The 72,089-nt window shown below is 39.7% G+C and overlaps 1 long non-coding RNA gene across 1 annotated transcript; it reads right to left on the bottom strand.

Annotated features, from left to right (window-relative positions):
• Positions 1-45,400: 45,400 nt before the first annotated feature.
• Positions 45,401-65,273, bottom strand: LOC146370380 (uncharacterized). Its single transcript, XR_014797234.1, has 3 exons — positions 64,720-65,273; positions 61,986-62,042; positions 45,401-49,013 (listed from the first exon to the last, which is right to left on the bottom strand). It is a non-coding gene; the product is annotated as an uncharacterized LOC146370380 (long non-coding RNA).
• Between the last annotated feature and the right edge of the window lie 6,816 nt (positions 65,274-72,089).

Below are 72,089 nucleotides of genomic sequence, written 5' to 3'. Positions count from 1 at the left end.
AGATACAAACTCCAGCGGGCCTCAGTCTGGAGGCAGCCGCACAACTCACGGTGTATTATGTTCTACTTAAACTCACTCAGCCGAACGCAGCGCACACAGAGGACAGGAGGGTCTGAAAAGCAGCACTTTTTCCTTTTTTTTATAGAGTTCACTCAGGGTGTATGTAGGCCAGCATGTGCCACAGAGCGCAGTGGCCCTTCAGCTATAGGCCAGCATTATTATGTGGATCTGTCTCTTTCACATTTCTCTGTCTATGCTACGCTCTCCCAGCCTTTATATAATCAGGTAAAGCTGTGCTTGTGAGTGCTGTTCACATCTCAGGTGGACACTCACTCCGGGCATTCGCCTTGTTTATGCAGGGCTCAGCTCACATTAGCATGAGGTGCGCTCGGCTAAAAAGAGGAGAGAACACGATATAAGATATACATTGTAATCAGATATATTTAAACGCGGATATGAGGATCATTTTTTGGCGATCTACATCTACTTCTTCATTCTAAAGTTTTAAGTTCTGGGAAAACATCAACATTTCTTTTCAGGCTCATTACATATTTATCACCTGTGTTGCATTTCTGAAATGAAAGTGGGTTAAAAAAAGATTTTATCGCCCATCAGATGTGATTTAATGGATGTGTAATTTTGCTATATTTTTATATTTGTTCTGCCCTGATTTGATTAAAATTAATTTAGATCTAATCGAATGAAAGGGGTAATACTTTCAGAGAAACTTTTTGAAGAAACTGTCAAACTGATGTGCTATTTTTTTTTTTGAAATTTCCAGTTTTTATGTTCAACATTTTATTTATAGTTTGTTTATTTTGAGGAGACAAAACAAAACAAAATGCGACGGTAGCTGAGCGCAGACACGATAAAGACGACTATTTCAAATCTTGACTGTTGCTTCAATGAAGTCAATGCCTTAAATAATTTTATGAGGATCGGCTTATTTAACGGCACCATTTATTAACAATAATTTCACCGATACAACCTTATTTTGTATATAAATGATGTTGCATATAAGTGTTAAAAAGAGTTAGATTATTAGACCATTAATCCTATTTTTATTTTGCCTCATTCTATTCACACGCAATGACCTTTTGACCTCAACGCTTCACTGTCACTTTATTAAAGAAAAAATCCTGCAATTTTGTTTTTAAAATCAACATTGAAACAGTACTGGCAAATAAGATTTATTTGAAATTGTTGGGAACATTAAGTTTAATTATATGTTCCTATTTTAATTTCCTCCTGTGTGTGCTGATTACAGTCTGCCGTATTTTTTCAGCTACAATCGTATAAGTAATTTCAATTAGTATAAAAGTAGCCATCTTACTGTCAAATATTACTTTGATCTCATATATAACTTTCCTTGTACATTCATTATTATGATTAGCTAACCAGACCATAGCAGGTAACTATATGAAGTCTTTTCTAAAGTTGTTATGCAAAAACCTCATATCGAATTGCGACTGTTGACTCTGTTATTATAATCAGCTTTTTTCCTCTGCGCTGGTTTCCAGTATTTGTTACACATTTCTAAATGTTGAAAACTTTTAATTTGAATACAAAACTTATATTTCAGTTACAGTTTTACTCTTACAGCATGGCTTTAATATAGTTAATCCAGTTTTTATTCTCATTTTTGGTAATGCTGCGTGCAGTATCAAACTCCAGTGGTCAGTTTTATTTTAATAATATTTATTTAAATGTTAATTAAAGTACTGATTTCTAGCATTTTGTAAAGTTTGAATTTTTGACAGTTGCGCTCAGCCAAAGGTTTTATTGCAGTTGTTTGTACAAATAACTAAATTAGCTAATAGCTAAAGTAACAGAACTGACATGTAAATTTTAGCATTCATATGTAAATATAAATACAATGAATCTTGACTCTTGCTTCCAGTTTTATTATTATAAACTTATTAGATTAATCAGCAACTATGTAAAGAGTATGCATATATTTCTATGTAAACCCATATGGAAAAGATATATAAAAATCTTATAAAGTTTGTATCTGTCTTGTGGGAAACTTGGATGAAAAGCATACAAGAGTGAAAACAGATATAAGATCCCTAGAAAAATTATATAAATGAACCTTGTATGTTTTGGATACTTCCTAAAACAATATATGAAAGTGGCCACTTTCATGAGTAAATCATATAAGCCTTATATGATTCACTATATGAAGTAGGCCACATCTGATGCAAGTTTTTTCTATTTATTTTCCATATGGGAACAGTTACAGCATATTATATGATATGATATTTAGATTAATAATCCTATGCTTATCAAAGCTTATTTGATTATCATTATTATTATTAATGCCGTCTAGATCTGTAGTTTTTTCTTACGTTTTCCCGTTGTTATGCTCTTTAACACACATAAAGTTTTAAAGAGCATACGGCACATGACTTATATTTTTTATAGTTTCAAGAATATGTTTTCATTTATGACCTATATTGACATAAAAGCCTAGAATAAATGGAATTTGTTGTGTTTCTGTATTCAAAAAGTCCACAAATAATTCCAAATAGTTCAAAAGTGTTTTATTTATAAATGTCGTTATTGACCTTTGACCTCATATTCACCCCATTTTGAAACATGACTCGCTTCTCACTTAATATTAGCTTATTGGACTATTGATTTAAGGATATATCATATTCTTAAATGAATACATTTTTGCAACAATTAATAAAATAATATTTAAATGTTTAGAAACATTTGTTTTTTATATCATTCGTCTTTATTTAATTTTTTGCCTGTTGTCGCTGCTGTGACACAGCAATTACTGTGTTTTTGCAAACCAAAAGACTAAATAACTACAAAAAGGTTAAAAAGTCTCTCACTGCTGATATTGCTGACCTCTTGTCAGTCAGTAATTTGTTTACGTCCTTTGCACTTGAACGTCACCTCGCATGGAACATTCATCTCCAAGGTGAAAGTGAAAAACATTTTGAAATAAAAAAAAACCAAAGCCGACATATTTTTGCTTTCTGCTCCCTGAGTGGAGGTGCTGTCGGAGCGTCGTGTCCTTCGGCGTTTGAGTGGGCGAGAGTGGCTGGTCACTGCGAGGTCACTGCTCAACCAGAGAGAGAAGACAAAAAGAGAGAAGTTGTGTTCAACCGAAACTGCAGGGAGGAAGTGGAAATCACACTCAGATGCAGACAAGTCAGAGTCACCTCTGATGTATTTTGGTAACAGTGCAGCCTTTGGAAAGGCTTGAAAGGGATGTGTGGAAAAAGGTAACGCACTTTCAGAGCAGTATTTCAACTGGCAATGGCCAGAGAACCGCTCTGCCGTTTTCCATCACAGCCCCAGTCCATGCTTCAGTTATATCATATTTTCTCCAAAAGTATGAAGGCAAGTTCACACTTTATATGAATGACAGCCTCTGGTTTTTAACCCTGTTCACAGGAGACAAGAATTCAACAGGTGAACACCTTTAATTCTCCTCTGGGATTCATTTCGCAGCTGTCACACCTGTGCAGCGAGCAAAGTGTGACAGTATTGATCCTTAATCGTGTGGAACATGTTGTGAAAGAGGCGCCAGCAGCTACACTCACTGTTCAATATTCAGTGATTTGTTACAGGCCGTCACTACAGAACTACACTGACTCCTTTAAAATACAGATTTAGTGCACATGTTCTATTAGTTTAATTTTTTAACCCAGTTCAAACTGTCCAAAACACACAAGCATTTCATAAAATAGATATAATTTTTTTCTTGATTATTGTATTTCAGCCAGAGAATAATAATGCAACTATTGACATAGTAATACGGTGACAACAAACCATGTCTATGACACAAAAGAAGATTTCCATCAATATGAGCAAACCTGTATAAAGTTCAAGATGAAGACATCAGAAACAGAATTTAATTTGAAAGCTTTGTTGAAAAACGTATGAGTTAACTCTTCTGTAATTACAGTCAAAATAACGTTTTATTATATTAACCAAATAAGTACCAGATTTTAAATTCATACATTTAATATAACTAAAATTATGATGTAATTCAAAATAGGAGAAATGTCACAAAAATTGTGAATAAATATAAAAGCATATTATTAATTCACATGACACATATTTTTTAAAAATGTTTATTAAATAATACATATTCAAATAATATATTGAAATTATTGTTGTTGTTTTATGAAACAGCTTATGTTTATTTTTGAATTATTGTTAATAGTATATTAATAGTAAAATTTCACATATATATTTTAAATATTGATTATATGCTCTATAAGATATGTTGTACTTTAAGTGTGTGTGTGGGTATATAGTACATACATAAATAATATAGATGATAAACAAAAATTGTATGTCGAATTTGTTAAAATAAAATTATACCTATACACTTACTCCTTTCTAATTATTAATGTATTGTTACATACCTAAAACTTTTAATTTAAAGATTTTCTAGTTGTGTTAAGATAAATTTAAAATAAATAAAATTTAAAATTACATTTTTTACAGAAGACCAATTACAATGACATGAAATTCAATTTAGTTTCTTTCTTAATTCTATTTGAAAATATATAAAATGACATTCAGTTTCTCTGTGTGACTTGTACAAACTGCGACCAGAGCGTCTCCATTGTGAACTTGAACTCTGACACTGCCACTTTGACAGTAGTTACCAGATGATTTGTTACTGTACATAAACATGTGGCCTAGATTCATAAGTGTGCATTATTCATGCGTTTTAGGAAAACATGTCAGAGTTTTGGGGTGTTTTGTGGGACCCTCGCCATTCAAACATGGGATTAATGATGACGGGGTCTTTCCGTTGCACTAATATCTACATGTAGGAAGGAATGACTGGCTGCGTACACTCACTGGAGGTATTCGCGGGTTCAGCTAGTGTTTTTTTTTCCCGTCGGCGCCCGCTTCGTGCGGTAGACGGCACACTCACTCCACATTAGATCAGCATAGTCCTAATGGTCGCTTCTGGGTGCGACACGACTGTGGCAGTGTGTGTGGGCTGTGCAGACAGGCTGACCGAGCACTCACCTCTCTCTCTAAACACTTTTATTTATTTATTTCTGCTTTTGGATTAAGGCGCTTTTGTGGAGCTAACCTACATAACAGCTTGGTACTGCGTGGAGCTTGGACTCCTTGATACAGATATGATGAGGGGGCTGCTCACGAGGGAACACAATGGCTCCTCAGATCATTACTGAAATATCACACAGGCCCTTGATTGAGCCGTATTGAGTTTAGCCACTGAAGCACATCATGCCATGCTGAATAAGTTGGTGGCGTAATCAGAGCTAAATTATTTTTGTATCATAAGCCGGGACTGCCAGACAGTCGGAGTCATCATTTTTCTTTTGTTTTTGATGAGCGGTCTGTTTCAGAGTGGCTATCTGCTACTGAGTGCACTTTATATGCGTCTTTGTACATTAGTGCTTCACTAGGTTTGCACTGTTACTGCACACAGTTGTGCAGATACAAATGCTTTAGAGTCATGTACAAATAAAGAAGGTAGTAATGCTGTCAAATAAACGATGACCTACTCAGAAGGTTAAAAGAAACATTTAAAGGGCAAAATATGCAGCAAACATACAGGAAACACAGGAGACAACGCTGGTAAAAGCTTCAAGGGGTTCAGTTTTATTTTGAAATTTTAACTTTGGTGATATTTTAGTCACCCTGAGAAAGAGGGGAAAATAAATGGATTGTAAATATAACCCCTAACCCAACACTCGGGTGTGTGTGAGGAAATGTTTATGTGCACTATGCTATACATACACTTTATTAAATTATTGCTTATTTTACATACTGTTTGCATTTATTAGAGATCACTTTTTATTTTTGTGCATTAACATCAGAGAACATTTATTTGTGTTCATGTCTTTTTCTTGTAATGGAAACTTTTGGCATATATTATAATATTGTTTAATTATATATATATATTTAAAAAAAACCAAAAAACTGGATGCATGTATCAGAAGTCAGCAATCAATGTTTTGTTTAGGGGTGTTTTTCTTTTTTCCTTTTTTTAATTACTTGCATTAGTTAATAGTTTCAATATTTGATAATTAAAAAAAAAACTTTGGATTTGAGTACCATATTACCCCATATGAAAAAAGTAGAACAAATATGATGTGCACATTAAACATAAAATTTTGTATATATGTATCATATAAAACATACATGGCTCATATTAAAATTTTAGAGTGCAGTAATATATTAGCGGGTCAGGAAAATAAACGGGCCGGTACCGTGTGTGTTCGGGTGAATGTATATTTTCATGTGGAGAGGTGATACACAAAAATATCAGTTAGTTCTTTCTGTTCTGAAGAAATGTTTCTCCCACTAAAAATGTCCAAATGAACAGAATCAACTTTTTTTCTGTTTATTTTCATTTGTTCCAACTGTCATTCTTAACATATTGCATTAGCATCGGCTCATATTTGTTTGCATTTGATTTTTTTTTTATGAATATAATGGATAAATTGCTTCATTAAACTGTTCATTAAACATTAAACTGGATTATAGGTTAGGACTGTAAATCTTGTATGTATTACAAAAAATATAAGCTTCATAAGACAGATGTCTCGTGATATGGTTTACTCATAAAATATATATGTTACTTATCTCAGATATGAACAAATCTCCATGCTGTAGTAGACAAAACATTTAACTTGTAACTTATTTTAAAGTTGCATATTTCAATATAATATACTATCAAACAAAATAGCTCAGTACTGGAAAATTAACCAAAAGAAGGACATCAGATGAATGGAAAAAGTATGAAATAAAATAAGAGTCACTAAACATAAATAAATAATGGATTGTCACGTAAAACTCACTAGGCACTTGTATCATGGTATGAGGTCATAAATGTGTTTTATGTTATGATGTTGAAAGTTTTTCTGTTTTTCTTTTATGTCACAACGTCAGGCAAACTTTCATGAGTAAATCACAGTTAAGCCTCATAATTTTACATGAAAGTTTATTGGAGATTTTTCTTTCTGTGTTTTAGAAAAAATGTATGTATATATGTATACTATTCGGATTGTTATTGTATTGATGATGGTAAAAAAATAAGCATGTTCAGGTTTTAATAACACCCAGAGTCATACATAAAGTTTAATTTACAGCGATGTGAGGGCGTTTCAGGAAAGCAACATGTGCTTTTGTGTTTTGTTACGGTTGGGTTTGGGCTTTTGTTTCCTCACTGAGGAATCTTTGTTCAAAAAGTAGTTTTGGTTGCTTTTAAATTACTTAAATCACTGAGCTGGCAGCCATCATAAAATAAATATATATATATATATAACAAAACTTCTGTCTTTGAAAAGGAATTTCTGAAAAGCTTTTTTTCCCCTTTGGGTCCAAATGAGAGGCCGTCTTGCTCAAATAATAATTTGTCTTTTCTTTTAAGTCACTTGATTTTGAACCAACACAGTTGCTAGACTCCTTTTAATTATGATTAAATATACCCTGTGTAAATGTAGAGACTTTTGTCTCTCAATTTATGTGTATTCAACTCAAGTTTTAGGCAAATGGGGACAATCAAAATTCCTCCTTAATTTCATTTGATGGCCCATGATGGTCATGATGTCACATCACAGCCTGGTTTACTTACCTGTTGACAACACGGAGGGGTGAAAGGTCTGTTTCAGTATCGGGCGGGTTTAGTTCAGGAGGTATTGCGACCTTATTGCTCTTGGGGGAGCTGGAGATGTGGCAATGACAGATGTGGGAGGGGGGATTTTGAGTTTTCACACGAGGACAAACATTCTTCATCTATGCTGTCACTTCACATGTTCCTGCATCACAAGGAGGTCGACTATGAGCTGGGTTGGGGGGGGATGTAAAACAGTGTCTTGCTGGGAATATGCGGCGTTGTGAGCGATGGGTGTGATGTGACATGCAGGACTCACTCGGCGCCCTGCTGATGGCAACAACGTCCCGGCTGAGGCAAAAAGCAGGACAAACACAGATTACTCCATTAGGGATTTCAGTAACTCGGTTTGTGTTATATGTTGGCACAGGGCGTGGAAAAGTATTTTTACGAGATCACTAAACTGTAGGAATGTGCAGCCTGAGCATGAGTGGAGAAATACAACCGCCACCGAAGGGCACGGAAACACAAAGTATGTCAAAAACTGGCGATTTGAAAGCCTAACACCACCCCCATCTCTACAGGTGCTGTGAGAGGCTGTGGGCACAGATCGCTATGTCCCGACGTTGTGCCTTCATCACGCTCAACAGAGCCGCCGCCATGGCGGCCATGATGAACTCCAAATGAACCCGCCTGTATCTGTGGGAGCTGAGCAGATCAGGGCATGCGATTGGACGAGGCCAGTGCTCCATATTTAGAAGATTACTAGAGCTGAGTTTAGGCTACCATGTGTGAATAACCAAATCACTCCACAGGCTTTTTAATCATCTCATAATACCTGATGCGTGTCGCAGCTGAAAGATATCGAAATCTGTTACTGTGCTCCATCTGTGAAGATAAGAAAGTAAAAGAAATGAAGCTGTTCTTCTGATTTCTTATTATACGATAAATAACTAAATGCATAATCTGTAATGTAAATAGAGTAGTTTGGAAATTACATTAGATATTTGCTTAGAGAAGTGCAATATAATAAAATTATAAATTAAACTAATGAGATTTTTTTATTTGAAAAAAATAAAATAGAATAAATGACTCGTGAAGTAACAAATGTCTCCTGTATTCTTTAAAAAACAGAAATGAAAGCACTATATTTTAAACTCATTGCTAATTATGAAACACTTTCATTTTCATTTGTTGTTTATTTTATATTTATATAGCATTGGCCAATTATCAAATTACTACAACTAATAATAACATTTGTGAAGTGCAAAGATTATGTAACTAAAACTAAATTTCATATATGAACTGAAGGTACTCTGTTGTTTTTCTCATAATGTACATATATACGTATGTTTAAATTCCAGTTTCATATATAATTTCAAATGTTGTATTTAAGGATGGACATAAAGCATGATGATGCTGACATTTTTACATGACATTTTTATATTTGATACACACGTATTTCTTAGTAATATAAATTTTTTGTCAAAATATGTATAATGTAACACATATTTTAAATATTTGAGTTATTACTGAAATTATAAATAAATATGTTATAATAACATTTTGAATAAACTATTTTTATAATCTCGTTAGCTTTAATGTATATTCGTAAATAGCATATTGGATTAGAAGTGTTTCTATTTTTATTTTTATAATTATGTATGTATTATATTAAAGACGTTATAAATATATTTTACTATTACTTTAAAACCATAACATATTTACTATTCTGATTTAAAATATTAATATAACATGCAATAATATAATTGCATGTTGATGTTAATATGCTTAAAATAACAACATATATAACTTAGCTCATATTTTTACATTCTAATGGCTCTTATGTGGATAATACATTTAAAAACATTTAAACAATGTTTACAACGTTTGATTGCGCATGTTATCTCAGGTCAGCGTGGCCTCCGATTCACCCTGATTTTTTTTTGGTGGTGGTGAGGGGATTAAAACGTAACCAGTTTATCGCAAAAAGCTCAAGACCCGGTAGCCAAATTAACCAACTCGTCAGGGTTCACAGAGAGTTGAGTGGTGTCTGTGTAGATTTCCGTGATAGCTCTGGCAGCGATGATGATGATGATGATGCTGGTGATGATGATGGAGGTGGCACAGTTGTGGTAGAAGGAGTAGCAGCGGCTCCCTCCTCTTGTCACACTAACCTCTGACTGAACTTGGGATGTGTCTGTCCCACGGGCTTTTTCCTCACCCCCAAACTGTCACATGCTTTCTGATCGCCGCTCCTACCGAGCTTCCGCCCCCACTACCACCACCACCACCCACAACTCGTTGCTGTCCAACCTCCACGAGCAGTGGTTGTTTGAAAATGGATGGCTCATTCATTCCCCACTACTTTCGCCATTTTGAGGCTAAACAAAAACTATGGGGTCTTTCAGCAGGTCGTGTCATCCCCACAAGAACTTGATATCCACATCATCAGAAAGACCTATACCAAATCAACTTTGATGTCCATCTTAGCAGCATAAAAGTACAATGAGCTTCATTGAAAATTGAAATGAAAATTGTAGTGGTTCATAAAAATTTGAAGACCCCCATATGCCACTAAAACAACTTCAAGACTTCTTTTAATTCAATTAATTTCTTGCAAACGACATTCTTAAATTAAGGGTTTAGAGGTTTTACATCCCCAAACATATAAAAAAGGGACAAATTCATTGAAAAATCAACTTGATGTATTTAACTAGAGTTTGAGAGTATCACATGCCATAACAAGAGGTTCAGTGCATCTTTTGTTTCGTCAGTGCCTTTATGCCTCTAAAATCTAAATGTGTCTCCTCATTGAATGACAACAAGCATCATAAATATCCCAAAAGCATTTACAACACACTTCCTAAGAACAAAAAGAAAAAGTTGAGTCAGGGGAAATGAATCTGTGCTTAGACTGTGTCCACTGTGCAATAGGTCAGTGATTTGTTTCCCAGAGCCTCCCTCGTTGCACTGTCGCATCCTGGCCAGAGCTGGTGGTGGCGCAGTAGCCTCATGGTGGAGCCAAGCTCTTCATTGGGCCTTTTAGGTCTGTTTCTCTTAAGCTGGGTTTAGCGCGAGGCAACAGCTGGCACAAGTTTATGGATGAAAGCCATTGGTGAGAAGGGAGGAAAGGGAGGAGGAGAAGGAGGTGCAGGCAGTTCTACTCCTTCATTTTTATTTTTTTCCCTCTGTCGCTTTCTTCGATAATCCCGACAGTCTGACCCTTGAACGAAGCCTCCAGGCACAGTTGTGGCTGACGGCGGGGATTGAGAAGAAGAAATTAAAGCAGCGGAGAGGGATGAAGGTTCCTAAAGCTCCACAACTCGGCTACAGCGGGGCCTGTCTTGGATTGGTGCTGAAAATGTTCCTTAAAACTTTCACGTGGCTCTATCATGCAATTGTCTTTTTTTTAGTTTCAGATTTAATTTTATTATTATTATCATTCTTGACAGTAAAAAATTTTGTTTGGTTTTTGGAAAACAACATATACTTATGATCAAAACCTTTTTTCAGTTAATATTTAATCTAACATTTAAAGAAATTTTACTAATCAACGAAAAAAAAGCTACACATGTGCCATACCCACAGAAATAAAAAATAAGAAAAAAATAATTATATGCAAAATAATATATAGTATAATTTGCAGTTGTTCTTACTGGACTAGAAATGTCTTAAAGCACATTTTAAAGAACAAAGAAAACAAAGAGAATATATTAAAAATACAATACGATTCCATTAAATACTGCCCAGAGAGTGAGCAGAGTGCTTCTTATATAGTTATGGTTTCATGTGGCATACGTGAAATATTTTGCTTTCTATTTGAACTTGTAATTAATTCAATTAGTAATATTTTGAAGTTGTACCAAAAGCAGCTTATATGATTTGTAAAACCTTTGCTTCACATTCCAAGAGGAAGTTTGATTTAAGGGATAATTGATACCAATTTAACATGTATTTACAGTCAATAGATCACGTTTATGTTCCATCAACAGTTTTAAACCCCCTGTAATGTTACCATGTCAGTTTGATAAATGACACCTCTGTTGTTTTACGCCAGAGACAAATTTGAGTTGGTGGGAACACTGGACTCTGGGCACGGTACATGAAACATGAGAGACAGCAGACTGCACGTATAATAATCTACATAAATGCTTCGAGATCAGGCTTCATATGCCTGAAGGCTTTATGATTCACGGTGTGAGACCTACAGGAGCTCTAATCACAAGGAAGGAACCTTTGGATGGAGAGTGAAGGAAAAGAAAATAAACTTGAGAAACCTGTGGGTTTTTGAAGTTTATAATTTTATCCTAGGGTCCTCCAAGTATTCAATACTAAATAAAGGCATGAACAATTATGAAATAAATTATATAAATACACTGGGGAATATAATAACTTATGTGATTATCAGTAAAATTGCTTATTAATAGTAAATGTATTTTTCAAATGTTAAAAAGGTTTATTTTGGTGAATGCTAAATCATTCCGATAGAGAAATGCCAGAAAGTTCATTCTGTTAATCTGGGTGTTTCTCCTGCTGAAAAAGCAACATCCAGATGAACTGAATCAGCTCTTTGGGCTTAGAAAGGTTTCCTCTTTTTATGTCATTTTCATTTTCACATTGTTAACTTAATTATCATAACCCAGTAAAGCTAAGAAATGTTGACAGTATTTTTGCAAATTAGCATAATGCTAGTGATTTTGAGCCAACTACAAATCAGTTACTATGTAAATACAGTACAGATAGGAAGAAGCTCATTAACTAAAGTGAAAAAGTGTTTGATAATAAACACATATTAGCTCACGATTTTGAGTCAGCTACAACATGCCTTTATTTGAATGTGGCACAGTCAGACATCAGTCAGCCAAATAAACACAGCAGCTAACACTCCCATTTTTAAAAAAGAAAATCAAGATGAGCACTTTTTGACATAAGTTCAGTTGTATAAAGGGAGTAATTGTTGGAGCCCATATGACTTCATGGTCTGAATGTAACTGTCTGTGACACCAGCTTGCAGAGACCATATGCAAAATGCAGCACAAGAAAAACTGAGATATAGAATGGCGTCAGGCCAGTATTGGTGTTGAAAATCAAAACATTTATGTAAATCACATTAGCCATTATGTACTTAACAGTAATGCATTACGCTATTTAATTACTTCCTGAATAAAGTAATTTGTTGCACTATTACAATACACACACTTCCACTTACTTTGTTATATGTCCTAAGATGCGTGTTCAGAAAGCAGTCAGCCTCTATATCATTTTGGGTTCTTTGCTAACGTTGTGTTAGCAGATGGCTTTGCAGATGCTTGCCAAACCACATGCTGATCTCACACTGCATTTGCACACTGTTGCTGTATAAACACAGTAAACTGATGGAATGACAAGACCAAGCTAATGACATCATTCAGGTGCTACCAGATTAAGCCAGTTTTTAGCCAGGTAGCATGTGTTAGCGTGTATTTTTGTAGTTTTGGGTCATCTATGTAACTGCTGGTATCTGAACACAACACAGTCAGACCTGACTAATTATGCTAACAGGATTTCCTCAATTTCTTACAAATGCTCTTAGTATATATATATATATATATATATATATATATATATTTCTACTTAATAACTTTTTTAAAGAAAAATAAATATTTTCTCTTCCTGTTACTTTTTTCACATGTTCATAGGCCCCATTTGTACTGCTGCAAAGGCTTTTTTTCTGACATTGACAGTCCAAATATGTCCCTGCTGCATCCACTAATATTTTCCCTGCTCGTATTTGTCCTTGAAATGAATAATAGATAAATGCAATCAGACAAATGGAACATTTCTTTTTAGTCCATTTCTACAACTGTATTTTTAGCTGGCTTTTACTCCTACAGATTATTTACTCCATAGCTGTGTACAGCTATTACAGAAATGTACACGGCACAGAATGCTTTAAAATCACATCTGTGCACCTTCCATTTCCAACATGTGATTCTCAGTACATCAAAAATGCTTTTTTCCCTGTCAGTGTTGTGTATTTTTCCATCTGTTTCTTTTATTTCAGGTCTTTGGTCAAAGCCAGTCGCACAGCAGATGGGGGCATCACAACAGACTCCCGATTAATACTTAATACGTTGAAATCTCGCTCGGGCATCCTTTTAAACGGTTCAAAAGACACTAAAATGGAATGATTTCATTTTGTTTGAACCCACAAATAGAAGGTTTCTGTCCACGTACAACGAGATGTGTTCTCTGAGAGTTACACATGCTCTGCTGAGCTCCATTGCCATTTCTTGGTTTTTAGTTTCTGTCGAGCGCAAATCAAAGAAAGGAGCATTTGTATAAATTGCCGAGGGATTCAAAACTAGAAGACAGCCTAAAATAGCAAAAAAGCCAAATCAATGTCTGCAATGGAAAATTATCAAAGTATCTCTGTGGCCTCGTGTCTAGTCTTGTCAATCAATCTGTGAATAAACACAAGGAGCTCGAGTTAACTGGAGTAACTGGGACACATCACTTTAACCCAGTAGTTGCTGTATCATGGGGATGGTAGCTCTGTGGAAACTGTACCAGAAAAAAATCCATCTTTGATCGTCTACAGCGCTCAGCTCTGGGAATGACCAGTAGGGATGCTGTTCACTGCCAAATCCAGCACACCGAGTAGCCTTAATCTCTTCTTACTCTTATCCAGTCGGCTCCTATTAGGTATGAGGCTGAAAAACAGCTCAGAGGGAGACAAAACGCATTCCTGTGGGGCCTCGCCTCTCTTAAGCACTCTGAAAACTCATCTTTTTAGCCTCTCTCTCCCTCGAGTCCCAGTTCCATAATGCCACATCAATACCACAGTAGGGAAGAGGCTCCACGCTAATGTAAACACACAGGTCGACCTCGCTTTCCTCTCCACGGCCGACGCCGGAGAAGAAAATGGTGCACAAAGAAGGGATGAGAAAGGTGAGACGTGTCATCTCGATTAGATTTAATAAAGGAGATGGAGAAAAAAAAATGGAGAGAGCAAAGCAAAGGCAGTTTAAAGATGATTGCTGTGCAGATGTCACTAAAATGGAATCATGGGCATAAGTCAGGCATTAAAAACGGCCACCAAGTGAATGGCTGCTGTATGTTGGGTCCTGAGAGCGCCGGAGAGGACCAGCGGGTAGCCTGGTGTGCCTCTCGGACCTTAATCCTCCACAGTCTGAGTGGGGAAGGCAGGAGGAATTGAATTTTTCACAGTTGTTACTGTGGCGGTGGGAACCTGCTGCTGCTCTTTCTGCGAGTCATAAAGTATTCAGTCAGTGCTCCTTTGCTGGTTGACACTTTGTTTTTGCTCTCCCCTCCCCATGCTCTCAAAGACTTGCCATTTTTTCACTGGGCACAGCAAAACCTAACTCTCCTGCTGCGAGACACTAACCCCTTTCAAATGTACGATACAGTAACGTTCGGCCAACGAAATGAAAGAGATACTGGTGAATCAGTGAAACTTTAGATGACTTGGTTGTATTTACGTCAGGGTCATTCTGTTAATAGTAAATCAACGCTTTCAATATTATCCCCTCAGAATCAGCTGATGTTTTTGTTATAATAGCTTTATTATAAATAATGAACCTTCATGCAATGTGGAGTTTCAAAGGTACAAGCCCTCAACGTACATAAGGATGTTTTTTGTTTTTTGTTTTTTGCGTAGGCTCATCACAGTTTGCAGCAGTATAAACAACCAAGCAATACATGCATGGGCATGTACTACTCAAAGTAATGTGTTAAAACATCAGTAACATCGCTGTAGAACAGAAAATTGGTGTTTTTGTCAGTGGATTCCACTGGCTTTAACAAGACAAACACAACAGCTCTGGTAATGTGTCGGAAAATCCACTAAATATAGCCTACGAATAATCAAGCTAACACTTGTTCATTCTCCCATCATCTGTTGCTTTATGTGCATCAGTGCAGCTGAACTCAGATGGCTTTCAGTTAGCTGTTTACATCTGTTTGTTTCTCTCCTACTAGCTGTACACGCTTATGGGATTTTAATGCAGTCAAATTCACAATAAATGTGTTCTCATAGATCTTTTTTTCTCCGTTTGTTGCCAGACAACAGAATGGCAATGAAATATTGACTTTAATGCAGACCATTAGCTGCAGGCTCACAGGAAAAGTAAGATGCCATAGTGTCTTATTCAGGAGTCCATCAACGTCAGCTAAACGTGTTGCACTGCTCATCCACTGGCTGCTTCTCTCTCTCACTTACAAACTTCTCTGTGAAAGGCATAGTACTAACGAACAAGGGATGATCAGTGTGGCACACAGGCTGACGAAGTGGGAACATCACAATCTCCGCCACCCACCTCACAGCTACACAATCCATAAATCTAATGCTGCCTTCCAGATTAAGTCGGAAGTCTGAATTTTCATCTGGGGAAAAAAACAAACTCCGTACTCGAGACAGAATTCACTATGTTTTCGGGACTTTCAGGTGTATGGACCAATGTTTTCTTTTCTGATCAAACCAGAAAGCTTTAATGAGCAGCTGGATTTGTCTCGCATTAACTGGCTGGACACAGAGGACATTGAAATGCAGCTGATTGAACTGAAAAGCCAGACTCTGTGGGGGTCAAAGTTTGCAGAACTACAGACACAGCTGGAATCCACAGCTGTGCGTGTTCATGGAGCTTGCATTTTCACCTGCTGGACATCACTACCTGACAAGTTTAACTCTCTTCAGAACATTGCAGAGGCCTTATTGACAGTATTTGGCTCTACATATCTGTGTGAGCAGATTTCCTCTCACATGAGTGTCCTCAGGTAGCCGTCTGAATGCTGGACACTCGGACACCTGTGTCTCTGAGCGGGAGACCAGAGATCACATTAACATGTGTATCTCTGTGTTAACAAACATGCCATATTGGCCCAGCTTATTTTTCTTATCACTGTTGTGAGGAGACCATAAATAGCATTTGCATTTTCTGTTGTGCATTTCATTTGCTATTATGGAGTTCTTGTTATGGATAAAAAGTGTCTTTTTTGTTTCAAAATAGCTGATTACTATTCGCTGATAGCTGCCAACATCTGTGAACAAATATAATTCTATAATGTTTTTCTATGTAGAGTGTAACTGTTAATATAGAGCGTTATTAAATGTATTGCTAATGCAATTATATGGCACATTGACTTCTGAGGAAATTTTAGATGGCACTTATCATCAGAAAGGTTGCCTACCCCTGCTTTAGATAAACCATATTCAAAGCATTTACCACTCTATCAATAAATGTGCTGCAGCTGTGTTTTTAGGCACAGAAGAAGCACTGTGCTTGGTTTTAGTCACATTCTGCTTCCTGTCAATCACCCATGAGACAAAACAAAGGACACTGTGAGAGAACGCAAACTTTACATCCAGGTCTATGATCTGTTTCTCTTTCACACAATCATTCACCATGATCTGCATGAACCATGGAGGAAACCAAAGCATAGAGGAAATTCATAACTGAACTGAGTTTTTAATGGAGGTTATTTACTGTTTTATTTGTCCCCTGAGTCAAATTTAGAGGCCAAGTGATGGTATCATTTAGACTAATTACCACTGCAATCAAACACACTGTGAAAGCCATTTTCCCCCATGTCCGGTGTGTTTTGAAGTATGTGGAGCATCCCTTGGGAGTTATTAGACTTACAGAGCAGACAGAAACAAAAAGAAGGGGTGTTCCTCCTCATCCTCACCCGCTGGCCTTGGTGTCTAGACGTCATGTTGGGGGCTAATTGAAGAGATCAAACAGATTTAGCACTTTGCTAATACACATCAAAGACCTACTAGGCCACATTTGGCATGGGCAGGATAGAGAGAAATTTAATTGGGAACCCAAAGTGGCCAAGCAAAGACTAAAGAACTGACAGTTCGTCGTTTGTTTGTGCTTTTGTCTGCACGCTGATTCCTGAGTAGCAATGAAGCGGGTATTGAAACAGTCTTTATGCCAGTGTATTTGAATGTATGTGTGTGTGTTTATGTGTTGGTGGCTGCACCCTGAGGCTTTAATGCCAATCAGGATGTCCAGACAGCCTGAACTCCATCATCATCATCATCAGCCTTCACTGCTCCTGCAATCAACGGGCAAATCAGAGGATGTAAAAGGAGCAATAACCAATCAATGTAGCGCATGTCAGTGTGTGCGTGAGCAGCCAGCTAAACTCCTGTTTTCAGTGGGAGGTGAAATTTAACATAATCATCAGATATTTGAATGTTCTTAGCTCCGTTTGTGAAATGAAATGGAAACAGTGATGCTATATTTTTATCAAACACCTAATAAAAGGTGAACGTATGGACATTCGGTTCTAAAAAGTGAAGCTGAAAAAGAAATGTCTTGAACCTACATTCTTTCTAATGACCTGCAAGCATTGTATAGAAGTCTTTAAGACAATGTCCCTCAGCTCCTTCCCTCGTGACCTCAGTTGCTAGTTTCAGGTCTAACTGAATGAGCTCATTCAACACGAAACTGTTTACTAAGTGTTTATTTTGTGAATTACAGTATATATTGGAATCACAAATTTCTGAGTGTGCAATTTCTGGTCGTTACTTTAATACAACAAAATTATAAAAGAAGTTATAAAGTTATAAAAAATAAGAAGAATGGCTCCTGCTACTGAGAGATGTGCCAATATATGTGGGTGTAGCTTCTAGCTGTCTGCTCACCACTCATTCAAATCACTGAACTTGACCTCTAGACTGTGATTTCCTGCATTTCCAGCCAGGACGAGACCTCGGGTCAGCCCCAGCACACACTGGCTTGGAAACACCTTGGCATTCTTCCGGAAGCGCTCGAGGAGATGGATAGTGATGTTTATGCATCTCTGCTTGGTCTGCTGCCCTCACAACCTGAACTTGGATAAGTGGCAGAAAATTGATGGATGTATGGTTGTATGGAAACCCCAAATGTCTAAGGAGCTTGGAAAGAAAAGCGTCTGGACTTCTTTGAGTTGCTTGAAGATGTTTCACCTCTTACCCGAGAAGCTTCTTCAGTTCTAAGGTCAAAAGGTGGAGAGTCCCAGATTTAAACCCAGTGGGAGTTTCCCCCCAAAGAGGGACAAAGGACCCCCTGATGATCCTCTACCTAATCACACGAGCCAAGGTGTGAAAGCGGGTGTGGGTCACAATCAGCCAGGGTTTCGGGTGAGCTCATTGTGAAACCCGGCCCCACCCTATCATGTGAAACCCCAAATATAACACATTTCCTTCCAGCATAGTTACTCGTGTCTTACGATCTGGACGAGGAGACAAAAAAAACCCCCATAAAAACTAATAAGTATAATACTATTAAAGTTTTTTTAAGTAGTAAAACATGCATGTATTACATCATTCCAATTCCTTCTCTTACTGCACTCTGCCTGTTTGCTCATGTGTCTGTCACCAGTCTTTAAATGATCCAATTACCAATCATTGAAACATTTCCACTATTAGGACCACAGTCAGACAGCTCTTCCCCCTTGTGCTCACACTCCCTCCACCTCCAATCTACTTCTCCACATCTGCTAAGAAAGAAAACAGACCAGACAAGGCCCACCGCCCTGAAGAAACTTGGGCTGATACTGGAATTTCACTCAGTCAGATAAAATAAACCTGGGCAGCCTTAGATGCTGGATAAATAAGCAGCACACTTGGCTCGGCTTGGGGGCAAACCGGGACTCTGCATTCAGTGATGTAACTGATTATTCCTTTTCCCCGCTGATTAAAAGGAGGTTAAAATACACAAGGGCTATTACATACTACCGGAAAAATACTCCTAATCCCTGGAAAATAATCAGAGAAAGGATTTTGATTGGCTGAGTCCCATGCAAAAAGGGACAAATTTGAGAGGCTCTGCATTTTTAGGTGTTGAAAAAAGTGTTTCTGAGGCAGTGAAACTTGGAGAAGACACTTAATAATTTATTGGATGATAGCCCTATTTATATGGAAATATGTATGGACGAAGTGAGCTGTAATTAAGAGTCCAGTAAGGGCCATCGTCTATGTAACTCATCCAGAGAAAATTTATGAAATCATCAACTGCAAACTGCAAATGTGAACAGTGGCGGTCGACGGTAACCAGTTCACAGCTTACACATTGAAATCTGAGGTTTGGGCTTCTTAAACAGAAACCCTGATAGTGACTGTAAAGCAAAAGAGTGATTAAATTTTCATGATGAATACATCAGCTCAGAACGTTCCAGAGCTTCTTCCCAGAATACCAAATAGAGTAAAAAGAAGCAATGATAAAGGTTATATATGTGGAATCCCTCAGGTAAATGTACACATGTCAACATGAACATCAATGCAAGCTGGCTTGACTTTTAGCCTTGACTGTTGTGGCATCAACTCCAATGGACACCTTTGGTAATACGGGGCAGAACACTTACTGGAAAGGCCAAACAACTCTAAAATGAATACATTTTAATTTGAGTTGTTGCATCTGGGACTTGTGTTTTCAAGGTTCTCTGTGCAGAACCAGTTCTCCAGCTTACCTAGAGAATGGAACTTTCAGGCATGTGGTTTTAACCAGAATTATGCCTGATGCAATTAAACATCAATCAAGTTTTCTAAGTAGAAGCATACAGCTTTATGAGTGAATACTACTGGAAAACAAATGAAGTGTGCTTTGCAGTATTGCAGGATGCATATAAATGTAACTTTGCTCATCAGTTTTATAGAAAAACAATGCCAAGTTTTACATTTCTCTCTATTCATTTAAAAGGAGATAGGACCCAGCTGAAACTAACAATCCACAAGAGATAAAAACTATTTAACCGATGGTGAAAAAGGCAGAAGGTGTAATAATAATTTTTCTGCAAAAAAAAAAATCTCCTTAGTCTCTTTCAATTTTTGGTTTTAAGTGGCACCAACAAAAAGTTGTTTGTCCTGTCTGGGACGAAAAAAACATCAACAGAGACACACAAAAGAAATATTGTGTTCATGTCCAGCTCACAGCCAGTGCCAGTGCCTCCTTTCATCTTCCCCACAGTGCGATGAAGAGTGGAAGAGATGAGAAGGAGCGAGAGATGAAAAGAGCTGCACCAAAAAAGCACTAAGTGGTATTCTTTCTCTGAGTTCGTCTGTTTGACGGGGGAAGGGGGGGAGGGGGGCGGGGCGGGGGGAGCTGTTTTATACTTCTGTTGCTTGACCCCTCCTACACTACCAAAGAAGAAAAAGAAGTCCAAAACTTAATGCTAGGCCACAGACTGTACATTAAAGATGAACACGGCTTCCATGTACAGCAGGGGGCGTCTCCTCTGGTTGTAAAAAGACCTGTTTGGAGACAAAGTTGAAGAGGCTAGTCTGAGATTGTCCAATATAGGCTGTATCCCAATTCAGGGTCTGCAGCCTTAAAGTACGCAGCCTTAACGGTCCACAAGGGCCGCGTACTTAAAGACCGCTAAGGCCGGAAGTGCAAGGCTTGTGAAATGGGACGGTCTAGCCTTCGTTGCGCTGCCCAGGTTGCCTAGCAACCATGATGCTAACAGCTGGAAACGTTTCATACAGCTTTGTTTGACAGAAATGAAGGAGAAAATCTTTTGTTCATTTGTTTGTTTGTTTCTACATGAGCTTTGATCATTCTCTGCAAGATTAAGGTCAGCTATTGAACGGCGTATATTTTAAAGTAAAGGCTTTAAAACCAAGTCAGTACAAACGTCACTAATGTCACATAACTTTGGCCAACAGTAATGTTTTAATGTTCTTCGTTATTAAACATTTGCACATAAATAAGTGACATAATATTCAGTACTTACTTAAAGTTTACTCTTCGGGCGCCCCTCATCCACCGTTTTTTTCGGCAAAATTATCCACACCCACCGCCGTGCTATGCATTCTGGGATATGTTGGGCCACGAAGTCTACACCGCCACATCCTTAAAATTCAGGGAAATGAAGGATGCATTTGAGGGCCGCATTTCAAGCAGCCTTTGAATTGGGACAGCCTTCGTCGCGTCGCTGTGATGTAATCGGCCTTAAAATGCGGCCTTTAAGGCTGCAGACCCTGAATTGGGATACAGCCATTGTCACTATCCCTTCTTTCAATATATGTCCAAACAAATGATTCTGAATATGGAGCTGCCAGGAAGGAGGAAAACCACAGAGGAGAATCATGGATGTAATGGAGGATATGTCACAGTCTGGCGGAGGCAGACTGTATGTATTTGTGAAGAGTGGACCCAAAATGCAGACATGTAGGAACTTGGACCAAAGCTTGAGTATTAACAAAAAGCGAGCCGTTTAATATGGCTGGTAACAAAAGGTACAACCAAAGGGCAAGGCAAACTGAAGTAAAACTAACATTAACCTAAACTGGGAGAACTAAACAAACAACAAGAAAAACCTAGACATGAAACTTGGAAACATGGCGTGGACAACAGACAACCTGACAACGACACACTGAAAACAGAGGACTTAAATACACAGGAGGTGATTAGGGGAAGTGGGAACACATGGAGGAACACCTGACTGACATGAGCCTAATGACAGGACAAGGGAAGTGAAACTACATACAATGAACAAAGAACACACGACTCCTTCAAAATAAAACAGGAATCATGAGACAGACATGATAATACAAACTTGATAACATAAGACGCAGCATGAAACACATAAAGGGCAAAAGGAGACTAAAACACAGGGGTAGAAGACACAAGGGGAATCTAAATAAACAAATGAGCTTAGATAACCTAATGAACTAAAAAATAAACCATAAACATCAAAATAAAGGAGGATTGCATAAACCTATGAGCAAATGCTTTGCTCATGGGTTCATGGTGTCTATATTGCATTAGTTTAGGGCCATGCATTCTCAATTTTTTTTTCTTTTTACCTTTGCAACAGTGACCACAACTTTCAGACTGCTGCAGGAGGATTATTTCCTGTCTGTAGTATAATTTTGACACTTTTTAGGCTATGTTATGTTGTAATCAAGAAGACAGGAAAAAGGGGAAAAGTGGAAGTTTATTTAACACGGGATAAAAAGAAAAAGGAAAAGGAAAACAACCCTGACCATGGATAAGTTGCTGATGATCTTGTGGATGTTCCAAGTGACAGCCTTCAATCTTACTTGCATTAAGCAGGAAGAAGTTTGATCTACACACCTTTTAATTCCTACACATCCATGGTTTCCCATCTAAACTTTTATCTCTGTGCCATAACGTTTCCTTGAATTTGGATGCCTCCACCATCAGCTTGTGAAATGTTCATAATGACTTTGCAGTGCTAAAGCAAATTAGGTGAAGCTATTAGTATCACTAGTGAGTGCTGTGTGTGGCTATCTGCATTCTGCCACCTACTGAGTCTTCCTGCTTTTAGCTTTGAGTGACACTGACAGTGATTTCAGCTGGACTCAGTACAGATAGTCCATCTGTGCTGAGTCTAATAAACCTACTTTGGAAGCCGAAGGCAGCCTCATGACACACTGCTTGTGTGTGTGTGGATATTTAATGTGCGTGCTCTAGACTTATGTGACCTGTTTCTCAATCTGTTCATGATTTGTGTGTGTGTGTGTGTGTGTGTGTGTGTGTGTGTGTGTGTGTGTGTGTGTGTGTGTGTGTGTGTGTGTGAGAGAGAAAGAGTGTTCCTCCATCTTTTTCTGGGTGCACACACTCTACTGTACATGTTGGTGAATACACAAACCAGCTCTGGGGACAAACCAGCATGTCTGGCTAACAAGCTCTGTCCTCGGCCAGAGCTTCTGTCTTGAGCCTTCCTCACAGGCCCTTCTTTTTGGATGATCATGCTGGATAACAGAGTCATCATATGGTCTGGCCCCATCCTACAGCCTCAAAAAAGACAGTAAAAGACATAATGAATGCACCTAGATACTAGGTACTAGTCACTATCTACGTCCTGTTAGCCTATTTTTAGATAAAGTCTTAGTCTGGCCAGTAAGACCAAAAATAGAAAAGTACAAAATTGTTACTCTAGAGGTCCAAGCCTGCTGTTGTAATCTTAACAGAATGTCTTCATTTGTTTTTTTATATCTGAAGTTCTAAGGATTAAGACCTCAGCGGGGACCTCTTTTTCCTTGTTGTTGGCTGAACAATGCATTAAAATAAAATAAACATTTACTTTGACAGGCTGCATATTTGTATCCTTGTTGTTCCCAGCAAAGGGACAACTGCAGCACGTGGAATGGTACCACCGCAGTGATAAATAATTGTACCCCTAAAGGTACACTACAGTACTTTTTATATAGTATAGCCTGTTATTGCCTAGATCTTATCATGACTTATCCGGGTCCAACACCTAAGGAAAGAATGTTATTGTGTCATCTGTCTCCCTCACAGTCTCTTTGTCTCGCTCATATTTTACATATAATCATAAAAAATGTTGTGTCTTTCCACCCATCATCCACTTCACAAACACATCATCCATCGCCACCTGCCTGTGCAATCATCCACAACCTCTGAGAGTAATTGATGTTCGGCTGCGGTTGCCCTGGGGACATCTAAGCACTATATATAAACATATATTGCCTTACAAAACACAGTAAACAGCAGTTCATTTGCATGCTTATCGCTGAAGCTGCACCTCGTGGCTTGACCCAGGTAATAAAGCTGTTTCTGATGTATTCATAAGTCAACGAGCCACAGGATCTGAAATGCAGCATGGAGAAATCAGAGGGAGGAGGTGGAAGACATGAGAGTGGACGGGAAGCCAATGGCATGTTTTCTGTAAATGATAAAGGTTCATGAAGTTCACATATAACAGAAAAAGATTCTTCACCCTTGAGAGACTGTGGCAAGTTCATAAATGACCTTGTATGTCCTTTCCTAATCACTTTAACTTGATTTCAGTGGAAAATATCACAAGGTGAAGGACAGATGAAGGAGACTCAGGAATTCAGGAAATTGCGGATGCAGGAAAACAAAATAACAATGCTGGCTGAAATAGTAATGCTAAAATGAAATGGTCATAATAAGTTATGTTGCAACTGTGAAGGCCACTCATACTGATCCCTTCACTCAGCAACTCATAAGACAAATTAATTCACCATAATCCTGGCTATACTTTAGTGCCAACTAGTCTGATGGACTAATTAATCCAAATTTGAAATTTCTAACATTATTGAAGCAGTGTGGGATCCTTTTGACAGAGAACGGAACAAAAAGTAGCCAACATTCAAAGATGCTGGCTGGTAATTAAATAGTTACATGGCAAAAATGACTAAATGTTTCTTTCTAATGTAAAATATTTTTTTAAAAACGCATTATATTTAATTGTCATTTGTGATCAGTGAAGCACTGTTAAGTAGCTATTAACTAAACGTGTCACATTAGCCAGGGAAAAAGAGTAGAAAGCAATTCTTCATGTGGAAGTTATTGGAGTTTGAGCATCAAGTAGCATCAAACTAAACAACAGCTGAAACTTTCATACAGCACAGAGAAAGCTGGGAAACAAAGCAGGTGCAATAACTACAGTCTAATTAGAGTAGGGCTCATGAGGGGCATACAGGTATACACACGGCCTTGTTATTTTCTGAGCATATTTAAATATATATTTTTTTATTTATTTTACTCGCTGTCTGTGGACCCACTGTGCAAACACAAAGGGAAACATCCTTGCAGGCAGCAGGAGATCAGTGTGATTTGAACACTTTACTAAATGTGCCAGAGGGAAAAAAACAGACATTAAACAGAAAGCGTTCAGGGAGGGGGTCTCACAGTGACTCCACATCGCTCCCTTAGATTCACTGACAGTTGTTTCATTTGCTAGGAATTACAATTTCTATTAAATGTGAGGACGCTTGTTTAAACATGCAATTGTAAAATATTTTACTTCTGTGTGATATGATGATGATAACGATGCCTCGTATCTGAATGAGATCCAGCAGAGACAAAACAATAGGCGCTAATGTCAGTTAGCTACAGAGCTCTTTAACCCTTACACAACTGCCCTATTTAACAACTAAAATGAACACCTGGGGCATTTATACAGAAATACCGCCGTAGGTTCTGCTTGTGGTTTTCCCTTTATGTGTGACAAATATTCTGAAATATTCTAATGGCATTAATTATGGTTTTCAATCATTTTGTTGCACAAAAAGAGTTAAAAGGTGTTCTGTTACCGCTCGCAAAACTAATTTTCTTTGTTTCAGTAAAGCAATTTTAAAAATGAGGGTATGTTTGATTGAATTATGTGTCACTGTATGCTGGGGTCATTTAAACACAAAAGTCGAAATGACACTTTCAAATTATCCACAGAAGTTTTTTCATCCCTTGTTACCTTGTTTTGTGATATTTCATATCACTTAAGAAATTACAATCAAACGAAAGCCTAAAATGTAACCCTGCCACCCCAAAAAACAAAAAACAAAAAAACCCAAAACAAAACAAAGAAACCTCCTAAAAAAAACCAAAAAAACCCCCCAAACCCAGACATATATATTTTACATAACGTTCCATGATCCTCACTGCACCAATGGACCACTTCCTGTAATAAAATAGAAAACCTGCAGAAATATATTAATGTCCTTGTTGAGTTACAGTGAAGCCTGAAGCATAGAAAATGTACTCCTGTCATTAATCCACACTCTTTTTAGTTAAAACTTGGTTGCTTGAAGGTTATGCCAGCTTTCTTCTGATTGGCTGCTCCTGGCAAACAAAAGATTCAAACAGCAGGTGGGCTTTAAACTGCAGCCTGAGGTTTTGACTCACACTGGCCTCCACCGATGGGATAGGAAATAAGCAAAAAGCACGACAGATCCACTTTAACTTATCAAATATTAGTTAAAGAGAACTATTAGAATCTATTCTTTACTATATTTTGAGGCAAATCTATCACTAGTTAAGGATAATTTAATCATCTGTCTATATATATATATATATATATATATATATATATATATATAGTGCTAGGACCTGCTGGCCATTGGTTTTGCCAGCATTTATACTGTATCTTTGTGTGTGCCTGCATCACTCTGCAATTATACAGTCAAAACAATAATTGGCTGCCAGAGATCTGACTCCATCCCAGGCCATTTAGACTAGCCCTACCTTATTTCATGCTTCCTTCGAGTTGATCCTTTCTCTTCCAGTTGTTCAGAAAAATACTGGGAGTGAACACATTTGTTGGAAATGAATAGGTGGAAACTATAATACCGAACAAGCGAATCACACTTCTTGTGAAGGTGCACATCAAGTTAGAGTGTAAGGATTCAGAGGGGTTTACAGTTCCAACATTTCAACAGGGCAGATTTAACTCAGAAGTATACCTTCTGCATGTGTTGTGAGAGATGATCATGATCTCAGGTCACTGAGTTAGTTTGTTATTTGTTATTTATGCTCATCGCCGTGCCAAAAAAAAAGAATCAGGTTTGAGTTAATTCCTCTCAAAACAAGACTGAAGGGAGGTGTAGAGAGGGTCTACAAATTTGTATTTTTGTAGAATATCTGTAATTAACACAAAATGTAATGATTAAATACGTATATATTTAACGTTAGGTGGATTGCAGGTATCCTAATTCCAAATCCAGACGAACTCAGGCTGACAAACCAATCTGACTATAAGCTTTCAAGGTATGCAAAGGATAGGTGCACAACCAAAAACCTTAATGAATTTTCAGTGGTGCAACCATTTTTCAGACATTAATATGCATTTTTGTGCTCTGGAAGATGTGAAGAGAGCTTTCAGTCTGTAGATTGCGGCAGAGTCATGCTCGGATTCTGAGAGGTGCTTCTGCTCATTCCTGAGTAGTGTCTTGTTTCCCCTGATGGTCAGTCCGCTGTTATGTGAAAGTGTGTCTGGGGGGATGCTTGCAATTTGTACTGCTCATCTCCTCTACAACTGTATACCATTTTCCATATTTTTGACCTTGTGGTACGATATTGCTACCTTGTACACAGATAAACATACAAACACAGACTTTTTGTTTGCCCTGGTAAGAGCAGAAGCGTAAAAAAAATGATACAATTAAAAAAATGTAAAAAAGAAAAAACACCAACAACAGAACAACCTGCATATGCACACACCCCCTTACTTGCTGTCTTAAACACACACTGCTGGGATTGCAGTATCCTGCTAATTGGCCAAGGAGCTCAGGAGTTCAAATGTACATCTAACACATTGAGACTCGCTCAGTGCCTCTGTTTTATCTCCCTCCATTCGCTGTAATCCAAGAAAAAAGCTGGTAAAAAATGAAACAAACACAACTAAGATATAGCTCTGCAAGAAAAATAAAAGCTTTCATAAAAGAAAACACACACACACACACACACACACACACACATACACATACACGAGTGCAGATGGGGAAAAGAATCAAAAAGCAGTTTCATTCAGTCTGCCTCCATGCTGGAACAAAATAACAAATACATGAGGGATACAAATGGGATGAAAGGCTCTGTGGCAAATGGTAACCAAGGGGGCCTTCTCTCAATTTGGCAGAATAGAACAAACACACATATGAGGTGAACCATATTGAGTTGTATAAAGTAAAGGTCAGGATCAGCAGTGTGCAGGCAGGAGAAAGCCCAACTTCAACCTGCTTTTCATCTTGTTATGCATCAATTTTTATTCGGCAAACATTCCCCCATGACAGCTGACCTTATCTCAGCACCCTGAAATATGGCCATCACGGTGCTTGATCGAAAGCAAGTTCATTTTATGAGCTGCACTGTAATATGTTGAGTTAATTCCCAACTAAATGTCAGGTGAAACGCTGGTTGAGGGTTTTCCGACACATTCTGCTGGTGCTCTAAACAACACGTTCCACCCGACGAGCCTGAATCCATACCGCTGATTTTAATAAGACTCTCCGCCCTTTCTTGTCTCACACCAATTGTTAGGCTGATTTGTTACTTGTGAAATGCCATTTACTTCTTAAGCTCATTTGTTAAGGCATGCAGAACAAGCCTAATTTAAATGTTACATAAACACAAACACCTGCCAATAATGCAGTGTAAGTTTATAGAAGTGATGAGACATCCTCCAGTGAAACTTACTTGAAGGTAGTTTCATATAATAAGCTTACACACTCACACACACACACACACACACATACATACATATATATATACATATATATTGTACTTCTGTTTTGCTGGTGAAATATATTTTTCACCAGCAAAACTTTTCAGGATTCTATTATCAGTTTGTCAGCCTATGCCATATAGTATAATCACATCACTGGGCCCCTCACGCCTTCTGGACTCTGGAGTTATGCTTTAGCTGCCCATTCTAAAGATTTGTGAAAACTACTTGTCAGGATTTAGGTACTGAAACCTCCTTGGTTAGGTCGATGAAAAAAAAATAATTGTTTGGTTCCCCTTGCATGATGAAAAATAAGATGTACCCAGTGCATTTACATGTCCACATGTGACGAGCTTGGAGTGACAGACCTGTCAGGCACTAATGCAGAACGTGTTTGTATCCACGAGACACCAGCTGCCTCGTCAGTATTTGATGCCCTGAGAACGAGAACAGTGTGGATTAGTTGCTGAGCATGTTTGAATGCAGTTTTGATTTACTGTGGTGTCATTTTCCACCCTTCTGTTCTCGCTGCTAATCTCTAACTCTCTTCATCAGTAAAAAGGACCTTTTTTCATCATCCACTGTGAAACGCTAGTAATTCTGAGCCCACCCTGAGAGTTTGGCCTTGTTTCCCCTCCTGAGAAGTAATTTAGAGATGCTAAAGTTCCTCAGAGACCACCACTACACAGCCTTTGTTTGACAGGGCCTTTGCTGATTGGAGTCTTAATGTAGCTGATCGCGTGTGCCTCAGTGAACAAAGGCTGATGTATTGATCTTGTGATGTGGTCACTTTTGGTGTGGCTGATCTGGCTTTGGATACAACTGCTCAAGTTTCCACAAAGTATTTTTGAGCTGTGTGCACTGCCCCCTTAGAAACCTTCAGCATAGCCAAGATCTGCTGCTTCTTTGCTCAGAGTGACTCTTTCATTTAGTTCTGATGTTTTGCACTATCACAGCTCTGCTGAGGCAGCAGGGACATTCCACATAGAGCCAGGCAGGACCCCAAATACACACGGTACCTATATCTTTCATAGACCTGTTGGCTACAACTTGAACTTTTCCATTCATTTTGGGAAATGTGACCTGCTAGTGATTACAGTCAAACCATGAAGACAGAACAAAGTAACATTAATAAACAATGACTCAAAATATATCTGGTGCTCTTAGTGAAAGCAGAAATGTATGACTGCAAAGTGCTGAAATTCCTGTTGCACTGTCTCAACACACTAACTGGGGTCTCAAAGAATAAACTAGAAATCAACACTATCAGAACCAATAATCACAGCAAAACCTTCATACATTTTCTGCCATTTATGCAGGTCTTTATAGTCGTCGCCTGTGTGGAGCACCCAAATGGAAAATCCTTTATCAAAAAAAACCTACAATGCCCCAATCTGAAACATAACATCTTGTGGTTTTTGAAAAAGAATTTGTTTTGGGGTAGCAGTCCAAGCAGATATGCAGTTGACCTCCTCCTCAGTCACCTCCTCCAGCTCAAATATGGGGATAGTGGAAATATAATCTCTCCGGCATCCACACATCTCACCTAGAAGGTGCCACAACCACCTCTACTTGCCAGTTTTTACATGAACATCTGCCAATGACTACTGCAAAAGAATGCTACAAATATTTCTAGGGCTGAAAAACATGGAGATTTTCTGAAAGAGGTTTGATGGGACCTCTTTCAATGAAATCTGTCACAATCTGCTGGAAATGCAGACTGAATCTTAACTTATCTGAAACTCTTTATTATAAGACTGTTAGCAGAAATCCAAAAGGTAAACAAAAGTCCAAAAGGGGAACACTGGAAACAACAGTGGAAAGACACACACCAGGAAGAAGAACCATTAGAGGAACAGAAACAGACACTCTGACAATGGACGAGTGAAAACAGTGAGACAGAATATGAGAGAAAGCACAAGACACATTAACAGTTAAAGTAATGCAGGAAGTGAGATAACTGAAAAAAAAATACAGACACATGAACGAACATAACATCTTACAATGAGGGAGGAATTAAAGTCTAATGCCACTAAGAACTGACAGCTACAGGAAAAATACTAAGAATACACAAAACAGTTATAACCATGAAATAAACCACAAATCAGAGCAGAATGTTGAAGTAAAGACTTCTAAGTTAAGAAACACAGGGTCAAATGATTCAGTACCACGACAGAAATCATCTTCTTTTCCCGTCTTACTCTGAATAAAGACTAATATAAGAGGAATGCATTGAATTAGACATCAATTCACACTCTTTAAAAGCTCTTTAGTAAAATTTATTCTCCGTAGCCAATGAGTGGTGCCATTAATTTGTCGACTACTGGGTTCTGATAAGTTGATACAGATGTTGTTAGCTACTTCAACCTTGGCACTGGATTTGTGGAATTTTAAAGAACAATCATCACAATGTTTATGCAGTGTGTTGATATTAATCAGTCAATGTGTGATATCAATCCTAGCTTGAGCTTCAAAACTCGAGTATCCATCGTGCTCCTTTGTAAAGGCTGGGAATCATCTCTGCAAGCTGGGACTGCAGAGGAAGGCGTTGAGGAAATCCAAGCCTGAGAGGCATTCTGTGGATTCAGACAGTTAAATGCTTGTAAAGAGCAGAGCGAACACACACATTGAACCTCTTCCCCCGGTGTTATCTTTGGAGCCCATCACGTGTTCGGCCCCCACCATGAGAATAAAGTGGAATCTTGGCATTTGTTCATTTTAAACAGAGCAGGGTAAGCATGTGTAATCGATGCTCAGCAAACAATACATGGGATCGGCAGCGCAGCGGCCTGGGACAGCGCGAGGATGGTTTCCAGATGACAGACATTTGCTTTTATCATCTTCTGTTGTTAGCAAATTTGCCACATCTTTGATGGTTCGGGGAGGGTGGGGCTTTGCTGTCCAATATCTGGAGTAACTTAACAAGCAGCTCCACTTGACTGGAGATCTAAGCTGAGACAGATGCGCCCAGATGTGTTCCGGTCTGAGCAGGTAACTCTTCGTTTGATGGCAGGGGGCTCTATGAAGCTTCAACGGTGATTGTGATTTATATTTCTATTTTCTTTGGCCAGTCATTTAAACAGTAGTTTAAATGAAAAACCTCTTGACATCAACCAGGTTACTGGAAACCTATCGAGGGTTAGGGTTCAGTTCATGTCCACCCATTTTTATGCAGTTTTTGCCTCTGTGGAAAATATTTTAGTCACAATGAACATATGAGAGCTATAAAAGGCGTAATCTCGCAGTTTCTGGAATAAAACTGAACTCTAACCACACAACTAACCCTAATAATTCTGTCTAGATGGGTCAACTGTATCATGGTGGATGTTAAAAGCTTAACTCCATATGGATCTATGTGCCCATTAAAGCTGGTTTTATTATGTTTATCAAAGCAGATAATTGAATAATGACACTAGACCATTTGACCTCCATCACCTGGAGAATTGGGACCCACTCACATCCTCTGTGCACTTCCTGAGTGGGGATCTGTTTTCGAACCCTGTGTTAATTAGAGCTGAAGTGCGAGGAAAGGGGAGGAAGTAGCTCTCTGTGTGAGAAATCTTTATTCATGGGGGCTTAGCTGTGACTGGCATGGCCTCAAGACATCCCAGCCTCTCTGTTCGGGAAGCCCTGCCAGATGTTATTGATATTCACAAATAGTTTGAATTTGCATCTTGATGGAAAGATCCAGAAGGGAGGAGACCGGGTGGGCGGGTTGAGTTGTGTTGAATAAACACAATTAGTCTGTGGGTTGAGGTCTGTGTGCTGCATGTGTGTCTTTTGAAGAGACAGTTCATTTTATTTGATTTACTTTCCATGTATTTGCAGGGAAATGGTGCATTTCAACTGGCTTAATATCCACTCTGTACTCTGGGTTGATTAGGATGCAGGGAGCAAGGGTTGATGGGAAACCAGGATGAAGAAGGGGGATTGTGTGGGGCTGAATTGTGCATTACAAATGTCTGCCACGTCCCACGCTTCGCTTCAATACTCACATTTGCTTTCTCTTAGGCCCCGTTTGTTTTTGTTGTTTCTATTGGTCGGGCGGAAAATCCGCAGTGTACGCAGCTGTGGACTGTGGTTATACGGATGACAAATAATGATCCACCGAACTGTACACAGAGGTTTTTCAGTAGGGCCATCGTCTCTATGTAAGTGATGAGAGGAAATAAAAGGGAGCACACAGGATGTCTAAAAAACTCCCAGATAGTCGAGGGGCAATAATCCAAATTAATCAGCGATGGTCTGACAAGCGGCTCAGTCCAAATCAGTGGCCTGAAAATAAAAGAACTCACCTTCAAACAGAAGAGCAGTTTTTTTGTGTATTTTATGTTCACGCATGAGATATTTGGCAGGACAATCACCAGGTTTACATTTTTTTGTGACGTTTAGTCACATGAAGGGTTCATCTTGAGGGCAGGCCATCAGGAAGAGACACAGTTTGGTGTTTTGGGTGTATTAATAGGTTGAGAGCAGGTACAAGAAGGATATCAGGTGGCCTTTTAATTACTCCTCAGGTAGAGGAGGCAGGGAGTGGATGAAAACTGGCAGATGGATAGTTTGACTTCACTTATCGAGGTCTAGTGATCCAGAGCACCTTGAGGACCCTTCTGGCCAACAATAGAAACCCCTCCTAGCAAAATAGAATTTGGTAATAAGATTGCTAAGGGACCATGAATAAGAAAACATTTCTTTGAGTCTACACCTTCACACAGAGGTGCCCCCTTGACCTGCATACCAACTCCTCAAAACATGCCCCCACCTTCCTCAGAGACGCCCGCCTTTCCTGGGCTCAGAAACCCAAAGCAGCTGGTCGTCCATCTGGGACTCATCAGTTGCCCTGGAGAGCAAAAACAGTCCCTGCCGTGGCGGAGCAGGCATCCGTTCTACATTATCACCACTGCCTCCTTTTTCCACTGCCATGCTAGCACCCAAAATTCCCCACCACAAACCGCCTGCTGCCTCAAAGCCACAGCAAAGACCCCTGTTATGCTCCATCGTTCAAAAGGCTGTGACTGCAGATATTCTTGTTTAAGTCTCAGACGCTAAAGCAGGCGAGAATGTTAGAGGTAATGAACACAGACATCGTCATAAGGAGGGAACTGTAGACAAAACATGAGTCTGTATGAGCTATTAATGACAGAGATCAGATGGCGACTCAAAGAGCGAGAAGAGAACAAGAGAGTTTCCACCCATAGTTAAAGCATAGTTAACCAGCAATTCAGCAAATCAAAATCAAGTGAATATTAAGCATTGGGCTCAAGAAAAAGAAATGCCAAATATTCCAGTTGGGTGGCATCGAAACAGGCCCAGAACACATCTTATCGACAAATAACCCACCACCATTTTACAAAGGATGCTAAAGACACACTGTTACAGGGCTGTTTCTACACTGTTTAATAGATAAAGTCCACTCTTTGCTATGGTTTTTCAGATCTCACTCTCACTCAAACTGACCCAAACAATCCATGGTTGTTCATTTTGACCTTACAGCTGTGGAGTTGTTAGCAGCAGGAGTCATGAAATACAGACAATCAAAGATTTAAGATGAGCTTATTTGTAGCTTGACTACAAAGAGTCCATTTTTTCTTAGATTTGACTTCAAACTTTCCTTCCTGATAAAGCTTATAGTTAGGGCTGGTTCAGGTGACCCTTAGGCATCTCTTAGTTAGGATGCTACAAGCTCAGGCTGCTGCTGACAGAGTTTTCTCATATGTTCTCTATCCTGTCATTTGTGTTTTGTCCTCATCTCTTTATGCTCAGCTTTTCTCTCTTCTCTTTCAACCCCACCCAAAACTGGTCACAGCAGTCGCCCATCCCTGAGCCTGGTTCTGTTGTTAGAAGTCTCTTCCTTCCCACTGTCACCAAGTGCTCCTTTTAGGTGAGCATCTGATTGTTGGGGATTTTCTCTCTGATAATGTACAGTCGTTACATTAAGACAACGTTGACTGTGAAATGACACTATATAGAGAAAACTGAGCTTCCAACATGAGCTGTTAGTAACCATATATCAAAAAAATAAGCTCTAAAATGGTTTAGTATGATTTGGAGTGCATGAACTACCTGTAGACCAGATTTGTGCTGCTTGAGCCTTTTTAAAGCATTTTAATGCAATTATTCGACAAGTAGTACAGACCATCCAAGAAGACCGTGCTTCTGTGTTTCTGTGAGTATAATTCAAATATTTCATTATTCTGTCACTTCTCACTAATAAGAAATACACCCATACAGTTAATCAACATGTTAGAAATCCCCTCTGATTGAAATAAGAACAACAACAACCAAAAGGCTGATGTTGAGGCTTCTAAATGTCCAGGGTGGAAAATTATAGCACATAAAGTATTTAAAAGTAGTAACGACAACATACATTAATATTACTTGCCCGATACAGGTAAGTAGTAGTATTCGTCGAAACTCTTCCTGCTCTTGCTACCGCTTGGCCCTGATTCCAGCAGTACATCGGTGTAAAGCACAAGCAACACACTGATAGAAAACTGAGAATGCTGCATAGACATGTGTGGTTTGTGTTTTCACACCAGCAACATTCACGGGTCTTGGAGCAGCAGCATGCCCAGGTCTGTCCATGGCTTCACCATCAGCATCAGGGCCTCAACTTAATCAACAAGAGAAAATAAACTGCCGGCAGGGATCTGTCATTTTCCAGCAGAAAGAACTCAGAAAAATAAAAGACAGGACAGAGGGGAAAAAAACAGACTGGAATTGAGCAAATGTCTGTAATTTGTAAAGAACCAAAAAAAAAGAAAAAGAAATTCACTCTCAAATTGCATCTTTAAGCTCCAACCGGACTGATTAAACAAGAAGGCACACTGTTATTTGCTGGAATCTCAGACTCAGTGAACACGGCCTTTCATTGAGTAAACAACTTTTAATCAAAACACACGAGTCTGAGGACTGTATGGAGGTTTTGAGGCCAGGCTTGGCGGAGTTCACCTCATTGCAGACCAGGAATGCATTTTCCCTCCTTATTTTCTTGGTTCTACATGACTTCCTTTGATATACACCCCATCTGGATGTTGAGGAGAAATACTCAAACACAAACTCCACTCCTACACATGCCCACAGTTAGAAATGTTCCAACTCTCCCATACTCAGAGAAAAAGTAAGCTCTGCTAATTGCTATTGATTGGGGCTCAACAGCATCCAGGACTGGAAGTAAAAACATGGAGAAATGTCCAGTTTCTTTAGTCTTTAACCTCTCAAATGCTTGAAAAATGTTTTCTCTGATGAAGAGTAGTGAGCAAATACTGCATGAGGAAGTTTAATTTTCACCATCGTAAATCACCCAGCCACTGGAGGATATGAATAAAACTCTGTAAGAGCCCCATTCATGATTTTCTTTTTTTCTTTTTTGGTTTGAGCCACGTATGGACTTTCTGGACCTGATCAGACTCCAGCGTGCTCACGGTGCGTAGCATCAGGATTAATGTGGATGTATGACACTGCAGATAGGAAGAAAGCATTAACTGCACTGGGTATGATATCGTACAGCCCCCTGCACACACAGTGATTACAGCTGTCTGACCTCTAGTGCTGCAAATGTGAGTGTAGGACAGGAATCAGACTGAGGAACAAATAAGTTATAAAGAGGGAGAAAAACTGTTTGTGTGTTTTCGATGTGGACATTTCTGTGTGGGCATGTGAGTTACTGTGAACCTCCCAGCATTGTTACAGTCTCTTACCAGGGGACTAAGCGTGGGTGTCATCCATGTTTTCCTGGAAAGACAGCCGCGGCGGGGTCGGCACAAATGGATGGTCTGTTGTTAGAGATAAGGTCCTGGTGAAATCACAGACTGGCGACGAGACAAGACAAGACATCCGAGGGGACTGGGCCATGCTGAGGCAGGCCCTGGACTTTAATTTCTTTCATGTCTGCCCTGCACACACAGACTCACACTGACACAAATACACAAGTGTGGCTTTGTGAAGCCGGCCCCTGACCTAGAGCAATCACCTCAAACCCAGCTATGATGTCTGCTACCCATTAGAGGGGATATGGCCTGGAGGTTCAGAAGTATCAGGTAATAAACAAGGGATTTATTTATTTTTTATTTTTTTTAACTTTCCAACTGAGTGCTGTTCTGGGCTGAGCGACACAGTGCTTTATTGGCTGGAGAAACTATAGTATCGCCTCAGGAGGTCATGAGTTCAAATTGTGCATCACCTGAGTGTAAATGAGCATGACATCAGCTGTGACTGCAGGACATATCACACCGAATACCTCAAAACAAAAGTGACCAGTCCACATACTTTTATGTATGACGAAGCCAGCTTCAAAAAGAAAAATGTTCTTCCCATTTGCTGCAAAGGAACCTTCACAGAGGTCTGACCTCAACCCCATCCAACACATTGGGAATCAGCTGGAACGCAGAGTGTGAGGCAGAACTTATCAACCCTGAATGAGACCAAATCCCTGCAGTTGTGCTCCAACATCTGGTGGAAAGCCTTCCCAGAAGCCGTTACAGTGGGAGACACTGGTTTTGGCATCACCCATACAACGATTGATTCAAAGTGTTGGTGTCCACGTACTTTGGGCCATGTCTCATACATCTAGGAGAATTTGATTCCACTCACTGGCCTGAGAACAGTCAGATGCTCTCTGTGATCTGTTTATTGACCCTCAAGTGACCAAACTATGTTAGTCCCACTAATATATACTGAAGCGTCATGTCCCCATCATATTTCATTTTATATAACAAAAATCATAGGATCTTCATCTGTTGCTTCTTGCAAAAATCTCTGTATTTTAGTAATGCTAGAAAAAAATCTTAGGTTATCTTTTACAGCACTATGTATTACAGTATGCTACAATCATTTTTACTCCAAAATCTAGATAAACTGGTGACTTTGTAAAACTTTAACCAACAACACATTACAGTCTTCCTTAAATCTGAGCAAAAATGTCAAGAAATCTTTCTGCTCTTAGCCTCGAAGCCATGTTTCAGTGCAATGAAATCGAAGCACAAAATGTTGTAACAAAAGACAGATACTGAATTTCACACAGCTTTCCATCATCTATGTCACACCAAGGACCAATTCCTTTTGAAAAACTATGAAAACCTGTAAAAGCAGATAGTAGAAAACATTATTTATAATTTTAAATGTCATTACAACACATAGAAATATACAAAGTTATATCAGATGAAAGTTAAAAAACAACAAAATGTGTGATCTCTTTCTAAACGTTATTGTGACCCAAAGGAGAAGCAGGAGATATCTCACAGATAAACTTTTAAAAGTTCCATAATGTGATGATGATGATGAAAAAATCTGGTTGAGTGTTGCGCAATAATCACAATGTAAAGTTCTTTTGGTTTGAAACACAAAATGAAATATGTTAAGATCACCTCTTTCTTATGACGACTTTATGGCTTGCACTGTAATTACACTACAGGGCTCTGTTATTCATTTTATTCTAAGTTTTTTTTTTCTTGACTTTGTGAGAATCAGGAGAAAAAAATCGAACACCATGCAGGAATATACCTTTCATTTTATATTTCTATCACCACCAAACAAAACATATTCAAAACCTAAGTACCTCAACTCTTACTGTTAATATTGCTATCCTTTCAAAATTGTTCAATCATTAAATTTACCAAATGTCTCGCTCAGAAAGATAGCAAATGAGACAGTCCCGCTTGTCAACATAAGATGACCTTTAATGTATCTACATTCCTACATGTCACAAATAATATGATAAAATCTTCTCAAAAGTTTTGTATTTAGTTAGTTTACATTGGTACTATATGACATTGGTTCAGCACCAAAGACGCATATACTAGGAAAGCTATTTTAGATAAATTCTACAAAATGGACTTGTGATTCCCTGAGTGAGCTCTGCTGTGAAAACTTAGAACAACAATGATTTTTTCCTTAACACGAAACAGGAAATAATCAGAAAGCTGCTCTTTCCAAAGCTTTTATCAGTCAGTGCACTTTCTGCCGTCCTCAGACCAAAACCTGAGGTCTCGCCAAATGAGGCTCAGAGTGTAAATTGCTCTCTCTAGAGCTGAGTTAGGTCGTGAACTCTCTGCAGCAGAAACCTGAAACCTTTTGGTACCACAACTATTACCCTTGGCTACAGTTTAGAGAGCTAACCTACCTAACTAACCTAACTATTCATCTGCTGCTTTGAGTAGTGTCACCTCCAAAAAAGATAAGAACAAATAAAGTTACTGAGGTTAAGCCCATCCACCTGCCCAGACCACCCCCACCAATGCAACCCGTGTATTTCAGCAACACAAATAAAGTCTAGGCCAGTTTTATCTTTCACACAAATGGATTCTCGTTCTGTGGTTTGTCCAGCTCCGGCAACGCACAATTTGTGCTCCACGCCACCATGGGTGAAAAAACTCAAGACGAGGTGGTGTAATAACAATAGCTTGCTCCCTACAGTCAGCTTCTGCTTTTTCTGTTTTCTCAAAGCTAGAAGAATGGAGGGACTGTGAAGGCTGTTTATTTGTTCTTTCTGACGGAAATGGCCAGCACAGTTTGGAAAAATAAATGTCTAAGACATTCTGACATGCCTTTCAGATCCTTAACCTCCTAGGACCTGGCGTCCACATATGTGGACATCACATTTTGGGTTGTCTAGACCAAAATACTAAATTTTGCTCTACAAGTTCCTGATATCCACTCACAAGGACATTATAATTCCACTGTTCTATTGAAATTTTAAGCGAATGTCCTCAAATGTGGATCTCATTTTTCTCAGAAACAAAAATCAGGTAAAAAAAAAAAAAAAAATCCCACAGTTCTTTGTTTTTACATTCATCAGCCCAAATAGCAAAGAGAAATTAAAAATTCATGCCATGAAAGAGTTCGTGTCTTAAGAGGTTAAGACCGAGCAGGTCACTGTTAACCCATCCAGGATTAGGGTTTGGGTTTGGTAATGTTCACCCCTTTTTATAGAAGTTTTGTGTGCTTGAAATATCTGAATATGAGGAAGAAAAAAAGGGAAAACTCTGCTAGTTTCTAGAAATTTGCCTCTAGCATGTGGCTAAAGTCAAACCCTAAAACTAGTTGGAGGACCTTGTGGAAGTATTGATGTCCATCAGGTCATTGGCAGCCCATCTAGGCTTGAGTTTAATTAATTTTCATATATTTTTATGGAAAATCTTTTAAAATCTTGACATCCACAAGGTCATCCCTAAATCACTTATGAATAGAGGATAAGGCTGCATTTTAGCCACATGATAAAAATGCACATGTTTCAGAAAGTAGATGATGCTGCCTTTCAGTTCCAGTCTTCTCCAGGAATTTTGTCTTTGGAAATCTACTGTTAGAAGATTCACATTTCCCTATGATAGTCCTGACAATTCCTTATAAATATGCACATGTGAACCTAACACTAAAAGGTGCCCTGGAGGATGTTGAGAAGTTAAAAGAAAAACTGTTCAGACAAAATATGTGAGATTTAAATCAAAATGTAACATCATGTAGTCTAAAAAAACTGCTTATTTAGCATGTGGCTAAGCGAAAAACCCAAACCCTGCTACGCTGCTGATGACATGGTGTAACTTTAAGGGGTTGAGAAAATAAGACCAGGGTCAAAACAGAAAAACTGAACTTACCAGAGGGGTTGATTTTGCCTACCCCTGGTTCACCAGCAGGCAACCTAGTGGATATTCAGAGATCAAACGCTTTTTTCTTTTGGGTTTTCCATAATAGGTCATGAGGTCCTGCAGCTAAAAACAATGACAACAAAAAACTAGAACTAGAAACATGCAAATGTTACATGTTAAGCAAGTTTCATATATATTTTGACATTACAATTTCTGTATTAAAAGATTTCAGGTGATCCCAACACAGCCTATCTCTGACTTTCTCTAACTGTAGATGAATCACCGATGAATGAATCAACAGTAACTTGGTGGATGTTCAAAGGATGTTAAAAGGAAATAGCATGCTGGCTAAATTATAGTTTAAAAAGAAGATGGATATGTATTTTCCTGACACGGCACTCTAAAAAAAAGCATTAATGTAATTTCCAGGTTTACGCGACAATTTTTGCTCCCTGAAAACACATTTGGCATGGAAACACTTTTAGTTGACAGCTTTGCATTTGCCATTTCCACAAGCTGCCTTCCTCACATTTAGTGAGAAATAAATCACAACTATAATGAAAATCACACTCGAGGAAATTTTAACACCATTAACAGTTGACTGATTTTTTTTAGCCCTTATTCACTGTAATGGCTACATGACATAATCTGTAATTTGAGCTCCCGAGCTTACTGCAGCATTATGTGCTCTGGAAAACATGCCGGTTAGAAATAGGACCGATGACATGTTTACAGAGACGCACTTCCTATATCAGATGAAGAATTGGGAAAGACATCCCACTTACATGAGCTATGCATGAGTTGTATATGTGGAATATTAAAAATGATTTCAGTACACTGAACTGCTTCTGTACAATCATTTAATGATCCATCATGTGATGAGTTAAGAGTTCACAGAGGAGAAATAGTCCCAGAATAAATACATTTCAACAAGAGAACAGAGGCAAGGAAAGAAATTGGTTTGGCAGGAGACGAATGTGGTTTGGAGCACAAAACTTTGCCACTTCTTCTCTTCCTCTCCCTCTCCCAAGCTCTCTATCTCACCTCTTTATCTTTGATTCCCCCCTCTCTCTTTTCACTTTTGCTCTCTCTCTCCATTCACCTGCCTCTGCTTCAGGCATTGATTTATGACTGCATGCAGTGTGCTTCCTTCTCTGAAATTGGTTGGATATGTATGTCATGCTGTGCAATTATAAGAGCGTGACCTCAGCTGTCTGTGACCTGAATGTCCTGAACAAAGCGCCCAGTTGTGTTCCCTTCAGATTGTTTTCAAATGAATATCGAAATGACTAATTGGAAATGACTGTCTAGCTATCATTCTTAAAAAAGTATTTCCTTAATCCACCAGTGACCTGTTTATGGTTATGGTGAGGTAGACGTCTACTTCTGTATAAAGCCCCGGTCAACCAACCCCCCCGGGCCCTGGACTGGTACCGGTCCATGAGTCGTTTGGTACCGGGCCGCGAGAGTTGAGGCTTGGGTGTGAAATTTACGGTTTTCATGGTTTTTATCGTTAACTCAGTTTCCCGTGTTGTAGTTATGTGTCTTATTTTGAAAGCAATTTTTATGCGTCCAGTAACCAGAGAGCAGAGAGGAGGATGTTACTCTCAGTGTTGTTGGCACATTTCAGGAGGACGTTGCTAAAAAAGTTACACAATTACACAGTGAATTTGCGTTTATTATTATATTTACAACGTATCATTTTATTTTGTTGTATTTATCCGCAACACCTTAAAGGCCGGTCTGTGAAAATATTGTCTGACATTAAACCGTCCGTGGCGCAAAAAAGGTTGGTGACCGCTGGTATAAGGAATTTTCACCTGAAATCTCATAATAGAAAAAGTTTAGGGCATGAATGCTGTCATTGGCCATTTCCTTGGGTATACCTTGCTAGTACCAGGTTAGCACCAGGTTTTGCATGGTGGTACGGTGGTTAGCACTGTTGCTGCATAGCAAGAAGGTCCTGAGTTCAAATCCACCATCAGGCCGGGGAGTTTGCATGTTCTCCCCGTGTTTGCGTGGGTTCCCTCCGGGTACTCTGGCTTCCTCCCACCGTCCAAACACATGCAGTTTGTGGGAATTGGTTAATCCAAATTGCCCATAGGTGTGAATGTGCGAGTGAATGGTTGTCTGTCTCCGTGTGTTAGCCCTGCGACAGACTGGCGAGCTGTCCAGGGTGTACCCCGCTTCTCGCCCTATGACAGCTGGGATAGGCTCCAGCGCCCCCCGGCACCCTGAAAAGGATAAGCGGAAGCGAATGGATGGATAAATTCAAGATGTCCTAAGAAAAACATTTTTCAGAGATTTTGGTCCATATTGACATCATAGCATCACACAGTTGCTGCAAATTTGTCAGCTGCACATCTGTGATGGGAAAATCATGTTCCATCATATCCCAAAGGTGGATTGAGATCTGCTGACTGTGGAGGTCATTTGAGTACACTGAACGCTCTGTCATGTTCAACTAGTTTGAGATAATTTGAGTTTGTGACTTGGTGTGTTACTCTGCTAGAAACAACCATTAGAAAATGGGTAGACTGTGGTCATAAGGGGATGGAGATGGTCAGAAACAATACTCAGGTACTCTGTGGCGTTCACTAAGGGGGCCGAAGCACACCAAGGAAATATTCCACACACCATTACACCACCAGCAGCCTGAACCACTCATACATGGCAAGAATCTGACCCACCATGGACTTGTTATTTCTAATAAATAACTTTTCCATCTAATTGAGGGTATTCTACATGAACTGGAACAAAGTGTGACAACCTAAGCAAAAAACTGATATATGGTAGATTAATTTCTCCCATTAATCGAAAGTTTTTTCTATGAATTGAACATTTACTTTACTTCTGTCTATATGATGTCAGCAACCTGGCAAGTCATGTAACAAAATTTTCCAACTTTCTGAGCTGTTGTTTACTTCAATTCTTCCAGTAGGGGCAGTGATTTTTCCACTTATTCCAGCGCCACATGAAAGCACCACCCGGACATGCTTTGAAAGAGCGATGCTTGTGTTTACTGAGAGCTAATGTTACAGTGGCGCACTGTTTTTAGTGTATTCACTGTAAAGCTTTTGGGGGTATATATGTCAATTCTTTTAAGTCTGTTTAAAGTGCAAACTTCACTTCTTCCACATGTTGTCATCCATTATTTTTGACACTTGGCTTATGTCAAGGTGAAGGAAGATGGGTGGATAGTCGGGGGGTGGCGAGGAGAGGCACCTCACCGAACACTTCGTGTCTTCAGCTGCAGCATGAAAAGGAGTCACCGATGGAGCAGCAGAGCAGATCAGAAGGTGAAGAATATGAGAAGACAAAGAAAACAACATTATGCTAATGCAGAGTGATAGGGAGCACAAAGCCTGTGGATCCTGTTTGCTTTAGTTTGCCTCCACTGAAATGAGGGATTGCACACAGGAACGTGTAGAAACAGTGATAAAGATTCTTATTACATGCAGGTGGAATGACTTGTTTCACACAATAGTTGCACCATATGCCAACTATCCAAAACTTAATGGTTGGTTTTGCACATTTGTGGACAAGGTCGTAGGGAACTGTTTAAAATAATGTTCCAGATTTAAACAGAAAAGTCTGAAATTTTCCTCGAGGATCTGGAGTGTTCAGGCTCTTTTCCAGCTCTGGAGATCATATAAGTAACAACATGTGGCACAATATAAGAGCACACAGGGCTTCGTGCAGCGACACATGGCTGCTGTTCCACTAATGTGTGACCTCAGACGATGGAAAATGGAAACAAGACCACACTGCTGTTATTTTACACATCCAGTCTCATACTGATATGTTTCCTTACTTGCACTGCAATGCACATAATAATATATGAGCTTCAATAATTCTCGAATACCTCATTTCATGTTACACATACGCTGCAATAATGAATGTAGGCTTCAATAAATCCTTTAAACTTCATATCTCTATACAGACTGAAATAATGTATATAGCTTTAATAATCCTTGTACACCTCGTATGTTTTTATACACAGCATAAATTGTGTATAGGATTTAATAAACCTCCGTATTTATAGTTCCATACCTCATGTTTATTTTTATACCTGGATCTCATATTCTTCTAGCTCTCTGTTTTATTTTTTGACTCATTCTTGATGCATGCCATGGATCAGAGTGAAATGATGTTTCAACCATGTGTGTAACTTTGAAATATCTGAATTGGCTTCATATGTATGTTATGAGCTGTGATAGTGAAAACTTAAACATTAGAGGTTGTTTTATTAGTTAATTTATGATTTTTCTCTAAACAATTTAACTGATATTTCTATAAAAGTTACATTTCTATAACTGATATTTCTTTATATTTCTATAAAGCTCATTGAATTCAAGTACTACTACTATGATTAAATATCCATGCAGGAAATACTGAAAAAAATCAGGTAAACAGGTGAAACATACTAATTGTAAAGTGAGAGCTGGGATGCCCCACATGACCCCTGAACCCATTGAACAAATGATTTAATATGAATTTCACTTGTCTCATGTGTGTCAAGAATAATTTACTGAATAATTAATGAGCTCCCCTTGGCTGTGCCTGATAGGTAACTGCACACAACGTTCCCGCTTTGGACACGTACATGTGGATCTCATGAAGCTGCATATATGAAATAAACTTAAGCAGATGACTGTTCAGGTTTCACCGTACTCTGTGTTCACAGGTGAGTCTCACTGATAACCTCTTACAGACAGTGATGTGCAACAAATTAAACACACATACTGAATTTTTCATTTTTAAGTACTGGTTTTCATCTTTCCTTTTATTTTACTTTGTTGTGAAGCATGAGAGTGTCATGCTCCCCTGAAAGTTGCTACTGTTTCAGTTCGGACCGTGACGTTGGATAACTGTTTAAGCTATGTGCTGATTTAATGCTGTTTACTGGAACTCCATAACATTTAACCAACAACAATACAAAATGCTCAGAAGAAATTTCACATCCCGAGGCCTTCACTGATCAGGCGTCAGTCGGTCCAGAAGTCCAAATCTGGCACTTGCACCTCAGCGATCACTGCATTGACTGTGTGACTCACACGGATTGCCTCTCAAATAACACAGAGACAGACAATCAGAGAAGTGACAGTGGCACATTAGGACAGTCCTCTGACATTAACATTTTCCCAGCATGAGCGTCTCAAGGAGGGGCGCAGGTTGCCACCGTGGTGGCAGCTGCTCTGGCTGGCATGCGGAGGCCAGTGGGATCACCCACACCTCCTCGCAGTCACTGTGGATCAGTCTCCATGAGCTGATCAAAGGCATCTGACTCCCGCCACGCGGGGTGCTGATTGCTTTTATGCACTCGCTGACACCGCTTGGCTTGGCTGAAGACACCCTAATTAAAATGGAGAGAGTGGAGAGAGAAATAAAGTTGCTCTGCTTTGTTTCCACACCAGTCCTCTGTGTGCTTTCTCTATACACCAATCTACATGGCAATATATGTTCACCAAAATATAGCCAAAAATGACCTTTTTATTAATTTATTTTTTTAGATGCAACTAATACAATGGTTTCTATATAACAGATGGAAGTGGCCACAATGATGTCAACCACTAATTTGTCAGCTCTACATTTTAGCCGTAACTGGATGAATGCTAATGACATCAGCTAATGCTAGCCAGCTTGGTTATCAAGTTGCATTCACAGACTGTATGGGAGCATCACACAGACAGATAGCTGCTAATTAGTGCTTAGTGACAAAAAAAGTCCTGGAATTTTACTCATCAAAAACTAGAGCTCAGACTCCTTGGAGAGTCTGTCAATTAACCATACAGCAGCCATGTTATTGGTTAGATAATGGAATTCACTCGCTGGGTCCACGTCTTCATTTTAGATTTGACAACGTTTTAGTAGATAAAGATGAATGACTTGGACGTGAATTGAGCTGCGGTTTGGGGAAGGCCTCGAAGGGGACTGGCAGCAGCTCCCGGGCCTACCAGATCCACATGTAGTAAATAGAAGTGACGAAGTGAAAGAATTGAAAAGGGCGGGAAGGGTGCATGTGAACTAGAATGAACAGCTTGTAGAACTGGGGGAACGTATATAGATAAGAACTGGAAGGAGCGTGTTTGGAGGCCTGGTCCCGCCTTCTCTTGTATGAAGGAACATTTATGTTGATTAAGAACATTTATTCAAATGTGACTCTTTCATATACATCATTTGTCTTGTTTTGACAGTTAAATATCGCAGTCAAGATAAAGTCAGTAAATATAATACATGCAGAAAACCAAAGCTGCTGTACAGCGCAGGTTTGGAAAAAATCATGGACAATATTTTTTTTGGCTTTCGCCAATCTGCGTACATCTTGCAGTTCAATACAGTCCCAGTTTGTGCAGGTTTTTTTTTTTTTTTTCAAAATCATGGTTAATTACATTTAGGCACACACAAAAAACAAAGCCTGCACACAAACTGAAGGCTTGGATCAGGGCACTTCCACACATGTACTGTAGGCGATAGTATTCATCATCAACATGGCACAAACACTGTCATTACCACCACAGTGCTTTGATTTAGATCATCTCATACAAAGCAAGAAATCGTCTTCATATTACTGTAAGGAAGAAAGGTTCATGTACTGTGTGGTTGTTTTTTTTTTTAACAAAAAATTGTAATGATAAATAAAAATGAGTTATCTGACATGAAATGCTCATGACCAGACACCCACGCAATGGCCGTCCATTGTTATTGACCAGTATCACTAGAAGTATAAAATAATAAAATAAAATAATTTATAAAAGAAAAGATGTAAAAAGTGTTAGAAAGTGCAAGAAGGACGTCAAGCAGATGACAGAAAAAGTGACAGAAGGCGGTGTTACTTTCATTTTAGAACCAATTGTTAACCAAGATGGAAAAAAACAAAAAAGAAATAAAGACCAAACAGAAAGTTGGGCTTGTTCTTGTAAGCCCTGCAGTGTTTTGGTTTTTTGTCTGGGGGTTTTCTTGTAATAACTGCCTGTTTCAAATCCACCACCACATCTCCATTTCCATGTTTTTTTTCTTCCTAAAAACTCAATTTCTTTACCCTTTTGTGTCGCCCCTTGGTGGATTTACTCGAGTGTTTAGGATCGCTGTCGTGTTGAAAGGTCCACTTCAACTTTTGAACAGATGGCCTCAAAAATTGTCAAGCACCCTTTGAGATGTTGCAGAATTTATAAATTCAGTGGCTACAAGCTGCCGCGTTTCTGAGGCAGTGAAACTAAAGAAACCAGAATATTTAGACCATTTAGCTTCACAGTTGCTGTGAGGTTTTTCTCTCGAGATATTCTTTTATCAAGACTAAAAATGTTCCTCTGGCTTTGATTTATCTGTCAGAGCACATTTTTCCAAAAATGTCCCCTTCTTTCCTAGCAAGCGAGCTCACATCACTCCTATTTTATGTTCTTTACATTGGCTCCCAATAGATTTTAGAATTCGTTTTAAAATTATTGTTTTAACGTACAGAGCACTAAATGGCCAAGCCCCAGATTATTTATCCAAGCTTCTCACAAAATACACTACTGCTCGCTGTCTCCGCTCACAGTCTCAGAGTTTGTTGGTTGCTCCCAGAACACGTCTGAAGACGAAAGGGGACAGAGCCTTTCAGTCTGTGGCACCAAGGCTGTGGAACAGTCTACCTCTACAACTACGTTTGGTTGACTCTGTGGAATCCTTTAAAAAACAGTTAAAAACTTTACTGTTTAAACAAGCTTTCTGTTGACCAATGCTTTTTACATTTTTATATTTTTAATTTACATTTAAACTCTATATTGTGTATATTGTGCATTTTGCTATTTATCGTACTGTTTATTTTAATCTCTGTGTGCAGCGCTTTGTGACTACCTGTCTATGAAAAGCGCTTAATAAATAAACTTACTTACTTACTTACTTAAACAGTACATTCAGTGGCAAACTAATTCTGCTCTAATGTTCTTATGTTCTAATGTTTTTTCCCAGTTGCTGATTCACTGTACTTTTGTTTTCACTGGCTGGTTAGATCCAAACACCAAATACTGCTCGATTTTGATGAGCTACAGTAGGATTACTTGAGTTGCAATCATAAACCTGCTCTGTGGAAAGCAACAATTGGGAGCAATGGACCTGTTTTACTGATCGGATGTGTCGGGGCACAGACACCAAAGGACACTTTCTGCATACATGAGCCATGTCCGCTGCTTTGACCTTTTAATGACTGTTAAACTATTTATGTTATCCAAAAAAGGAGTGCCTCTTTGGCTATAGCATCCAAATATTCTTACTAGCTAGTGCTGCTGGGAAAACCATGAGTTAGTGTTGTGTTACCACTGTTAGTGTTAACAGAGAAGATCTCAGCATCAGGCTTCTGCTTAATGGAGAAGTGGATTCAAATCACCGAGCATGGCTAATGGTCTTAGTGAGAGCAGAAAGAAAGTGTCTGGAGACCAGGTAGCTACACTCACATTCCCCTGAGAGCCACAGTTTATCAAATTTCTATTTAAAATTCCAATAAGCAGTTTTGGGGGAGGGGGTCCTCTTGTCCGAGCTGTTTCAGGTAACCAGACTCTTTGTTGGTCGCTAAGCAGGAGGAATCAATATCATATCAGGACTCAGTGGAACACCTGACAGTTCAATTTCACAGCAAGCCTCGAAATCAATACCTTTGGAATAGTTTTGGACTTTCCCAAAGGCTACCCACTGGAGTTAATCTATGGTGTCATTAGCTCGGGTCACAGCGTGCATGGTCATTACACTGTGTAACAATAAATGTTCATAAAAGACGACACGCTTTGTCCTCTTGTGCTTGACTGCAACCTCTAATTGAAGTAAATTCGTTCACGAGGTAGGGCGGGCGTCTGATCGACTGGTCCTGCAGCTCCTCTTTGTAATTCACGTCCAAGACAATGTCGGTGGGAGGGGGTGCTGGCATGTGTCAGGCTGATCTGAGGGGTACAAAGCACAGGAAATTGAACAAGGCTTTATCAAGCAAAAAATGTGTTAAAGTGTTTAGTTTGTGCTAAGGGGAAGGATTGTTTACCCTTGAAACATAGTGGCAGTTACCCCCCCGAGTCCTTCAGACAAATAACGACTTCAAAAAGTGATTTTAGACACACTGTGGGAAGAACCACGGACATCCATCATGATCTCCACTTATTTGGTACCATCATCATTTGGTACCCAGTTGAAACACAACATCCTAAGCCAAACGCTGACCATCAATTACTAATGCAGCGAGAGGTAAACTGCAGCAAGAGGGCGCGATGCAATCAGTCAGAGGGGAGAAATAATTAAAGCCATTTTGATTTTAGTGGCTCAACCAAATCTGTTAAACGAGACCTTAGCCAGCCACAAAAATCAGCGTGGGTCCAACTTTAATGTTGCAGATTCTGAATGGAAACCAAAGAAAGAAGAGAGAAAAAGAACCTCCGTCTCTATTTATTGAAGCTTAGCTGAAATGGTCTGTCAAAATATACCACGGAAACCCAGTGGAAAATGACACAAGCAGCCCGGCTTTTGAGTGGCATGGTGGTTTTGGCCTGAGCCCACTCCAAACTGGAGTCTTTTTTCCCCTCTCTAGACGGGGGGGGGGGGTCCGAACAGGAAATGGCCAAGCAGGAGAGTAATGGTTAATATTCTGCGTAATGGCAAGGTTTTCCTGCTGGATTCTCAAGGTCACAGCTTGTTTCTGTGGCTGAAACACACATTCAGATTAAAGATATTTTTCAGTTGGATTTGTGGAGAACTTGCATGCCCGTCTTCTTGGATCTATCCCAACTTTCTGTATATTCTACACAAATATTGTACAAAAATGACATCAGTTAGGGAGACAAAAACAAAATCATAATGATTTTTCCTTCAGCACAGTGCACTCAGCCACTGACAGGAATTACTCTGCGGCAAGGAGAGCATATTTGGAAGTCCTGGTTTTTCAGGGATATCTGAAACTGGCTATTTTCGAGACAAAAATGCAGAGGTTTGCCTGACAAGTGGCATCATTTCTGGGATTCTGGCGCCAGTGCAGATATTCACACTCCTTCCATATCCTCTGCTTATATCCCAGCTGTATAATTTACTGTAAGGTTTGATGCTGAGGTCCAAAATTGTCCAAAATTGTCAATTTTCTTCCCAACACTCCACTCAAGTGCTCATTTGGAGGCTTCATTGAAATGTGAATAAAACTCTGAGTTAAAAGGTCAGAGGCTGGGATTAGAGCAGGAGAAATGATCCTCATTATTGTCAGTGTGTGTTGTAATCGGCTAATCAGAAATCCACATTTGTAAAATATGTTAACTGCAGCTGGAGGTAAATGTAGGCTTCACTTTGTTTGTCATATATGGAGACATGTGCACATTTTTTCTTTACAGTATGTCTGTGACTTCAGAGTATCCCAGGTGTTAGGGTCAGTGTAATAAAATTCTAAAAATATATAGAGGCTACCTCATAAAAGTTCTTGATCATGAGATCTGGATCTTGTAGCTATGAGATTATCATTTCATATTAAAAATAAAGTAACAGGGTCTCAGTGAAAACCATTCAGAATCTGTCTGAGAATCTTAATTTTTAAAAAAAAAAGTTTTATGTACAGTTTATATACAGTCTGTGTGAGGAGAGAAAAGAAGAAGTAGTATGACTGATTAGCAGCTGTGTGTGATCTAGTTTAAAATCACATAAAGCTAAAATAAGACTATTGCAAATAATAAATAAAATAATAATAATGTTACAATTTATTATCTTTCTAAAAATAGCAGTTCTCTACCTTTGGCAGGTTCTATATAATATATATATATATATATATATATATATATATATATATTAGGGGTGCAACGCTACTCGTATCGATATTGAACCGTTCGATACAGTGCTTTAGGTTCGGTACCCATATGTATCGAACAATACAACATTTTTAATTTATTTTATCAACTTTCCTTCTGACGATGCTGTCTGTGTTGAGCGCTCAGTGGATCTGTGTTGAGCGCTCAGTGGATCTGCGCTCGACAGTGCAGCCTAGGCGGAGTAGTCGAACGCAGATTCACTGAGTGCAGGGCAAGCTAGCGAGACAGAAGTTAAGCTCTCCTTGCAACATGGCAAATTGAACCTCCCACACCCTCATTCAGATGTGGCGTTTGGAACTGTTTTGGTCTTCATGTGACGTATGACCCTGAAGGTAAGCGCGTCATGGACTAAAGTAAAACAGTATGTTGGATGTGCCATGCAATGCTCAATTACATGGGTGGGAGCTAGTGTGTTAGCGCAGTTAGCTCGTTAACGTGTTGGCCGTCCAGGCCCATGCACGGGGCGATCCGCGGCAGCTCGTTAACGGAGATTTGCTTTGTTGTGGCGTTAATGTCATTTCAACGAGATTTACGCTGACAGCACTAGTGGGAACACAACGAATATGACCGCACATTTACGCCGACATCATCCTAGTGCAAAGACAAGTGGAAGCAGACAAAAACAACAAGCACGCATGCTACAAACTTTATCGGAGTCATTTAGACAGCCGTTAGCACATGATTCTCCTTATGGGGACCTGATATGTTTAATATGCTGCTGAGAATATAGCCCAAAAGAAGCGTATAGTATAGCTTTTATTTTGAAAGAGCCATTTCTCTGTAATAAACTCTCTTTTCCAAAGATGAGTGATTCCTCAATCAGATACAGGGCTCGCAAAATCGCTAGCCCGACGTCCCGGGGCTAGCGATCTTTCCAGTCGGGCTACCAAAATCTATCTCTGCCCTGCCCGTCGGCCTATCGTAGGAAGGAAAAATATATGTCAATGCTTTTGCATTCTTTCGGAAATGTAGCTGGGTAATTATGTCATTGGCATCGGTGAGCCACTGTCAATATGTGACATATTGAAATCGCGTTTGAATTTGCGCTTGTTTTTTGCTTTCACTTTGCAATCGCGCGAACTGTGTATAGAGAGCGACAGTACTGATTGGTGAGTGATGATAATTTGCGCACCAATTCCTCTGACATCGTCTTATCAATCGTTAGCTTACTATGCAAACATGACAAGTGAAATCTCCCGCAGCAAGCTTAAACATGTGAGAGGTTGATCGCGCAGAGAATCGCTGAGCGTTATGTGAGTGCGTGTGTAAAAGCAGCAGGATATATATTTTAGTTCTGCTGAGCCAAATAAGACAGGTCAGCGTGAAGAAGTGACAGCCAAAGAAAAGCTTACCACAAAATGGAAAAGTTATGACAAATCAGACTATAAGGCAAAAAGAAAGTGCAGCTTTATGGTTTCATGGACAAAAAAAATTTCTGTGGCTGCAATATGACGAGCTATATAACCAGGGCTGCACATAAGTGGTCCGCAGGTGCGCATTCGCTGTCAAAATAAAAAACGCGCACAAGATAAGAAGTTGCAACGCGTGTTTGCGTACATAAGATTTTCAGGAGGAGGACAGACATTTGTTTAGAACTCTTAAAGATGTCGAAGAAGCAAGCTCCTTTAAGAAATTACTGTGATGTTCCTCCACCTCCAAAGAAATGTCAGGAGTCCGAACCACAAAAGAAGCACGTATTCTCGGAAAAGTAGTTGCAGGAGGTGAGCTGGCTTCAAACAAATGATGAACGCACAGAGATGTGGTGCAGAATGTGCCGTGAAAATGTAATAAATGACAAATTAAAAAGGCATGACCATTTTTTTTTGTATCGAAAAAATATCGAACCGTGACACCAAAGTATCGAACCGAACCGAACCGTGAATTTTGTGTATCGTTACACCCCTAATATATATATACATATATATATATATATATATATATATATATATATATATATATACATATATATATATATATATATATATATACATATATATATATATATATATATATATATATGTATAGTTTTTCATGGGTGGAGACCAGTTGCAAGTCATACACTTAATCACAAGGTGATTGTACGGGTCACATAGTTGGAGGCAACTGGTCTCCAAACAATCACAGTCCATTCTGGCTGACCACAATCACTCTCAGCAGTTATTTGCAAACCTTTAGCAGTTTGTCTGTCTTATTTATCAAAACAGACAGATTGCCAATACATTGCAGTCAGTCTGCACTGACAAACAACTTGTTTGCAGTACACCACTCAACTCAACTGGCTGCCAACTAGTTGTATTCCGGTTGTATTGCTATGTAAGCACAAGGTTGAGGACATCATGTTGCAGTTCTACAGCAATTACAGTCTCTATTTGTAGAGGAATTAAATAAAAAAAAATTAATCCATGAGATTCTGCTTGAACTCTGAGTGTAAATAGTTAATGCATGTTGAATGTGAATTTATAGTGTTGTAGAGAGCAACAGAGTGGCATCAGACAGCAATAGATATGCAATTTTCACCAATTACAGTTAATCACCCTTATTACTGTTATTATAAAAAACAGATTGCATGTACTCGCCAGATTGACCTCCATTCAATCAAAAACTGGCAACAGACTTCTGTCTTATTTAATTATATAATTCTGTCTTATTTTAATGCCATACTGATGCAATGGCATTTTATTTCATACCCTTTCAAAGGCAACGAGACTGCAAAGCTGCAATAACTTTGGTTGTGCCGTGGTTTCCAGCCGCTGTTTTCTAGTGTTTCTAGAGTGTAACTGTAGCATTAAACATAAAGGAATTAAAAGAACTAAAAGAATGCAGTCTCTGGAGTCTCATTCATTTAACACTACAATCAAAAAAATGAAAAAAGGCTGCCAGTATTAGCTCAGAAACTGGTGCATCCCTCCTACAGGTCTTTGGAGGAGGTAAAGGTGAAAGGTGAGTGAAAACAATTTTGCTTTTTCTTGTAAGAAGGAGATGAGATTCCTCATCATGTGATCATTGGTGTTCATTACAGTTACAGATGTACTCAGTATTACCTGGTAGCTCGTGTGCTTTTCACGGGAAATATGGGAGCTATTAGAGCCTCGAGGCCATTAAAGCCCTCAGGCTGCATTTTAGGTATTGATTACAGTCATCTGTCTGTTTAATGAGATTTTGGACATATGGTGTAATTGCTTTAATAAATAAATGTAAACAACAAAGTGGAAGATTGTCATCTTAACGCGATCCACACCTTAAAGGGGGCTCTTTTTATTTTAATTGATCCAGAAGACTCCTTAAATATCACACACACACATCTACAGAACAGCTCAGCCCCACCGCAGAGCTGCAAAGGAAGGCTCGTCCATAATGACTGCTGGAGCAGAAACATGAGTCAGAAGGAAGGGATGAACGCTATACAAACAAAGCTCCGGAGCCACACCGTGGAAATAACAAGCAGCTGAGGACAGTAAAACACGAGAGGTGAAACCTGCGGCTTCTAATTTGTATGACTGAAACATTTCCATCAGTTTATATGAAGAGACTTCAAATCAGCACAATGTTTAGTCTGAGGGACGCATTTTTAGCTTTACATCATACCAGCAAAGTTTGACTGGAGTGAGCACAAGCATTTCAATTAGGTCACATCTGTGGAAAGGAACCAGGCAGAAAAACACAATCCGAAAAGCTGGGGTTAAATGGAATTGTGAGAAATAATTCACACTTTCATTTTTCCACGTTTTTGTAATTTCGCAGTAATTGCATCCATACTGGATTGTTTATTTTACTTCCCAAAGTAAAAAAAAAACTTCAGTATCCAAAATATTCCTAGAAGCAAGTCTTGCAACTTGGCAGGCATCTTGAAATGAATACAAGGAGTTATTTTGAAGCCCTTATTGTATTGAATGTGGGGAGACTTTTAATTTTAATGGTTATTGTGACATAAAATTGCATCTTGAGAATCACCAGTCAAATCATTAAATTAAAGCTTAAAAAAAAGAAAAAAAAAAAGAAAAATGAAGTTTCCCAGTTTATAAACCAGTGAGTTATACGACCAACACTCTTACCCTCTTGATGACTTTTGAATATTCTCACAACCTCAATGGCCTTGGTGCAGATTCTGTCGGAAACAAGCTGTTTTAGCTAGTTCCCCTTTAAGACAACTATCTTTTTACTGGCTGCACCTCATAAACACATGGTTTTCAGGGAATTAAATCTACTACCATTTCTCCATGGTGTTATATGGATTCATGAGAACAAAAAAATGCTCATAGCAGTCTGCATCATGAGCTTTGGGCTGATGGGAATTACTTGATTATTTTGGCCATATTTAATATGAACATCCACCACAGGAAATATATTCAGAAATGAAGGAAATGCAGAAAAGCTCCAGTTTAAATACAAAAAAAAAGGCTTACAACTAAAACCACATTATTCATCATTTGGCAAAGCATGTATCTCTTACCATCATCCTTTCCATGGCTTGGGGAAAGTACAGTGCATTCTCATTAAAACTCAAAACAATAAAAGGGGAATAGACTTCCATGGGCGGTACTCTGAGCGCTGTGAAATTACATCAAAATATTAAAGACCAATCTGTCTTTCCAGGAACACACCGGGAACCAAAGAAATGTCCATATGCAGGCCGCTGGCTCTAATTTTTTAAGTGCTCTGAGGACCACAAACAAAATCCTGCTTGTTGACATAAAATAAAACCTGCATGGAGGTCAGAGACAAAATAAATGAGCATTTTGATAAGCCGGCCCTTATTAAGAAAAGTTTTTGCACTGAATTTGTGCACATGTGTAAAACGTCTTCAGGGCTTTTCCGTATTTTCTACTAAAAGTGCAGAGCATGCCCGTGGCAGATTTCTAACACACTGTGCTGCCTTTAAATTAACTAGAAAGCAAATGTTACACACACATGTTGAATTTCAATATATGTTGCAAAATAACTATCAAATATAAGGTATTTAAGTTGTAAAATATGTCTTGTAGGGATTATTTCTGTGTGAATTCTTGCAGAAAGTGGAAAGATGTGAGCTTTAAGTTGGTGCTGCTCCCGTAATGAAAGAAAATTTAGTTTAATAAAAAAATCCAGGTCCAATTCAAATACACCGGTTGGTAAAACCTTAAAAATATATTCTGAGCAATGCAGTGGTGGTTTTAAAGTTTTGAAGGTCCACTTGGGTTTCACCTGTGACTTGGAAATAAACTAATTAGATTAATTAGTTAGGCCTCCTCTGCCTAACTAGAATCAGTAATTGTTATCTTTTAGATTTGGCTCCTCTATGGTTAACTCTTCTAACAGACCATCCAGAAGTCTGTGCTGCAGTTTAGGTGAGCGAAAGTCTAAGATTTTATTAGTCTGGTACTTAGCTCTAATAAGCAGATATTTGTGTGTGTGTGTATGAACACTGCAGTGGCCAAAATGTGTAGTCCAAAACCAGAGGGTGAAATCACATTGGCCACGTCCATCTTGACGTAGTCAACAGGCTGCCCTTGTGGCCCAGCGTCATCAGTAGACAGACGTCATCGCGTGTCCCAAATAAGACCTCACCAAAAAACGGCCATCAAAGTCCACTCCATCTGCTAATTGCAGATTATGGGAGGCTTGATCATTGTTTTTGCCATATGTAACATTAACTGTGGTTTGGTCCTCTCTCGCTTGTTCAGGCTGTAAAGTGCGAAATATTCTTCCCGGTCTGTTTCTTGCTCACTGTGCATGCAGAGATGTACACAGACCAGCAGATCTCGGTGTTCTGTCTCTGCCTTACAATAACTGTCACAGCAGGTTGGTAAGTTCGATACTGTGCTCCCCTGACCGGTCAAAGCTGCCAGGGTTAGCAACATGTCTGCCAGAAGCCCGGGCAAGTTTTTGCATTAACTTGCTCAGAAACCGACACAAACTTTCCAACGTGATGCTACGTTGCACATTTAGCGTTAAACATTTGTTTGCTATTCACATTCTTCATAATTTTCCAGATTTAGGGTCAATTTTATTGCAGTTACCAGCCCAGGCTTGTTTAATGAACACCGGCACTACAGGCTGTAATAATCCATAAAACTGATCAAATAGTCACACTGCATAGCCCTACAATATTCAGTAATTCTCAGACAGCCAATCCCTTCATCATGTCAGCTGGGCAACGATGACATGTGCTGGTTCTTGTAGCATTTAAGAGTTACAGAGATGTGAACGCGTCCAGACGTGTTTTTATTTGAAAGAATAGGTGCTTGAATTTGTTCTTCGCCCACGTTTGGCACCTCGACACCCCTGAGCGGGTTGAGTAAAAGCCTTACTTCCATTACATCAACAGTGGGAAACACTTCATGCCAGTTAATCAGTCTGAGCTCGGCTCTCTCCAACTCTGCTCTCACAGCTTTCCTGGAATGTTCAAGTTGGCAATTATTTTGCAGTTCAGCAATAAAAACAGCCAGGCAGTTAGACCGTACCGAGTAAGCTGTTGTAGAAATCCCTTTACATGCACTTATCCTGCACCTTTACTCCATTAAGACTGCTTAAATTCCATAATTACACGCTATATCGCTGGATCTCGGTCACACTTTGTAAGGCATCACAGCGCAGACACCAAACTGCTCCTCGGTGGGTGAATTTTTCCAGAAGTAAAGACCAGGGCTTCCACATGTGCTCTGCATGTCACAGCTGGTTTAGCTCAACTCTGTGTGTCCTGTCACTTCACTCAGCGCTCAGTTAGCTGTGGGGTCAGGCTGGGACTGTCTTCCCTTTTAATGAACCAGCAGATAATGGCCTATAGGGGCCCAGGAGAGACATGACACAAATTGCAATGTCCTTTGACTGGGATTAGTGGTAATTACTGTTAGCCTTGGCAGATCAATGGGGTAGCAGCACAACACGTAGAGGCCACCCCGTGTCACACGCTAGCTTGATACCAGCAGTCATAAATGCACAAACAAAGGAAACGGGATCTGACGGGCACAGTCTCACACCCCTACGCTTCTCTTCACGGTGCTCGTATTTGTTGCTCCCAGACAATGATGACAGCTCGTAGCTGTGCTGAGTTGAGTTCACGCTCTGACTTTGTTGTACTAAACACCATCCACCTCGTGTAACAGTCACACACCCGAGTTTAAGCTATCCAAACAGATCTGGGATGGCTGTGGCATATGGATATGCAAAGTGAAGGTGACAGTGCATCTAAAACTACATTTATTCTAGTGTCTGTAAGGGGACAGCTCCTCTGGGTGTAAAATTCAGTCTGACTTTATCAATGTCTATAAAGGAATGACCCTGCTAGTGGATCTGTGACCTCAGTAAAAACTTTCCTGATGGGTTTATGGGCTCAGTTGCTAGTTTTTGCATTTATTTAAATATAAAATTATATGTATTTTGTTCATTACGGTCCCATTACAGTCAGAGAGAACAATGAAGCAGGGGGTGATTAAGGGTTTGGTTACCATATGATTGACAAGTCAGTGTGCTCCTTGGTTTCTAAGTCAAATTTACCCCTTGATTTTTTTTTTTTTCATGTTAAAAAAAGCTCACAATCGGTCGGCAAGGTGTGCATCCTTTATATAAGCCTACAATCAGATTAAGGCCATGTCCACACTAATACGTTTTCGTTTGAAAACGCATCTTTTTCTCTCCATTTTGGTCTTCCGTCCACACTCGGACGACGTTTTCGGTCAAGGAAAACAGAGCTTTTTGAAAAAGCTCTCCAAAGCGGATACATTTGAAAATGCAGTTTTCCGCGTCGTAGTGTGGACTGTGAAAACAGAGGCTTTCGAAAATGATGACGCAATTTAGTCATATGATGTGATCATGTGACCAGTCCAACTGAGATAGCGGGCGGCATTGTACAGCTTGTTTGCTTTCAATTTTGACAGCCCTATTAAAGATGAATATCAGGTTGTACATGCTCTAGATAGCTCGTCGCTTTTGAAACTTTGTACTCTTGCAGCAACAACTCCACCTCATTGTCAGTCCATTTAAAAAACATGGACCGACATTTTGCCGCAACGTTTCAAAGAGCCAGAAAGTAAATAAACGGCAGATGGAAATGTCGCAGGTCGAATCGTGTTACGTTTCATGCATGCACAGTACAGGAACGTAAGCGTTTTCAGTGTGGATGAAAACTATTGAAAACAATAGTGTGGACGTGGAGTGCTTTTGGACGAAAACACAGTTTTCAAATTTATCCAGATTAGTGTAGACCAGGGGTCGGCAACCCTAAGCACGCGTGCCAACCGAAGGGTTAACTGATGGCACGACCATAGCTGGACTGGCCATCGGGCATACCGGGCATTTGCTCGGTGGCCCGATGATTTTTTTTTGTAACGGTATAAACAATGAAAGGTGGTGGATTGGCCAGATGCTGGTTGGTGTGTAAAAATAACTCAGTTGTTTGGTGGTGGCTATGGCGGTGCTTCCACAGATTCAGTAACATTAGCAAGTAGTGGAGGCCAGCAGGTGGATGAGAGAAAGGGGAGGCAGGAGGAGAGCCCTGAGGCAGCCGCCGGTCCGAGTGTCAGGTGAACAGAACTTCAGATAAGAAGTTATGACCTGCAGTCTTTCTGGGTCAGATATAAACCAAGTTTAGGTGTAGTTTATTTTCGTTGTGCTGACTTTTTACAGTCAGTTACAATAACTCGTACTGCGTATTAGCTAGCATGACGGAGTTTCTATACAGCTGGGTGGGTGCTGTGATGTTACTGAACTTTATTTAATTCATAAGGTTAGTCAGTAGAGTTGGCAACCGTCCTGTAAAAAGATGGAATTGTCCCGCATTCAGAGAAAATATTACGCGTTTCGTATTGAGCTGAAAAGGGACGCAGTTAGTCCCGTACTTCAGCTAGGATGGAAAAAGACACAAAGGTGGATTTATTCTGTTGTTATGCTGCACAGCTGCCTCTTCTTCTCTCATTCTCTCCCCCTCCCTCTCCTGTTGCTACTTCAATCATGAAACTGATCAATGATCAGCTGATCGGCTTTTCTTTCTTGTTTGTTTATCGCCCACTTTGCGCCAGAAAGAGGAAACCAGCGGATGTTGCGCTAAACAACAGCAGCACGTTTAAGCTTGATCAGCTGTTGTTAGAATTTATTTAATATTAATTTGTAGTATCAGCTGATGTTTGCTGGAGCCACAGCTGTAAAGCTGCTGGTCATGATATCGGTTTGTATATCTGGTTAGAGGGAAACATGAAGATGAAACCAGGAGATGTCCTTACTGAATCATCAGAGCTGAACAGGTGATGGAGAAACAGGTTTACCTTTTAGGTGACATGAATGAGTTGAAGGCAAGTTATGAACTGTTTCTGAGAGACAAATAACACCAGGATCCTTTTCTATGTAGCTGACAGCTGGTAACTGTGCAGGGGTGGATCTAGCAAAGTTTTGCCAGGGGGGCCAGGTAGGGCATTAACAGGGAAAGGGGGGCACAAAGAAATACTTTCTTATTCTCATTTAAAATGTCTGGCTGTTATTAAATAATTATCTGAAGCTTACAACCAAAGTTTTTATCTGATGTAAAATGTATAGAAATCATACATATACCAACAAGACTGTACATCACTGTCACAACAGCATTTGTTTTCATTCAAAGGCTTTATGGCTTTAATACCTGGTGGGCCGGTATTTAGTAAAAATGCCCGGGGCCGATTTTTTTTATCCCAGTCCAGCCCTGGGCACGACACGCAGTGAATTAATGCGAGAAGGTGCATCAAAAAATAAATGGCCGCGCCAGCGGTGCACATCGCAAATCAGCTCGCATAGACACATTAGTTGTGCCGCTTCTTAATGACGGTATCTTAGCTAACAACCCCAACTACCAGATTCAAATTGTAATTGGCTAAAAATAATTTAGCCTACAGGGACGTTGTTAGCGTTCCACATTCCGACACTTCAAAAGCTTCAGGAGCTTTCCGCTCAGCACAGCATCAGCACCACAGAAACACACGGATACATCTGTAGGGTCAAGACACAATGCACTTTTGGGACTTTCAGGTGTATGGACCAATGTTTTATTTTCTGATCAAACCAGAAATCTTTAATGAGCAGCTAGATTTGTCTCACATTAACTGGCTGAGTTAATGCCAGTTAATGCAACATCGAAGCAGCTGGAATCCATAGCTGTGCGTGTTCCTGGAGCTTGCATTTTCACTTGCTGGACATCACTACCTGACAAGTTTAACTGTCTTCAGAACATTGCAGAGGCCTTATTGACAGTATTTGGCTCTACATATCTGTGTGAGCAGATTTTGTCTCACATGAGTGTCCTCAGGTAGCCGTCTGAATGCTGGACACTCGGAGACCTGTGTCTCTGAGTGGGAGACCAGAGATCACATTAACATGTGTGTCTCTGTATTAACAAACATGGCATATTGGCCAAGTTTATTTTTCTTATCATTTTTGTGAGGAGACCATAAATAGCATTTGTATTTTCTGTTGTACATTTCATTTGCTGAGCTTTTGGATCACAGGGTTTACTGTACAAACGCTGTAAGTTTCAAATAATGAGGATCACCTTTGCAAGGGTGCAGCTTCGGGTTCAATACTTCTGGTGATCAATGGCCAGAGCTATAAATTAATGTTTAAGCTGAAGTATCATGTAAGCACTAAACATCTGGTCACCTTAATGAGAAGGTGCACACAGGTGTGAAATCATGTAATACCTAATGGTTTTTTTGCCTGCAGCCTCCGGCAAGAGCACATCCCTGTTGACTAATGTGAATTTCGTGCCCTGACATCTCAATGAGTACCATCATACGAGTCAAATGAATGCCATTCCCGTCCTCTTTAATCTCTATTTCTGCCTGCTCCCTCATCAGGCTGCCTGGTTTGCAGATGATGTCACCCTGAGTCGGCGTTGTCGGAGAGCCGAGTGTCGCTCCTCTTACCTCTGCAGTGTGGGGACGAACCCCTGATTAATGGCTCTGGCTCTGCTCTCATGGGTTTTTAATTAAAGCAGCCAGACAGATCCATGGATATACAGGCGCAAACATGAATTTAAACCACACTGACACAGACAATGTGAAGAAGACTGGGATTTAATTGAAAGAGTGTAATTTAAGGGGGGGATACAAATAGAGTGCTCCTTTATGGTGTGACAACACTCACCTCTGACCTCCCTCTGTGTGAGAACGCTGGTGGTTAGTCCATTACAGCAGCGTAAATCTACATGTGGAGAGGGAGGCGTGATTAGAGCACATACTTTGAGGCCATGCAGATGAGTGAGACTTGTAGAAAAATGAAAAAGTCAAATAGAAATAGTCAGTATACTGCCAGAGAATAAATGACCCTGACCTGTATTGTGAGGGGACCTGGTTCTGCTATTCACTGATTATTTCCAATGACTTCTAATAGCTGTCTTAATTCAGTGTTAAATGAATGAAATACAAGTACATCCTGCTGAATCTCTTAAAGGATTTTAACAAAAAACAAAAAGAAAAAGGAAGCTAATGTGAAGGTGACAGAAGTCAAGTATCAAAAATTCTTCTAACATTCACTTGATGTTATCTCTAGGAATGAGTCAGTCCCTATAGACTCACAGGTTAAAATGTCTGATTTATGGCAAAAAATAACCATGCTTTCAGCTTGATACAGTCTCCAAAGCTCATTTCACCTTCATGACAACTTATAACTCAGATATTTATCTTTTGTAGGCTTACATTTTGGGGACAGCACAGGTGATTGTAGCTGCTAGCTGTCTGCTAGGATTCACCTCAGCTAATTTAAGTCACTGAACTGGACCTCAGGATGGTAATTGTGCTGTTTGAGCCTTTTGGAGCATTTGCAATGTAATTTTCTGACCAATAATATGGCTGCTGTGGATTATGCATGAATTATATGTGAATTATACTAGCAGACCAATCAAGAAGTCTCAGCTCCAGTTTTAGACAAATTATGGTTTTTATTTGGGTGTCACAAAGTACTAATTATCAGATGTCTGTGTCTGTGTGATGCTCCAGTACAGTCTGTTGATAACCAAGCTAACTAGCATTAGCTGATAACTTAGAACTCAGCTCTCTTATCCAAATATGGTCACTTCTCACTCAAAAAAGCCAATATGGCTCCTTCCAACAGTTATTCTCAAGGCTTTGATATATGGAATCCAAAACTAATAGGTAAGGTCACAGTTTCCATCTTTTATATACAGTCTATGGTGAAAACAACACTTTAGCAATGCACTTTTCACATTCAAAGTCATATAACTTCTATATATGTTCAGGGAAGGTTGTATTTTCTTGATAGCAGTTTTAAGAGGATGTAGTCTGGCGGTTTCCAGTTGTTAATTTTTATTCTTGCATTTTTACTAAAGTAGCTTTGCATGATTCACAGTTGAAAATAATCCTTTATCTTATACTCGGCCTTCGCTCCATCTTCTGCTTGAAACCAGTTGCTTTAGCTCGTCACAAACATAAAGTTTGTTAGTCATGGCTGAAACCAAACTTTAGCCATGTTTAACATGAAGATCCACCATCAGAACAGGAGACATATGACAGGAAATAAAAGGAAAGCACAGCTGTTAATCATGGCCTTCTTTTCTTAAATATACAGCTGTTACAATCAATGCACTAGGCAACAATAAACTTTTTGTGCTGAGTGAAATACACATTGTCATGATTTTAAAAGCTGAGCTCAAACTTTGAGAAAAGGGTATGCACTACAGAAGCACAAAAACAAAGACAAGTACACTTTTCAACTAATGGTTGGTCTGGTTCCCTGAAGCTGGTGTAAACATGCTCCAGCCACTGTTTTGAGAATTTTCTCTGGATATATTATTATCTTTGCGCCATGAAGTGCCCTCTTAGTCACACCATCCTGTCTCTCATTTGTTCAAGTTGTCATCTCACATCTGAGCAACCCAGCGTCTGTAAACGATTTTAATGAGAAAAAGTTGTGTGGCATTTTAAAAAGGACAACAAAAATATTGTGATGGTTACAGAGAAGTAGGTGGACGACGCTGCCGGCGGCACTGGGCTCTCTAACCTGATGAATGCTCCTCTGCCTCATGTAGACCCAGATTAAAGAAGCTGCCACAGACAGGAAGGCCAGCGAGAGCATTTTTGATCTTATTTCATTCGATTTGGGCAGCTGCAGCAGACACACGGCTATGTGCTTTTAAGGGCGCGCACCGGAGGAATACGCACTGCCACCCTTCACAGGCCCGGTCTCAAATGATTCGGATTAAAGGCTTTATTGGTGCAGCTCGGCGGAGGTTTTATTGTGTTTGGTTTAATTGGCATAAAGCGGGTCTCCTCTGAGATGCTTTATTATTTTAAACAGTGTAATGAGGTTTATGTAGCGCCGAGGGAGCAGAAGCCAAGGCAGGTTTTGCATCCATCATAAACAGAGAGAAGCTATAATGGGATCAGGGGCTGCAGGAAAGAACAGGAGGAAATGATAGCGGGGTTATTCCATACAAAACAAGTTCCCACCTGACACTTCAGGATCAGCTCATTCTTTGTAACAATAACTTTAGTCTATTTAATTAATCCACACAAAAAAATTACCTTATGTTATGAATATTTGCAGAGTAACAGGCCTCGAAACATACTTTTAATTAACATTGTTTTCTCTTGGAGTACAGGAGACATCTACAATGAAATTTCAAGGGTTGAAAAACACGTTTAAACTCTATTAAGACCTGATCACAGAGGAGAAACTGGTGAAAACAGAATTCAAAAACAACGAATGTTTAAGCACGTGTGCTCAGTGCATACAGGTTCAGCAGCTGGCACCACTGGTCACAAAAAGAGATTCATGAAAGCACCAGGAGCCTAAAAAGAGACAGAAGACTGCTAACTAAGACTGCACAGACACTAAAACCTAAGAATAAACCGAATGTTACCTTTGAGGGTGTGGGTAGAGTTGTTTGTCCCGCCTATTTGGGGGGAAGTGGTCGAAAAACAAAGCTTGCGTCACCAGCATGTGTCCGTTGGGCGGACACAAAAAAAAAAAAATGGGCGATTGGGTTGTTTGGCAGCACAGCATGTTCCAATTTCTCGAGTTAATAAAAAATTTCTCCTTGCTTCCTTGTCACGTTTCCCGGGGCCAGACACAGACCATCACCAGGTAAATAACAACAACAACAGCAAGCCTGATCCGGGCTTCGCTGCTCCCCGGCGCTGCCCGGAAATATATCAGCCAACGTGTTTGCTTCTCAGAGGCGTGGCGTTAGGAGGAGGAAGGCAGCGAGAAAAACAAATGTTGGCTCAGTTTCTTTTTGGAGGAGCTACAAGGCTGCCGGCCAAACACTGGCCATCACCACCGCATTCAGTATGATCCCTAAAATCAACAGACATGACGAGCGGCGAGGCTGGCCGAGCACAAATTATGGTGCAGGCCAACAAAGGTTTTTCATCTGCTGTCTGTGCCTCTTTCTTCTGACATCTGTTGGGATGTCGCTCCCTCTCTCTTGCTGAGGATACTCAGTGGCATCATCACACAAACTCTGCTGTTCTTAATGAATGCAGACAGATGAGGCTTACAGGGTTTGGCTCCACAGCGCACTGCTGTCTTTCTTAAACCAACAGATCAGCTGTTAATGATGCTGATTTCGATTGCTAACAAATAAAAGCATTTATCTTTGTTTCTTTCTCTTATTATTTCTACAGGGTATATATTCTTTTCTTTTTCTCTGAGTATCTCCCACCGTGACCTTTGGCGGTCTTTTTACAGCAGAGGTAGGAGAAAGCTCGCCCGCAGCCTCACATTATCGGATGAGGCAGCTGACAAATGTGACAGCGTTCACGCGTGAGCTTCGATTAATCTCCCAAACGATGCGCGGCCTAATGGGAAGGGGACTTACGAGGGGAAACCGCCGCTTTCTGCTCTTCCTCCGGGACACGAGCAGAGAGTGATGTCCTGTTGCAATCAGATTACTTGGACTATTTTCTGACACCAGGCACAAGAAAAGACCTCCACTCCTCCTTCACTCCTCCCGATTTATTTCACCGGCCTCTGTTAATTCACACACGGGGACATTCATCTTTTTACTCTCCACTTTTTGCTCAGCAGAATTTAATCTTTTCCATTTTTACAAATCATTTTTCTTGTCCTGTACTCTGATTACAGGCTCACACTCTGCATACGCATCGTACTCTAAGATGAGATGGTGGAAGAAGCAGTGCTAAATTCTTTAACTTAACTAAACCTTCCTGTACCACAGTTTAAGACTGCTCTGTAAGCTCTCACCAGGAGATCCTTTAGAGTAAAAGCATTCATTCTTTATATTTGCCTTCAACCAGGGCTGAAAATTGAATCCAAAAACTGCAGTTTTTGCTCTTGAGGCTCGCTCTAAAGTGAGTCAAATGGTAGCTGTAGCTGCTAGCTGTCTGCTATAACCTCAGCTAATTGGAGTCACTTGTTTGTGCTTTTCAAAGTCTTTTGGCGCATGCCCTGGCCTTCAGAATTTGCATCAAGCAGCAATCATAAAAAGGATCGAAGCTGAATTTTAGAAACCTGAAGGTCAACTGGAATGTATCAGAAAAAGCTACAAATTCATATTAGTTTAGCCTGCTGTAGCTTTAGACTGCATTTCCCCTGCGGTTTCTTGATGCCCGGCCATTTCAGAACCACTGGTTTCAAACAAATAAACCAGTTGGCGTGTAGAACATGTCCGCTTACTAACATTAGGAAACATAAAAAGACTCCCTGGACATGCATAGACAGACTGAGATTTTTCATTTTTATGAGTTTCAGATAAACATTTGCTGCTGTAGTCATTTCTGTGCCGACATGTCAAAAACTCTGCCACAGCTGCAGAAGCACCCCATGCAAAACAAACCTGACGGCATAACATTCATCTTCTATTACTTGTTCGCCCCTGCCTGCTGACATGTCTGTTAGGAAAAGAAAAGAACATGTTGTTGTTTATGCAGATGTAAGCAGGAAAACTTAATGACCTCGTCTAACATCTCCAAATATTCCTGCCACTCACACTGATCTCTGACGTGCTCTCTGCTCGGCCCGTGTTGCTACCTCAGCTGCCGTGGGAGTACCTGTGATGTGGAAGGAGAGGGAGAAGGCTCAGCTGACACCTTGTGGGAGTGTGTGTGGGGGTTTAGCTGCCGAGCCATATGGCTTACAGAGGGAAATGCAATAATGGTGCTTCAGCAATACAGACCAACAAAAAGCCTCCAAGTCAGCGACTCTGATGAGGACTTCAATATCTTTTCACCGGCCTCCCTGCACCTGCACGCCTCTCGTTGTCTCATTAAGTCGGGCTGATGCAACCGCACCGAAACAAAACCTTCCCACCGGATCACCTCAGGAAGGAGAAGGCGTGCGAGCCTGGGCCTGATTTATACACAGCACCACCCAGGTGAGTTTTGATCTCCTCTCACGTCCAGGTGTTGTGAAGTGCCGCGGAGCATTTTTAAAGTTTTTGTCCACGAGTTTAACCTCACTGAGGCCAATTTTGGGAAAATGTCAGGGTGGTTGTAGCGATTCAGCAAATTCAGAGATGCTGGAGGCTGCCAGGGTGCAGAGAGAGTATAACTGTGACATTTGCTGACATGCAGCTAAACCTCTGCAAACCTCCACCACCGCCAGCAACAATTTCTTAACCTACCACCTTGCCTTTATATCCTGAAGCCCAGGCCCTGTTGGGGGGCTGAGAGCATGTCACTTTAATTGAAGGTTGAGTTACCTTTGACCTCTTGACTCTCAGGCTGCTCCTGTTATATCGATTTTGCTTTTTTTAATCAAAAACTCTATTTTTCTTGAAATTGTTCAAAGAAGTACAATTCAGCAGGAGCTCTGATACCAAAACACATTATTACATTTATCTATAAACGTATCCATCCACTTGTTTATTGTGCTTGCCTCTTTCAGTGTAGGGTTAGGTTCATAGCCACATTCTGTAGAGTTTTCACTTACTTGCCAAAGCCAAATTTGAATCCTGTACGAGATCAGCTGTAGCACTATAATGCATGTGAGAGAGTTGATTCAAAGGTGTTTACTGTCACGTGTTACATGAGTGCAAATCATGTGAAATGCTCAAGCTAATAATGCTAATAAGCATATGTAGTATAAAGCAATACAGAGGGAGGTGCAGCTTATATAAAAAGGCAGTGAACTGAGGTCAGATTGCACTTGCATGTCTAACCATGTATTGCTCATGTGTGCAATTATTTCTTCAAGTTTCTTTCAGCTTTTGGAAAAACTCTGTTCTTTGGTCTGCTGTGTGATGTGATCTTTTGATTTTATATCTCCTGTCAGGCCCTTTGGATGTCTTGGGTCCTTTATGAATCTCAAATTCTTCCTGAAGCAGTGATCGTTTCGCTAAGCTGTGCACACCAGTATCTCAAAGACCTCACATTCTGGTTCAGTTTCTGCCTCATTCACAAACTAAGTGCACCTCCAAACCAGTGATTAAGCTGCGAATACCTGAACCCTCAGTGAACAGACTTCCTGCTGTTGGGTTTGTGTACACCAAAAAAAGTAACCGCAAACGTTACAAAATAACACATTATGGCCTGCTTAGCAATGACCTTTTGACCCACAACAAGGACCTCATCCTGCACTTTGCTCATGATGGACAATTATTTTGTAAATCCACTCATACTACCACTCTCCATCTGTTCATCAATCCCAGGTTATTTGTCCTGTTCTGTATCCTATGATTCAAAATAATTTTTTTTAAAAAATAAAACCCCACAAAACATTAGAACTGTCATTTCTAGTCCAGGATTCATCAGTCATGTCTTAAGTTTGTCCTCTTGAAGTTTAAATGACAGGCAGGGGGACTGATTTCATGGTCATTTGCAAGCACAAACACAAAAACAGAGACACACACACACACACACACACACACACACACACACACACACACACACACACACACACACACACAAAAGTCCAAAATAACTAAGGATAAATGTAATCTTCCCAGCAACCAAGCCAGAAATAAACTGTATTAAAAGTATGCAGAAAAGTCTCAGCGTATTACTTATTTCATCCTCTTCCTCATTATGCAGCAGCTGTTGAACTTTATAATAAAAAGGAGAAACAGTTTAAATATGTTTCAGCTGAGAATCAAACTACTGTAATGATTTCATGAACTTCTGGGCAGAACTGGGGCAATTTTATGTGTTTTGCTCCATGTAACACTGTTTAACTTTGGAGCCAAATTAATTATCCCCGATGACACCGTGTTTAGCTAATTAAATGCCGTGTTGTTTCTCACTTAAGGCAGCTTAGCAGTGATCAAAAGCTCATGACATTCAAAAATATACATCTAACATATGAGGCTGGTGTGGATTTTTGGAGGAGTTCAGGAAACAGGTCTCCAAACTGAATCTGGTGCTGCATGAATATGAAACGACTCTGAAACTGTCCGGGCTGAGCTCACCTGTGCCTTTTTCTCTCTGCACCAAAACTTCAAATAGATTTTGAATTCTGTGCAGACACTCAGGCCACCAGTGACCTCATTTCACAGGCTTCCTGCAGCGTTACAGTACAGGCCACGCAATGCAGCGTATAACCTGGTTTCTCTCTGACTGCGCCTCCATTTCTCTGCCAGCTCTCTCCATTCAGCAGGTGTCTGCTGTCCCGTCCCTGCATGGCACACTGCTGTGTCCTAAAACTGCTCTCGACATGCTCAGATGCCTCCTCTACCCACAGCAGGAACATAAGAAAGGATTTGGGATTCACAGAGCAGCTTCATCGAGAACATTCCGTGTTATTGAGAAGACGGTGCAGATGATGTCCTGGAACATGGCGTCTAACCAGATGCTTAGCCTGGATGGCACCACCTTTAGCTCCAGTAACACTGTGAGGAACCTTGGAGTCATTCTTGCCCAGGATGTCTCCTTCAGTGCATACGCTTAACAAATATCAAAGGCTTACTTTTTTCGATTGTACAATATTTCCCAAATTAGAAAAAGAAATCTTCTCTCAGAGTGATGCTGAAAAACAAATATGCATTCATTTCCTTTTTATCAGCTCTTCTAAAAGCCTGATAATGAATAAAATGCTACAGTGTAGCACTAACAGGGATGAGAAAGAGATCATATTTCTTCAATATTAGCTTCTCTTCTTTGGCTCCCTGTTAAATCCAGTATTTAAAATCCTTCTCCTCACTTACAAGGTCTTGAAAGATAAGGCTCCATCTGATCTTAAAGACTGCACAGTACCATATTATCCTAACAGAGCACTTGTCTCTCTGACTGCTGGCTTAACTGTGGTTCCTAATGTTTCTAAAAGTAAAATAGGATGCAGAGGCTTCACCTATCAGCCCTTTCTATTATGGAAACAGCTTTCGAAGATTAGGCGTCAATCTTTCCTTTTTGATAAAAGTTATACTTAGAATTGGATCAGGTGACCTTGAACCACCTCTTAGTTATGCTGCTATAGGATTGCCAACTTCCCATACCTGAGTCTGGTTCTGTTGGAAGCTTCTTCCTGTTAAAAGGAAGCTCTTCCTCCCTACTGTCTCCAAGTAGTGCTCAGAGCAGATCATCTGATCACTGGGGTTCTCTCTCAAATTCTACTGGGTCTGAGCCCCAATGTGACTGTTCTTCTCACCTGGTGCTATATAAAGAAAAGTAAATTGAATTGAATTGAAACCTGTTTCGTGAGAGCTGATGAATCATTTGGTGGCAGGATTGACGTGGAAAGTTACAGCTGGTGGTACCAGCTGTTGTTTTCTGGTCAAATTGCTTTTGCCACACAGACGTCATCAGTGAAATATGAGGTCAGCGACCTGTGGGGTGACGAGAAAAAAATCATTATATCACCGCTGCGGGACACTAACTATTTATGACGGCTGGCGATTCATTCCGTCACCATGGCACATAACCTTTCCCTGTATTATCTTCTCTGTGGCTGCAGAACAAGGTGTCATCCACAAGGAAGAATCCGCTCTGCCAATTCACTGCTCTGCGGTTCTTAACTTCAGCTTTGATCAGCCGGCGGGGCTGCTGATGGGAGCAAAGTCCTGCAACCCGAGCCGCCGCCCCTTGCACGCGCTGGAATATCTGTCAGGCGGTGAAATGATTTGTTATGCAAACCATTATTCATATCTGACAACATGCCGAGTGGCTACTTTGGTATTAATGGCCGCTCAAACTGGAAGGCCTTTATTGATGTTGACAGCCACACCTTCTGCAGAGCATACTCATCACACGGGCTTGCTGTGGGATTCGTAAATGAGGAAGAGTGATGGGGATTTAATATGTGTGCACATGTATTCTTGTGCCTGCTATATGTGGATATTTTCATTTATTAGCACACATTCAGGCCCTATTCTGTCAGTGGGTTCATCTGTTATCACAACATGTGCAAAGTTTTGTCATAGTTAATGTGTTTTTTTTTTCCTTGGTTATTTCTTTCTGTTGCATATCTCATTTTGAGAAAACTGCAAAAACATATCTCACCATTCTGCCCTACTCATAGATCAGTGTAGACAAATATAAGACTGCACAAGATGAAGCTAAAAATAGTCCCTAAGTTGAGCAGAATTGATTCCAGTAGATCAGTCGTCCTTAATTCCAGCCCACATCAGCTAATCACTCAGCTGAGACCCTTCTGTGCACCCAATTAGCTAATTTCATATAAGACGAGCTGTTTAAGATGCTTTAGCCCGCATCTGCAAGCTGCCTTGCAACCCCGCATCACCCCAGCTTCAACATTTCATGCTCTGTCTGACTTTATAAATGTCAATCTGTTTCAATGAGTTGTTTCTGTTCTGTGCTTGCTTAAATAGAAATAATAGAAATATAGAAATAATCTGAGCAGCTGTCTCGACTACATTGGACTAGTTCTTCCACAGAGTACAAGAGCAGAAAAGAGCAAAATAGCAAGTGTTTGGCCAAATGAACAAATGATGAAAAAAGCACTTATTAACAGCGTTGAACCAGAACACATCAGCTCATTTGGCTCCTCGCAATTCAAATCACATATGAGCGTCACCTTAACCCTGAGTTTGGGTGAAGACCCATCGACTGCTCATTGTGTAAGTTTGATTAAATTCTGTATGTCCTGTGACAACAGACACCTTGGCATTGCGTAAGCTCACCGCTCACAAAGACAGACCCTCTGTTGTTTCGACAGGCAGACCCATTATGCACAACCAAGCTGAATGTTTTTCACCATGTTAGTGTTTTAAAACAGGACTTCATACATGTAAGATGAACGTACCATATTATCGATAATTTAGATGCCATATTGTAACCAATAATTGTAGAATTTGTTTTTACACTATCCTTATTAGGT

The sequence above is a fragment of the Perissodus microlepis genome, chromosome 16 (assembly GCF_051167445.1).
Source record: "Perissodus microlepis isolate ML-2025 ecotype Zambia chromosome 16, ASM5116744v1, whole genome shotgun sequence".
In the NCBI taxonomy this organism is placed as follows: Eukaryota; Metazoa; Chordata; class Actinopteri; order Cichliformes; family Cichlidae; genus Perissodus; species Perissodus microlepis.
The sequence above is the reverse complement of the archived record's forward strand: the minus strand, read 5'-3'. Positions and strand labels throughout refer to the sequence as shown.